This window comes from Equus quagga, unplaced genomic scaffold (assembly GCF_021613505.1).
Source record: "Equus quagga isolate Etosha38 unplaced genomic scaffold, UCLA_HA_Equagga_1.0 98291_RagTag, whole genome shotgun sequence".
NCBI lineage: Eukaryota > Metazoa > Chordata > Mammalia > Perissodactyla > Equidae > Equus > Equus quagga.
In genome coordinates, this window is record NW_025804309.1 from 1 (window position 1) to 72,089 (window position 72,089).

Consider the following 72,089-nt stretch of genomic DNA (forward strand, 5'->3'; position numbering starts at 1 on the left):
GGTTAAATTACCACTAAATTACATATATTCTTTGAGACATGTAATTTTACTTAATGAGAAACCTTTTCATTGACATCTGATGTTCGTTCTCTAATAGGGACCAACACTTGTACAGCAGTGACCCATTATATGTTCCAGATGACAGAGTTTTTGTTACTGAGATGCAGGTTATTCGGGAAACTCTATGGTAAGACCTATACACATAATTAATCTTCTAGAAGACTTTACTAATGAGAAGCAGAATTTTGGTTTTTTAAAGAAAAGTGTTCAGGGGTTTTTCACATGCAAGCTAGAAACGGTCCAGTAGGTATGAAACAATACAGTTCCCAGTGGGCACCTAAATTTGGATTAGGGGGCCTAAGAGCCCAGATTTCAGATGCAACCATGGAGATGTGACATTTTGATTTGTTTACTTCTTTTCCATCTTAAATAACTAAGTATATTATTTAATTAGATTAGACCATCATTTTTTTAATATTTGAGTTCAAAGCAAGCTTCCTGGCTTGCTGCTTCCCGCTTATAATAGACAGCATATCAATGAGAGTTAGCTTCTGCCCCGTACCTGGAAACCAGAAATCTAAGAATTTAGATTGTGTTCACACAAAAATGAAAATGAGAAATGCAGCATATAGTGCTGTTACTGCTGAGATTTCCAGATTCTGATCCACATCATATGTGATGGTCCAATGCTTGGACATACTGTTTTGGACTTCTCTCCAAGATGATATGCAAATATCTTGTCTTAAGGTAATCAGATAAAAAGATTCATGTCTTCTATTTTCTAGTTATCTGACCTCTTCGCCGCCCCTCCCCCCCCCCGATTCTGAATCTGGCATTAAAATTTCTTAGGCATTACTGTAGTGAATATTTTTCTAGACTTAAAGTACATTCATCTTTTTTATTTCATTTCAGGTTACTTTCAGGAGTAAAAAAGCTCTTTATATTTCAGTTGATAGATGGGAAGGTAACTGTGAGAAACAATATTATAGTAACTCATTTGACACATGTAAGTTATTTGTATTTATTGTAGTTAAAATTAAATAAGAGGGTTTATTTTATAAATATGATGGTGGTTATATAACTTTACACCCATTTTGCAATATTAAAATTACTAAATATATTTAAAATCCAAAAGGCAAAATTAAGTTGTCCATCTTTACAATGCTTAGAGAATTCTTTAATATTGTTTGTGATGTTCATATTTAGTTTTGACTTGATTTGTGTTTTTTGCTTTTTATTTCTGTCATTCTGTATTGGGAAAGCTGTATACTGTAATGTGGTTGCCTATAGTACATTTACCTTATATGTGTTTTTAAAAAGTATAAGCCACATTTCTGTGTTCTGTAGAAAGTAATGCTTACACTATTTCCTTTGAATATAAAACTAAATATTTGTTTTATTACTTTGTTTTCTGCTAAGCATACTGTTTAAAACAGTCACAAAAGAAATATTTTACAGTGAGGGGGATATGAATTGGATTGTGTCCAGGAGACTGACTGAAGTAACTGTCGTTTGTTTCTATTGTAGAGCTGTTTACGATCAGTGCTGGAACAAATAGCAGCATATGGCCAGGTTGTGTTTCGACTCCAGGAGTTCATTGATGAAGTCATGGGGCACAGCTCTGAAAGCATGTTACCTGGAAATGGTTCCATTCCTAAGAAGTCAACTGAACCGCCCTTTAGGACGTACCAGGCTTTCATGTGGGCCCTGTACAAATACTTCATTAGTTTTAAAGAGGAACTTACGGAAATTGAGAAGTGCATCATCAGTAATGGTATTTAAATATTCTTCCCTTTTACTCATAGGATACATAACTCATATTTTGAATGCAGTTTAGGTTATTAATTGATATAATGTTTGAAAATTACATGGCAAATAAGTAATTCTCATGACTACATTCATTTTTTTAAATTATTTTAAATTTGTGTTTTCAAGCCATTCATATCTCTAAAAATCCAAAAAGTACAGAAAGATGTACAGTGAAAATTCTTCCTGCCACACCAGTTCCCCAGCCCAAAGGCAACCAAGTAGTCAGTTTCTTCTGCATCCTTCCAGAGATAAATTAGACATGTACAAGCAATGCGTATTCACATATGCATGCCTAGTAGTCTATTCACTGCTCTCTTCAAATTGTTTTCTAATTTAAATTTTGAGGATTATACCATACATGTATATAAAGAGCCGCCTCATTCTTTTTTACAAGTTGGTGTTTTGTTGTATGGATATATCGTAGACCAGTCTCATTTTGATGGACATTTAGGTTGTTTCTGATCTTTTGCTGTTGCCAACAGAGCTGTGGTGATAACTCTTACGTGCATGTAATTGTACGTGTAGGGTGCAAGTTAACCTATCACGTAAATTCTTAAGAGTGGAGTTGCTAGGTCAAAGAGCATGCAATGACATGTGATTTTGATAAATATTGCCACATTGTTCTCCACAGAGGTGCAGATAAATGACTTTACATCTTGCTAGGATGTAAACAGGTATATGAAGACCTGTTTCCTCACACTCTTGCCCACAGTGTGTTATCAAACTTTGTGGTCTTCACCAATATGACAAATGTAAAATGGTAAGCCAGTGTAGGTTTTTTTCTCCCTTGAATTTTATTTACAACTACTGCAAAAATAGTACAGAAAGGTCCCACGTTCCCATCACCCAGCTTCCCCCAATGGTGATACCTTGCGTAATTATAGTATGTTATCAAAACTAGGAAGCTGACATGGGCACAGTACGTTAACTAGTCTGCAGACCTGACATGGGTTTCACCAGTTTTGCAGGTTTGTGGTTTTTGGAAGGAGGGAATAATATCTTTGTGTATAGTTCTGTGACATTTTATCACATGTGTGGATGCATATAACCACCTCCACGTTCAGGATTCAGAGCTGTGCCATCCTGTTGAAGGAACTGGCTCTTGCCGCCTCTTTTTAATCCCCACCCCCACTAAAACAGTCACCCACTGACTCTGTTTTTTATTTGCCCATGTAGTTTTAATTTGCGTTCTTTTATTATGAGGTTGAGTGTCTTTCTATGTGTTTAAGAATCACTTATATTTCTTTTTTTTTGTGAACTGTCAGTTCCTTTATAAATTATTTTTCTGCTGAGTTGTCCCTTCTTTCTTTAGGGACTTCTTTCTTTAGGGAAATTAGTTCCTTGTGATATGGGATTAAAACCTACCACCCTCCAGTTTGCTGTGCCTTTCCGTAAGTGGCTTAGCATTTATATCACATTTTGAGTGCGAGTATTTTTCCTTGCTAATGAGTTTGATTTCTTGATATTTGCAGATACAACAATAACTCTTGCAATAGTGGTAGACAAGTTGTCACCCCGACTCGCTCAGCTCAAGGTTCTGCACAAAGTGTTTAGTACTGGAGTAGCAGAAGTTCCACCTGACACTCGGAATGTTGTTCGGGCATCTCACCTGCTCAACACGCTGTACAAGGCCATTCTTGAATATGACAATGTTGGAGAAGCCTCTGAGCAAACCGTATGTGGGACCCTTGTCTAGTCTAAAATATGTGACTCTGTTCTGCTCAGCCAAAAGAGTGGTGGAAAGCCGGTCATAGCTCTTTGTAAAAGTGATGCTTAAATCATGGTGTATCAGGCAGTTGTTCAGAGTTTTTAAATTAGCTTCTAAATTCGAGACTGCAGGAAACTGGTTTTTCAGCTATGATTTCCAAGATCACAAGAAGGATAAGGTAAGGACAAAGCAAAACGTAAAAGCAAGGTGTGAAAAATACCTGGCTGAGGGGCTGGTAGTGGTTAAGTTCATGTACTCTGCTCCCGTTGCCTGGGGTTCGCTGATTTGGATCCCAGGCACAAACCTGCACACCACTTATCAAGCCATGCTGTGACAGGTGTCTCACATATAAAATAGAGGAATATGGGCACAGATGTTAGCTCAGGGTCAATCTTCCTCAGCGAAAAAGAGGATTGGCAGTGGATGTTAGCTCAGGGCTAATCTTCCTCAAAAAATAAATAAATGAAAGTACCTCGCTGACTTATATAGATATTTGCAATAACCCTTTCTTAAATAAAAATACAAATCTATTATATGAGGTGTCTAGAGTAGTGAAATTTATAGAAACAGAAAGTAGAATGGTAGTTACCAGGGATGGGGTGGCAGGGAGAAAAGAAAAGGGGAGATGTTTAATATGTACAGAGTTTCAGATTTGCAGCATGAAAATGTTCTGGAGGTCTGTTTTCACAGCAATGTGAATACACTTAACACTACTAAGCTGTACACTTAAAAATGGTTTAGATAGTATATTTTATACTATGTATTTTTTTTTTGTTAAGATTATCATCATTTACAACCTTGTGAAATTTCAGTTGTACATTATTGTTAGTCATGTTGTGGGTATACCACTTCACTCTTTGTACCCTCCCCCCACCCTCCCCTTTCCCCTGGTAACCACCAATTAGTTTTCCTTGTCTATATGTTAACTTCCACCTATGAGTGGAGTCATACAGAGTTCGTCTTTCTCTGTCTGGCTTATTTCGCTTAACATAATACCCTCAAGGTCCATCCATGTTGATGTGAATGGGATGATTTTGTCCTTTTTTATGGCTGAGTAGTATTCCATTGTGTATACATACCATATCATCTTAACCAGTCGTCAGGTGCTGAGCACTTGGGTTAGTTCCACATCTTGGCTATTGTAAATAATGCTGCGATGAACATAGGGGTGCATGGGACTCTTGGAATTGCTGATTTCAAGTTCTTTGGATAGATACCCAGTAGTGGGATGGCTGGGTCATGAGGTATTTCTATTTTTAACTTTTTGAGAAATCTCCATACTGTTTTCCATAGTGGCTGCACCAGTTTACGTGCCCACCAACAGTGTATGAGGGTTCCTTTTTCTCCACAACCTCTCCAACATTTGTCACTCTTGGTTTTGGATATTTTTGCCATTCTAACAGGTGTAAGGTGATATCTTAGTGTAGTTTTGATTTGCATTTCCCTGATGATTAGTGATGATGAGCATCTTTTCATGTGTCTATTGGCCATCCATATATCTTCTTTGGAGAAATGTCTGTTCATGTCCACTGCCCATTTTTTGATCAGGTTGTTTGATTTTTTGTTGTTGAGCTATGTGAGTTCTTTATACATTATGGAGATTAACCCTTTGTCAGATAAGTAACTTGTAAATATTTTTTCCCAATTAGTGGGCTGTTTTTTTTGTTTCAATCCTGTTTTCCCTTGTGTTGAAGAAGCTCTTTAGTCTGATGAAGTCCCATTTGTTTATTCTTTCTATTGTTTTCCTCATCTGAGGAGTTATGGTGTCCGAAAAGATTCTTTTGAAACTGATGTCAAAGAGTGTACTGCCTGTATTCTCTTCTAGAAGACTTATTGTTTCAGGCCTAATCTGGGTCTTTGATCCATTTTGAGTTTATTTTTGTGAATGGTGAAAAAGAATGGTCAATTTTCATTCTTTTACATGTGGCTGTCCAGTTTTCCCAGCACCATTTGTTGAAGAGACTTTCTTTTCTCCATTGTAGGCCCTCAGCTCCTTTGTCGAAGATTAGCTGTCCATAGATGTGTGGTTTTATTCCTGGGCTTTCAATTCTGTTCCATTGATCTGCGCACCTGTTTTTGTACCAGTACCATGCTGTTTTGATTACTGTAGCCTTGTAGTATGTTTTGAAGTCAGGGATTGTGATGCCTCCGGCTTTGTTCTTCTTCCTCAGGATTGTTTTAGCAATTAGGGGACTTTTGTTGCCCCATATGAATTTTAGGATTCTTTGTTCAATTTCTGTAAAGAATGTCATTGGGATTCTGATTGGGATAGCGCTGAATCTGTAGATTGCTTTAGGTAGAATGGACATTTTAACTATGTTTATTCTTCCAATCCATGTGCATGGAATGTCTTTCCATCTCTTTATGTCATCATCAATTTCTTTCAAGAAAGTCTGGTAGTTTTCATTGTATAGATCTTTCACTTCCTTGGTTAAATTTATCCCAAGGTATTTTATTCTTTTCGTTGCGATTGTGAATGGGATTGAGTTCTTGAGTTCTTTTTCTGTTAGTTCACTGTTAGCGTATAGAAATGCTACTGATTTATGTGTGTTGATTTTATACCCTGCAACTTTGCTGTAGCTGTTGATTGTTTCTAATAGTTTTCCTATGGATTCTTTGGGGTTTTCTATATATAACATCATGTCGTCTGCAAGCAGTGAGAGTTTTACTTCTTCATTGCCTATTTGGATCCCTTTTATTTCTTTTCCCTGCCGAATTGCTCTGGCCAACACCTGCAGTACTATGTTGAATAGGAGTGGTGAAAGTGGGCACCCTTGTCTTGTTCCTGTTCTCAGAGGGATGGCTTTCAGTTTTTGTCCATTGAGTATGATGTTGGCTGTGGGTTTGTCATATATGGCCTTTATTATGTTGAGGTACTTTCCTTCTATACCCATTTTATTGAGGGTTTTTATCATAAATGGATGTTGGATCTTGTCGAATGCTTTCCCTGCATCTATTGAGATGTTCATGTGGTTTTTGTTTCTCATTTTGTTAATGTAGTGAATCACGTTGATTGACTTGCAGGTGTTGAACCATCCCTGTGTCCCTGGTATAAATCCCACTTGATCATGGTGTATAATCTTTTGGATGTATTGCTGTATTCGGTTTGCCAGAATTTTGTTGAGGATTTTGGCATCTATGTTCATCAGTGATATCGGCCTGTAGTTTTCCTGCTTTGTGTTGTCCTTGTCAGGTTTGGGGATCAGAGTGACGTTGGCTTCATAGAATGTGTTAGGGAGTGCTCCATCTTCCTCAATTTTCTGGAATAGTTTGAGAAGGATAGGTGTTAAATCTTCTTTGAATGTTTGCTAGAATTCTCCAGAGAAGCCGTCTGGTCCTGGACTCTTATATTTGGGGAGGTTTTTGATTACTGTTTCTATTTCTTTACTTGTGATTGGTCTATTCAGATTTTCTATTTCTTCCTGATTCAGTTTGGGGAGGTTGTAAGAGTCTAGGAATTTATCCATTTCTTCTAGGTTGTTCAATTTGTTGGCATATAGTTTTTCATAGTATTCTGTTATGATCTCTTGTGTTTCTTTGGTATCCGTTGTGATTTCTCCTCTCTCATTCCTAATTTTATTTATTTGAGACTTCTCTTTTTTTCTTAGTGAGTCTGGCTAAGGGTTTGTCAATTTTGCTAATTTTTTTGAAGAGCCAACTCTTTGTTTCATTGATCCTTTCTACTGTCTTTTTTGTTTCAATATCATTTATTTTTGCTCTAATTTTTATTATTTCCCTCCTTCTACTGACTTTGGGCTTTGTTTGTTCTTCTTTCTCTAATTCTGTTAGGTGTCGTTTGAGGTTGCTTATGTGAGATTTTTCTTATGTATTGAGGTGAGCCTGTATTGCAATGAATTTCCCTCTTAGGACTGCTTTTACTGCGTCCCAAATGAGTTGGTATGGCGTGTTTTCATTTTCATTTGTCTCCGGATAATATTTGATTTCTTCTTTAATTTCTTCAATAATCCATTGTTTGTTCAGTAGCATGTTGTTTAGTCTCCACATTTTTTCCGCTTTCCCAGCTTTATTCTTGTAGTTGATTTCTAGTTTCAGAGCATTATGATCAGAAAAGATGCTTGATATTATTTCAACCCTCTTGGATTTATTGATGCTTGCTTTGTTTCCCAAGATATGGTCTGTCCTTGAGAATGTTCTGTGTGCACTTGAGAAAAGTGTTCTATATATATCTATTAAGTCCATCTGGTCTAGTTTTTCATTTAATTCTATAATTTCCTTGTTGATTTTCCGTCTGGATGATCTATCCATTGGTGTTAATGGGGTGTTGAGGTCCCTTACTATTATTGTATTGTTGTTAATGTCTCCTTTTAGTTCTGTTAAGAGTTGCTTTACAAATTTTGGTGCTCCTGTGTTGGGTGTGTATATATTTATAAGTGTTATGTCGTCTTGGTGGAGTGTCTCTTTGATCATTATATACTGTCCCCCTTTGTCTTTCTTTATCTGTTTTGCTTTGAAGTCTACTTTGTCTGATATTAGTATAGCGACACCTGCTTTCTTTTGTTCATTATTTGCTTGGAGTATTGTCTTCCATCCCTTCACTCTGAGTCTGTGTTTGTCTTTGAGGCTAAGTTGTGTTTCCTGGAGGCAGCATATTGGTGGGTCTTGTTCTTTGATCCATCCTGCCACTCTGTGTCTTTTGATTGGAGAGTTCAGTCCATTTACATTTAGAGTGATTGTTGAAATGTGGGGGCCTACCGCTGCCATTTTATCTCTTGTTTTCCGGTTCTCTTGCATTTCCTTTGTTTCTCGTCCCATGATTTTTGGATTACTAATTCAGGTATGTAAATTTCTGTATTGGGTTTCTTCTTCTTTGTAATTTGTGTCTTTATTCTTGTTATTTGTTTAGTGGTTACCAGGTGGTTTGTATAAAACATCTCATAGATGAGATAGTCCATTGTCTGATAGCCTCTTATTTCTTTGAATTAAAATGTTCCATCCCTTTTCTCTTGCCCTTGTAGGTTGTTATTGTCAGATTTTTTTTTCCTCTTCTTTCTTGTGTTGTGAGTTTGTGGTTAAAATGACAGGGTTATATTTATTCTTGGTGTTTCCCTTCCTTTTATCTTTAATGTTTTATTTAACTTTTGCTAACCTGTTCTGATGGAGATCTGCTACTTTCTGTTATTATCCTTCTACTTATCTCCTTTGCTCTTGGTTTTGTAACCCCTTTCGTTTTTTTGATTTTTCAGGTATGAGGGTTTTCCTGAGCATTTCTTGAAGAGGAGGTTTTGTGCCAATGAACTCCCTTAACTTTTGTTTACCCGGGAAAGTTTTTATTTCTCCATCATATTTGAAGGATATTTTCACTGGGTAGAGTATTCTTGGCTGCAGGTTTTTGTCCTTCAGAGTTTTGAATATATCATTCCACTCTCTTCTAGCCTGTAAAGTTTCTGTTGAGAAATCTGCTGATAGCCTTATGGGGGTTCCTTTGTAGGTTATTTTCTTCTGCCTGACTGCCCTTAGTATTTTCTCTTTGTCGTTGACTTTTGCTAGCTTCACTACTATATGCCTTGGGGTTAGTTTTCTTGCATTGATAAAGTTTGGAGATCTCTTGGCTTCTGTTACATGAAGTTCCATCTCTCTCCCCAGGTTTGGGAAGTTCTCAGCCATTATTTCTTTGAACAGGCTTTCTGCCCCCTTCTCCTTCTCTTCTCCCTCTGGTATACCTATAATCCTTATGTTGCATCTCCTAATTGAGTTGGATGATTCTCGGAGAGTTTCTTCATTTCTTTTTAGTCTTAGTTCCCTCTCCTCCTCTGCCTGCAGCATTTCTATATTCCCATCCTCCAAATTGCTAATTCTGTCCTCCATATTATCGGCCCTACTGTTCAGAGAGTCCAGATTTTTCTTAATCTCCTCCACTGTGTTCTTCATTTCCATATTTCTGTTTGGTTATTCTTTATAGTATCAAACTCTTTTGTGACATAGCTCCTGAACTCGTTGAATTGTCTATCTGTATTTTCTTTTAACTCATTCAGTTTTTTAATAATGGCTGTTTTGAAGTCATCGTCATTTAGGTTATATATTTCATTGTCTTTGGGATTGTTTTCTGGGTATTTGTCATTTTCCTTCTGTTCTGGAGATTTAATATATTTTTTTCATACTTCTTGATGGTGTAGATTTGTGCCTCTGCATAGAGAGAGAGTTTAGTTACTGCTTCCACTTGTTTCTACTGGTGTGGCAGGGGAGCAGCTGTTTAGACTGCACTGACCAGGAACCCTATCAGCTGTTGCTAACTGGACCTGGGCCCCTCCTCGTAGTCACAGTGGTCCTGTGGGGTCCCTCTTCAGCTGTGGGGGCAGTCGCAAGGGGGCTTCATACTGCTGGTGCCTACTGTTGCAGACCACCTAGACGTGCTCCCTCCTTAGGGTCTGAAGCGGTGTTATGGGCTTTCCCAGCGGCCGGGAGCAGGATCACCTATATTTGCAGCTCTGTCACTGTCGGAGCCCACAAAATCTCACTTGTTATCATATCACTTATAGGTTACAACAGAGCTATGGGTATCTTCTGCAGTCTGTGGTTAGCTCACCTAGCTATGCTACTTTTGCCCCAGGGCCTTCCAGCCTTGTGATTGCCGGGCGGGGCCAGAGTCTGTGAGTCCAGTGGCAGCTGGCTGGCTGCTGCCCTGCCAGGGATTCTCCTCTTTGGGACCCTCCTGGCGTTCTGAATGCTGGGTGGAGCCTCTCCACTAATGGCAAGTAGAGGCTTTCCCTGCTGCCGGAATGGGACCCTGGAGTTTCCCTCTGGGCCGTGGAGGCGGCCGCTAGAACTCCACCTAGCCCCGGTCCTTTCCCAGGAGTTCTCCGGGAGCCTCTTTCCCCATCTGGGGGACAGCCGGAGTCTGTGAGACCGGCTGCAGTGGTGGCTGACGGGCTGCTGCCCCATTGAGGATTGTCCTCTTTGGGAGCCTCCCGGCGTTCTGAATGCTGGGCAGGGCCTCTCTGCTAATGGCGAGTAGAGGCTTTCCCTGCTGCTGGAACGGGACCCTGGAGTTTCCCCCCGGGCCGTGGAGCCAGCCACTGGCACTCCACCCAGCCCCAGTCCTCTCCCAGGAGTTCTCCGGGAGCCCCTTTCCCCATCTGGGGGACAGCCAGAGTCTGTGAGACTGGCGGCAGCTGCTGGCGGGCTGCTGCCCCGTTCAGGATTCTCCTCTTCGGGAGCCTCCCAGTATTCTCAATGCTGGCAGGGGCCTCTCCACTAATGGTGAGTAGAGGCTTTCCCTGACGCCGCCAGTGTGGGACCCTGGAGTTTCCCCCTGGGCTTAGGTGTAATCGAGGGGGCTTAGGTAGGGCTGTAGTCACCTGTTTCCACCGTCGCTCCTCTGGTGTGCGCACCCTCCTGCCCTTGGTGTGTGGCGATGTTATGGGGGAGTCCGCTGGAAGAAAGCCACTCGCAGGTACTAGGCTGTTCGGGGGTCGGGGGTCAGAGAGTTTTCATCTATCTCCACCTCCTCCCAGGGGGATGTCCGTCCACCTTCCGATGTATAGCAGCACGGGTCTCTCAGGCGTCCTGAGATGCTATATGGATATCCTTTGTTAAGCGATGAATGTCCAATTAGTTGTAGATTCGAAGGGGGAGAGACAAAGAAGACTACTCCTATGTATTTTTTTACAATTTAAAAAAATAACAACCTAACTAGAGTCTGTAATCTAGGAAGCTTCAGGTTTGTTTGAGTACCTATTTTAGGTGTGTTTCCTAGTTTGTCGTTGTACCTGTTTCTCACTATTTGGATACTACGCTTTAATATAAAGAAGCTTGATTTCTTTCGCCTGTGCGTTTTTTTTTTCCTGTTGGGAGCTACAGTAGAATGAAATCATTTCCTCATTCTTAATGGACACTTTGCTAGTAGCACTATTTAGATAGGGGTAACTATATGAATTTAGACTGCCCAGGGTAGAGCTGTTGTCCATGGTTAACTTTTACTCTCAAGAAGGTCCTGGTATGGACTACAGACAATGTGGTTAGCTCATATTTAGGTGAATTTTTCATAAGGATTTTATAGCACATGTTTTGGATTTTTAATTTATTACTTTGTTCCAGAAAACTCTAAAGGCATTTCAGAAATGTTCAACCCTCATTTTGTCCAGAGATGAGGGATTTCTGAGAATGAACTTTGCGTGATCTCTTCTCAGGTCTCCCTGCTCTTCTCTCTCTGGGTGGAGACAGTGCGGCCCTACCTGCAGACTGTGGATGAGTGGATTGCACACGGGCATCTGTGCGACTGCGCCAGGGAGTTCATCATCCAGAGGTGAGGGCCAGCGACACACAGCACAGGAGACACACTGAGCACTGGTTTTACCCTTTTTTCTCTCACGGGAAAATTGTTCACTTTGAGTAGTTTCAAGTGATACTGAGGGAGAGCAGTTCAAATGACAGAGGTGTGTTGCTACCATACTCAGGTTCTGTTGCATTTTTATAGAAGATGTCATGTACCAGCCAAAAATAGTCTTTTTCCAAGTTTCTTGTCAGTTTACAGCTCTGCATAGCAAATTATATTTCTGAATGATGGTGTGTTTATGGCTGGCTGGTATGGTAAAAGGTGCACTGCTTCCTATAAAATGAATTTAGATGATATCAAATGACTTCAGCTATTCCCATTATAAATTACCAATAAGATAAGAGATATGAAAATAATACAGAATATGCTTCTAATATATTTGTTTCTCCAAATTATTCTTTTTTCCCTTCTTAGTATACTGTATAGTAAAACAAGGAAAAATCTTAATCCACTTATGATTCCTCTTCAGTTAATTGACTGTTCTGAACAGAATCATAGAAACTGCAACACAGAACTGTTGGCACTCTCTTAACTCAGTTTTAAGTTGTGCAGTCTGTTTAGATAGAGGTTTTTATTGAGAGCAATCCATTTAATTCAAGGATAACTTTAAGTCCTTAGAACTCTGGAAAGGTAACCCTGTTTACTCAGTGCTCATATAAATGAGCTGGCCTGTCTTTAACTAAATCTTGCATCTGTCATTATATCCTGTTTCATCTATCTCACATGAGAACTTTTGTAAAAAGGGGATTCTGACTGCTTTTAGAGAGTGATAAGTGACCATCACTTTGTTCTTAAGAATCTTTGTGGGGAGGGCCTGGCCCCATAGCATGGTGGTTAGGTCTGGGGCACTCTGCTTCAGTAGCACAGGTTTCCAAGTTCTAATCCCGGGCACAGACCCACACCAGTCATCAGCTATGCTGTGGCAGTGGCCCACATACAAAATAGAAGAAAATTGGCACAGATGTTAGCTCAGGCCTAGTCTTCCTCAAGCAAAAAAGAGGAAGATTGGCATCAGATGTTGTCTCTAGGCCAATCTTCCTCAGGGGGGAAAAAAAAAGAATCTATGTGGTAAAAAGATGTGGAAGTCTGGAGGTTACTTTCACAGGAGACGGCAAATGGATAAACTTTTATTCTATCTCCAAAGAGGAGCAAATTAATCATTTTGTTTAATTCCAATTCGAGAAACTTTCTACTTAGTTAAATTTTATGTATGTCATTCAAAGTATTTATCCACTTTTCTGTGTTAAACTGAAGTCAGACAAAACCCCTGCCCATTTTGCCTGAAGATTGCTTCATTTTACTAATAATTGATATTGCTGTATTTTGGAATGCCTGGACAACATGCCTGAGAAAGAACAGATGTACTGTTGTTTTTACGAAAAAAGTTAACGTTTAAAATTCTTTTGCATTTCCATAGAAACAAAAATGTTCCAGTAAATCACAGAGACTTTTGGTATGCAACTTACACACTGTACAGTGTATCGGAAAAGACAGAAAATGAAGAAAAAATGAGTGATAATGCCAGTGCAAGTTCTGGCAGTGACCAAGGGCCCTCCAGCAGGCAGCACACCATGGTGTCCTTCCTTAAACCTGTCCTTAAGCAGATCATAATGGCGGGCAAGTCGATGCAGCTGCTGAAGAACCTACAGTGTGTGGAGAGCACCACATGCCAGGCCACAGCCAGAGGTAGTGGGTCCCTTCCTCATGTGTCTCTCTCAGCATTGGGGCTACTACTCTCTCTTCACTCTTGTCATCCTGAGATGCATCATTATTTTGTAGTTTGAAAATTATCAAAAGCTTTTATTTTCATGGAAATTATCACCATGATCAAATCAGTAGATCATGCTACTCCTGATTGAAAAAAGATTGTCCTCATTGGAAACTTTCATCACTATGTTTGAAAGGCAGTGAGAGTAAGTTCCACATGCATTTTCCTTACTCTTGATTCCTTAGGACCAGTCCTTTAAAAAATAATTCTCTGGCATTTCTTAGTGCAGTACAGCATTTAACTCTTGAGGACCATGAACCCTGGGAGACAGGAATTTGTTGATGAGCAATTCAGACTTGACCGTAGATTTTGAGAAAATCTTGATATAATTTCTGATCTTTTTGTTGCAATTTAAGCAATATGCTTAAAGTTTTATCAACTGACTAAAAAGACTTTAGAGGTATAAATGTGACTTTAGTTATTTTGTTTGTAAATCTCCCTAATGTCATATTAATTATTTTGTATTATTGTATCTACTTTAAATAATATTTTCAGTTTGAGGAATATTTCTTTTTTTTTTTTAAGGTTTATTTTTCTTTTTTCTCCCCAAAGCTCCCCAGTACATAGTTGCATATTTTAGTTGTGGGTCCCTGCAGTGGTGGCATGTGGGATGCCGCCTCAGCATGGCCCAATGAGTGGTGCCTTGTCCACGCCCAGGATCTGAACCTGCAAAACCCTGGGCCGCTGAAGCAGAGCGCACCAACTTAACCACTCGGCCACGGGGCCGGCCCCTGGAATATTTCTTTTTTGACTGAGTAATAAAATTTAATGAGCTTTCCAGGGTCTCTATCGGAAGTGTTTTTTTCCGGTGAAATTATGACTCCTGTTAGTGTGATCATAGTGCTGTTCAGTATGGTGGTAACTTAACTTTCAAGCATCCTGCTTAGGATATTACTCTATTCAGCAAAAAATTAACTTATGCTTTGAGTGTTTAACCATAAACTTTGCACTTGTCTAACAGAGGATGTAAAATGTTTAGCTGTGCTATACTGTAAAGGTAATGAAACAGGGATAGACACTCGTAGGCCAAAGGAAAAAAAACAGGCTATATTAAGATACAATTACTTAATATCATTTAATGTTATTACTTCACCTTACATATTTCTTTATGTTCCAGATGCAGAAAGAAAAAGCTTGTATACCCTCTTTCTGGAATCTGTACAGTCACGTCTTCGACATGGGGAAGAACCCACTGCACAAGTCCTCACTGAGCAGCAGGAGACCAAAGGGAACCTAATTAAGATTCAGTCCATTGCTGAAAGGCATCTGGAACTGGATGACGTTCATGATCCACTGCTGGCAATTAACTTTGCAAGGTGATAGATTTTCAATGACTGAAATGGCGGAATCTGTTCAATGTTCAGGAACTATTTATTTCTGCCAAGTAGGGCTTTCCAGTCTTAAAAATAAAAACCTTTGTAGCCTATCCTTCTTGATGAATGGAATACAAGAAGATATTATGTTCACTTATTTCAGATGTATAATTTGTCCTCCTTGTTGTTTATGAAAGTCCACAGACTATCATATGCCCTAGGCCCATGGGAAATGCTTTCACTGGTACAGAAGATGCTCATGAAAATCTAGGTCATAGGTGGGCCTCAGACACACACATTGAGTCAGACCCTTCTTCTGCTTAAAATATGTCTTGACCCTTATGTGCTTTTAGCCCCATAAAATAAGTCATTAGTACCTACACAAAGCCCCATTGCCTTTGGCCATCATTCACTCTCTGTGGCCCTAATGGCTAGAAAGACCTACTCAGTACTTAACACTAAAGCAGAAGTGACTGAACAACTGGTTCACTGAAAGGACAGTTTTGGGGGAATATAGTTTCTGTAATAGTTGGTAATTTTAAGACTAAAGGTAAAAAATGGGACTCTGGAGTTTTGATTTAAGAGAATTCTGTTGAAAGCAGCTCATAAAAAATAGACTCACATTTTTATCTTAAAGGTTGTATTTAGAACAGAGTGACTTTCACGAGAAGTTTGCTGGTGGAGATATATGTGTGGATAGATCATCAGAATCTGTGACGTGCCAGACATTTGAGTTAACGCTGAGATCTTGCCTCTATCCTCATATTGACAAGCAGTATCTAGATTGCTGTGGAAACCTCATGCAAACTCTAAAAAAAGATTACAGGTATAAGGGAGTCGTTTAGCTTTGGAAGTAATCAGTAGTTTATTATACTTTAAGAACTGTTGGAATTATTTTAAAACCTGTATTTCAAGTTAATTTTTATTATAGTAGGAAATGGGTACTCAATAAACAGTTTTCTTTTGAGAGAATCAATTAACCATCAGTGTTTTCCTAACTATGTTGTGGAATTTATTTCTGAGACTCTGTCCCAAAAGAAATAAAGAAAAAGCTTATTGCACAAAAATGCCCATCATAGAGTTTGCTATCACAAGGGAAAACATGAAATTACTTAGTAATGAATGACTGTTTCTTTAAATTATTGCATATCCATATTAAAATATGGCATATCAAGGGGCTGGCCCCGTGGCCGAGTGGTTAAGTTCGCGCGCTCCGCTGCAGGCGGCCCAGTGTTTCGTTGGTTCGAATCCTGGGCGCGGACATGACACTGCTCATCAAACCACGCTGAGGCAGCGTCCCACATGCCACAACTAGAAGGACCCACAACGAAGAATAAAAATTAGAATAAAATCTTAAAAAAAAAAAAAAAAAAATATGGCATATCAATATCATGTATGAACTTTATAAAGTTCATAAAAATTATGTTTACACAGAGTTTTAAATAATGTAAAATGTTCTTAAAGCTTAAAAGGCAAGATATATAATATGATAGGAACTATGTTTTTTTAAATGCATAGAAAACAAGACTGGAAATAAATAGCCCAAATATTAACGATGGAAATTCACTATGAATGGTAGGATTTGGATTAACTTTTTTTCGTTACACTTTTGTGACTTTGCCCAATTTTCTACAATGTTATGAAAAAATCATTTATTTCTTTCTGATAATTAAACATTTTTATTATTAAAAATGTCTTTAAGAGGTGTTAGTATTTCTTATTTTAGTAAACGTAGAATGTAAACCAGTTTTCTCTAAAAATAGTAGCATACAATACTTGGTACTGATCCAGAATCCTGTCTGATGAGCTTAAGATCTTTCTGTCACTTATTTTCTCTCTATTCAGGTTGGTCGAGTACTTGCAGGCCATGAGAAATTTTTTCTTAATGGAAGGTGGAGATACCATGTATGACTTCTACACATCAATTTTTGATAAAATAAGAGAAAAGGAAACCTGGCAGAATGTGTCATTTCTTAATGTACAGCTCCAAGAAGCAGTAGGACAACGTTATCCTGAAGACAGTTCACGGTAAAATACGGGAGCAAACTTTTATTTTAAAATATTATGAAATAATCCATGTATCACAACTCTTCTATAAATTTTTATATATATTACCTTATTTAATCTTCACACTAACCTATGAAGTTTACTAATGTTATTTTACAAATTAGAAAACTGAGACAGCAGGTAGCTAAATGACTTGCCCACTAAGCAAAAGGAGACAATGAGATGGGACCATGCAGCCTTTCAGAATCTGATGGCTTCCCTCACGTGACTAGAGTCAGTGCTGGCCTTTGGCTGTGGCATGTCTCGGTTCCATGTGCCTTGCCCTCCAGCCAGCTGCACAGACTCCTTACACAGTAGTCTCGGTCAGCACTCTAAGACAGTGAGAGCAGAACCCTCAGGGCCTGCTGAAACTTGAGCTCCAGGCCTCACAGACCCTCACTTCCACCACATGCAGTTGGTGAAACCGAGCGACATGCCAGCCCAGTCAGGGGTGGGAAATAGATTCTGCCACTTAATGGGTGAAGTTGCATGTTCTAAAACTGTTATATAGGTTTCCCCTGTTGTCCAAAAGTAGAACTTTCCTATGAAAGCTTTCTTAAGCCAAAATGGTGTAAAGCGATAAAGCAATTACCATTAATTTATATGGGAAAAAATTTTGAGTGTTCCCAGACCCGAAAAATAACCTACCAAAATAAATTGAGGTAAAGCACAGATGCTCACAGACACAGTGCAGAGCTCTGGCGCCTTGATCCTGAGTGTAGTTCCCAGGGAAGGAGCTTGGCGACTCTGGCCTTGCTCCTGGTGGGCACTGCCTCTGTAACGACTCACTGCAAAGCAAGTGCTGGGGCCGCCCCGTAGCTGAGTGGTTAAGTTCACGTGCTCCGCTGCAGCGGCCCAGGGTTTCACGGGGTCGGATCCTGGGCACAGACATGGCACTGCTCATCAGGCCATGCTGAGGCGACATCCCATATAGCACAACCAGAGGCACTCACAACTAGGATATGCAACTGTGTACCTGGGGGCTTTGGGAAGAAGAAGAAAAAAGAAAAAAAGAAAGATCTGCAACAGACTTTAGCTCAGGTGCTAATCTTTAAAAAAAAAAAAAAGTGCTAAACGCTGTTTTTGCTTTTTGCCTTTTTTCATAAAAGCGAACATCCTTGTCAGATTTCTTTCAGTTAGCAAAAACAGGTACAAATATAGGTTTTTTGTAAAAGCTAGCTTTTGGATCATGGAGGAAACCTGTATAGGCTTATCCCTGACGTGGAGCTAACCTGCCCTTTGCTGGTGTCAGTCTGCCTGCTGAGCGACTGGCCAGGGCTGGGGGTTGGTACCGGCACGTCTCTGTGGAGCAGAGGCTCATCTTCCACAGTGTTTGGCCATCCTCTTTCCTGTTCTATGTCTCTGCTTGGCTTCCTTTCTTGGCTCCCTCAGTGGTCCTGCAAAAGTCATCATGATAATGGTTAACATTCATTACATGCCAGGTAAGGCATTCTCTTCCCACAGCCACACCAGGTTACCAACTTTCTACTACTTAGTAGATTATTCCTTTTATTTCTATGTCATTCTTTTATTACCTTTAATTCTTCCATAAAAGCAGAATTTTCATCAATTATGTGGTTAGTAAAAGCAGGGTAACTGCTGGATTCTTTTCATAATAAGAAATTGGTGCCCAGCAACCCCCAGAGGGAGCTAGGGAAGGTTATGTTTTTCATTATCAGCAGAAACTCTTGAATCTTGTTAGATTTAATATGTTTCAATCTATTACAGTTATCCTTTTTTTTGTTGCTCAGACTGTCCCATCTTTACCTAGAGGGAAGCCCTTCACTTGACCGTGGTAATCTCAGAGAGTATCCTTTCAAGAGTGGATGTCCAGGCTCATCCTGTGCACTTCCTGCCCCCAACATGTGTGCCTCTCCCACGAGCGCTTGTCCTGTCTCTTTGGTGGCTTAAAAAGCCATCTGTCTCGGTGCCGGAGTATTCCTCTGTACTGGATTGTCCCTGCTTCTGGGCTCTCTCAGTGGATGGAGCTAGGAAATAAGTAGAAAGAGAAAAATGTTCATGTAGATATTTCCAACTTATATTAAAGATTACAGCATTTCACTTCTTTGATTTTCCTTTGTATCTCTTCCTATGAGTGCTAACACATTAACATGCTTTTTGGTTTTATTCTACAATAAGTAGTAGTAATTTCAAAGTAACAATAACAGCAACAAGGCCACTAAGAATTTAAAACATGCTTGTGATTATTTTCTCTTCCTATACTTTGAAGTCATCAGAATCCTGTGTTTCAAGGTCACTTGGAGTAATTCTTTGTGTGATTATGCCACCACCTTGACATAGGGTCAAGTTCATTTGTTTTAGTTTCTTTTCTGCTTTTAGAAATTGCTTTTTTTCTTTTCTTGATTGAATTTTCTTTCTTGTTTACTAAAACAGCATATTTTTCTTAAGTTAAAATCACTGGTACAAAGGTACTTTTAGGGAGATATGCCTTCTATTCCTGTTCCTGCCCATTTTCTCCCTTCCCTGTTGCTAACCATTTTTATTAGATTTGTTTTATCTTTCTAGTGTTTATTTTTTGGACCCAAAAACATATGTTTGTGTATTCCTTTTCCTCCTCACATTACATAAAGGTAGCGTGTAGTACATACTCTCTGACACCTGGTTTATTTTTCTTACATAACTAAAATATATCCCAACCTACTCCATTTGCAGGCTAGAGAGCTTGTGCTCATTCCTTTACAGCTGACGGGCTTTCCACTGTGTTCTTTCAACCAGTTGTCCTATGGGTAGACATGTGGGTTTCTATTCTTTTGCTGTGCATGTATGCAATGGCTAGTCTTGTACATTTCACTTCATACTTTTGCCCATATAAATTTGCAGTATATTCCTAGAATAGGATTGCCAGGTGAAAGGGTAAAAACATGTGTAATTCTGCTAGCTGTTACCAAATTTCTCTTCATAAAGGTTGTATCTTTTCTAATTCCTACCAACAATATGTAGAGTGGCTTTCTCTACAGCCTCACCAACAGAATATGTTGTCAGACTTTTGGATTTTAGCCAGTCTAATGGTGAGAAATGGTATCTCAGTGTAGTTTAATTTACATTTTTCTAATTATGAATGAGTTTAGTCATCTTTAGATATGTTTATTTTTGCATTTCTGTCAGCATCGCGTTATTGGTCTTCAGCGCCTGCATTTTTAGAAACTCTTTATATAGGTTTTCCAATTTGACATTTGTCTTTTTATTCTGCTTATGATAAAACAATTTTTTGTTTTTGTTTTGTCATGCAGACGTTTCTTAGTTTTTTTTTATTTTTTGTTTGTTTCTTAGTTTTATAATGTATCAGTCTTTTATTGGTTCTGGATTTTAAATCATAGTTAAAGTTTTACTCTCTCCCATGTTCTAAAGAAATTTACTCATCTTTTCTTCTAATGCTTGAATGGATTTTTTTACATTTAGATATTGATCCACTTGGAATTTATCCTGCTAAAAAACATGAGAAATAGATCCAGTTTTATCTTTTTCCAAATGACTAGTTGGTTCCTATCATTTATTTCTTTTAAAAAAAAAATCTGTCTTTCCCCTATTTGAGATGCCCCTTTATCATTAAATTTTCATATGTACTTGAGTCTCTTTGTAGATTTTTCCATCTTATTTCATTGTTCTGTCTGTTTATTCATGTGCTAGTAGCATTCTATTTTAATAATAAGGTTTACTGGCCATTCTTTCTTATTTATTTTTCCAAATGTACATTATCATCAACTTGTCAAGCTCCACCAAAACAAAAATCTTGATGGTATTTTCATTGAGATTGCGGTCCATTCATAAATTAACCCAGGACAAATGAGCCACCCCTGGGGACCCCTGCTGCCATGGCTTCCATGTGTTCTAGGTGCCTGTCTGTGCCCTCAGGCTCACTGAGTCCGGGCCCACGAGTCTCCTTGGTTCCAGCATCAATGCCAGCACTGCTTTCCTGCCCTTCCCAGTTTCCCCCGCCTTACACCGCTCCCATGTCCCTGTTGCTCTTTCTGAAGCCTCCCTGCAGGCCCTTTGCCCTCCACCTGCCCTTGGTGTAGCTTCTCACTCTCCTGCCTCAGCACTCCTGCCTGGGGCACTTATATTCCATGTTGATGGCTTCAGCGACCATTAATGACCTGCAGATCAGTACCTTTAGCCCAGGTGTCTACACAGTCAGCACCTCATGACTGTACTCGAATGTCATGTATCCAGAACTGAGCTCATTATTGTCTCATCCCAAACCACCCTTTGTTTCTTCTAGTCAAGCACCACTGTTCATCCTGGTGCTCAAAGGCAGTCTGTGGCTCACCCTAGATTCCTTCCTCTCTCCTGGTTCCCACACATCCCTAGTTGCTTGGTTCTGCCTCCTGGATAATGTTTCCCCTTAACTCTCAGTGCCTCCTAACCATCTCTGTCTCTCAGCCTCTCTCCCTTCCACTTGACCCCCACAGGGGTACCAGAGTGACCACAATAAACCAGCAACTCCCACCACCACTCACACTCAGGCTTCTCATTGGCACCTCATAACCGACGGACTGAGCTGCTTTTCATCAGAGAGAAAACTTTACTGTCTGGCTCATTTTTCTAGCCTCTTTTCGTATACACTTACACATGCAGACACATCATATGTTCTCTCCTATCACACTTTACATTTCAGGGATTCAGAATTTTTCTGGTTTCCCCAAAAGCTGTACTCTGCCCCCAGAAGCCTTCATGTGTCCTGCTGTCTCCAGTTACTTGCTCTTCCATTTGCATGGCCTGGCAGTGCTCTGCTCTCCTGCAAAGCTCTGCCTGGCCTGGCTTGGTGCAGCACCCACATCTGCTCAGTGACAGGAGGGTGACTCTGCATATTTCCTCTGGGCTGTGAGCGCCTGGAGAAGGAGAAGGAATTGACTTTCTTTCACCTGCTTAGCATGGTGCCTGACAAGATTTTCAGTAGGTGCCTACTAAGTAATTAGTGGATGCACAAGTAACACACTTATCAGCTGAAGAATGTTGGGACTAGTGCCTGTGACATGCAATGAATAGGCCAATTTATAAATCACATGCCACTCTTTACATCACTGGTTGTAAGGCTGACTCCCCACCTCTGCCTTACACTTAAACCTTCACTGGTCGGCATCCAGGCATCATTGCTTGGTACCTCTATAACTGTGGGAGTTTTAGGTAATTTCTCAGTCCCCAGACAAGACTACTCTGAGGATTAAATGAAATAAGGACACTTAAGTGCCATGTAGTGCCTGGCACAGGGACGTTTCCATGCAGCATGTTGGTTGCTTTCTTTCTATTGAGAGTCACATTCAAACCTGCGTTAGGAGAGAATGGAAAAAGCAGACCCCGTTCTCGTCGATGCACTTGCACACACACACTCTTCAGGATGAGGAAAGCAATCCCTCTCCACCACCCTCTGCAGAGGGTCCATCTTCTGAGCCTGTTGCTTGAATTTTACCAGAATTAAGCACCCACCCTATCATCATTATACAGGAGTCCCCCATTATCCTCAGGGGATATGTTCCAAGATCTGCAATGGATGCCTAAAACCACAAATAGTACTGAACCCTATATATATATACCCTTTTTTCCTATACATACATACCTATGATAAAGTTTAATTTATAAATTGGCTACAGTAAGAGATTAACAATAACTAATAAAATAGAACGATTATGACAACATACTATAATAAAAGTTACGTGAATGTGGTCTCTGTCTCACCCATTTAATATTTTCAAACCACAGTTGACCGTAGGTAACTGAAACCAAGGACGGCAAAACTGCAGATAAGGGGAACTATGGTATCTTTTCCCCTGACTTTGTCTTTTTTTCCTAATTAACTTACCACACTTGTTAAGTATCTCTTCTCTTTTATAGCTAAACTCATTATTTGAAAACTTTGCCCCTCTTCCTTATTTCTAAAACCAAATTCCTATTCTAGAATATATGCTGGAAAATATGGCTTTATTGGAATATTTGTATTCCTTTTATGAAATACAATGTCTTTTTTGGAATATGATGTAAATAAATGTTAAAATGCTAATTTTTTTTAAAGAACATTTTTATATGAGCATAGTACTTTCACACAAACTAAAACTAAAATTTCTTTATCTAGTCTATCTATAACTTTTGAAAATGTTGACACAGCTAAGAAGAAACTCCCTGTTCATATTTTAGATGGTCTGACCCTGAGCTACAAGGTATGTTCTGAATCTCTTTGTAAGAACATTGTTTTCTATTAAAACCTGCAAGTAATAGGTTACTTTCTCCTCTAATTTTCTGTTTTGTTCTCATAGGTCCCATGGCCTGTGGACATTGTTATAAGTTTGGAATGTCAAAAAATTTATAATCAGGTGTTCCTTCTCTTATTGCAAATAAAGTGGGCAAAATATAGTCTGGATGTTTTACTCTTTGGTGGTAAGATTTGTTTTCAAGAGATAAATCACAATTTTATTTTAGCCCTGAGAAAAAGAGGTGGTGATCTTTGCTCATTTTTTAATGTATACTCAAGTGCCCAAATGGTATGTATTTGTAGCAGCGGTTTTACAGACATCAGAATTAACTTCCCTGAATGAAATACCAGGAAATTATACTACATTCAATCTGAAATACAATAACTTGATTAGGAATTTATCCAGAAAAAATATTCTTCATAGATTATGCAAAAATTTTTAATAACAAGTTAACGGGACTTTGCATTTACATTTTAATCACAGTGATAATGAAAGTGACACAGGGAACTTTTCACTGCTTCACCTTCCAGACACCCTGGAGGTGGGTCCCTGCTGCACACCCGGCAGAGTGCTCTTTGTGGGGTTGACTGTGCTGTGTGCGTTTGGGGTTTGAGTACATGCTCTTCCCACCCACTCTGCTCTTTCAACCTTTTACAGAACTGGCTAGTACTGCTGAAAAACCACAACTTAAAGAAGAAGTTTTATGTGAGCAAGACACAGCTGCTCAGTTTGGACCACAAAAGGAACCAGTGAGACAGCAGATTCATCGTATGTTCCTCTTGAGAGTGAAGCTCATGCACTTTGTGAACAGCTTGCACAACTACATTATGACCAGGGTTCGTGTCTGTGTGTCTGCCTCAGTTCTGTCCCCTTGTATACAGCTATTCATAGAGAATTATTTGTGATATATTTATAAATACAAAGGAGCCCACAAAATACTTCTAGACTATAAATATGAAAATAGCACACATAAAAAATTTGATCATAAAATAACATGGCAGCAGGGGGAATTTTTTTTAAATATTCCAGAGCATGTGTGTCCAGAGACTGCTGCCCCGCCTGTCCAGTGACCCCTTGGGACAGGCACACCCAGAGCTCCTCTTTTCGAATTGCCTTCAGAATTTGCTGCATAGTTCTTTAAATTTCGTTAGTGGTGACACAGCTGTCCCTGGAAAATGACACCAATTTTTAGTAACAGCCAGAATCCATCAGGCTGGTGTAGTATGTAAGGAGGAAGATACAGCCTGATTATATACTTTTTTCCTCAAAAACAAGAAGTAACTCATTACAAAGTAAATGAAACTGCTTTTCATATACATCCTAGAATGAGATCTAGAGGAAGTCTGGAAGAGGAGTTCAGATATTTGAACAGTAGCAGTATTTTTGGAGGATAGTACTCATTTGTGGTTTAAAGCTTGCTTAAAAAACCTCATTTGTAGTCATTCTGGTATATAAGTTCTAAAACCACCTCCTTTGGGTGAAGTGAGCCTTCGAAGCCTTTGTTTTAGATAGGGTGCATATGGCAGAAGAGCTCTCTGATTCCCGTGATTTAGTGGGCTTCAGAGGGCCAGCCCTAAGCCTTTAATTGTTGAGAATAAATGGTAGGAGTTTAAGTATTTGCTTAATTTGTTTTTTGTTTTCTATTTAAAATATATCTATGCTCCTTTAAAAGAAAGACCAGTATACAAACAGTGGAACTCACGAAAATGTATACATTCAATTTAACTGATAATTGTTTTTAAAAAGTCAATGTATTTTCTATACAGTTTGATATATTTGCCCCTCCCTCCCAGGAACAGTCTGCTAGTCCAAAGTGAGGCATTTATTCACTGTGAAGGGTGTGTCCTAAAGGACTGGCCCCACCATCATTCTAGATAAGAACGTCAACCTTTAAAGAAGGTACTTTATAAACTCTACAGATGTGATTATTGAAGGAGGAATTTGAGAGGAGTAGAAGAGGTTGGTAAAAAGTTTTGTGTCTGGCATACAAGTCCTCAAAGTAGTCTGCTGATCTGCTGATTTAACTTCATCTTTCTCTTCCAAGATTCTTCACAGTACGGGGCTGGAGTTTCAACATCAAGTTGAGGAAGCCAAGGATTTAGATCAGTTGATTAAAATTCACTATAGATATTTGTCAACCATCCATGATCGATGTTTGCTGAGAGAAAAGGTACATGAGATGTCACCTGCAGACTTGGCCACCAAGGCAGGAGTGAAGCTGGCCAAGGGAAGTTGTCCCGCTGCTTTGGAATTTTATACTTATTAAGCTTCTTTTCTGCAGAATATTCTTTAAGGAAGAACCAGATCAAATGAAGTTATAAGTGTGTGCCATATTATCAGAAATTATACCTGAAAGAAACAGTTGAGAACTGTACTGTGACAGTCTTCACTCACTCTGCACTGCACTTGGATTCAGTTGGAAAATTGTATCTGTAGCTGTGGAGTAATAGTGCTTTAGTCAGGAAGCATGTCCAGCTTTGTGTGAATTCAGGGGATTAAATCATTTTTACAGCCACTGGACTGACTTGCTCTATTTCAGTGGTGAATTTAAATGGCCATCCCAGGATGTGGTAGCTTACTCTATTTGTCAGACTCTGCTACTACTGCTACCTCTATCACAGGTGCAGTAGATGTGTGGACCAATTCCAAGTGCACTCTATTCAGAGCCTCGAAACCTTCCTTATGATGTAGGAGGCAGTCATTGTACTGATGACAGTTTTCTGTGACTCATTTAAATTATGTAAAAGTGTTGGTGTCAGTGTCCAAGCATAGTTACAGAGCCAGTGTTCTCTCTGTGGCTTTGCTCTCCAGGTCAGCTTTGTGAAGGAAGCCATCATGAAGGTGTTGAACTTGGCTCTCATGTTTGCAGAGGGCTGGCAGGCGGGCCTGGGGGCTTGGCAGTAAGTATGTGGCCTGTGGAACCTCTGTGCTATGACTGTTTTGCCTTACCTTTTAACTGGCTTCATCTAGGAGCTTTTTTTTCCCTCTAGGCCATACGTCACATATACTTGTATTTAGGGAAAGAATTGAATAATCGAATTTGTTCACCTAAACTAGGCCACATCAAGAATTGTGCAATTCTTTTATGAGTGGTAAAACAATAAAAACTGACGTCTTTTAATTAGGACAAGCAAATATTCTTAGATTACATGCATGTTTTGTTTTATAGATTTTGTTAAGTTTTTGTTATGAACACCTTCAAACATACACAGAGGTAGAGAAAACAGCAGACAAACCCCAGGTACCCATCACCCCTCTTCAGCAGTTACCAGCAGCAGTTCTCATCTTTGTTCACCAACCACACCCACTTACTTGCTGAATTATTTTACAACAAATTCTCTACATCATGGTAGATTATAGTCCAAAGTTGTACTTTACTTTCAGAGTGTTTATTATTCATACCTGCCACATAGAAAGGCAGGTGCCCTGCAGTCAGACGACAGGTGAGGAGGAACTTCCTCTTCGATCTAGAGCACCATCCTCTACTCTTAGCTTCAGTGTACAGCTCAGTAGTTTGTCCCTGTCTTGTTTATAAAATTAATGCAATGATAATGCTGCCATTACTTCCCTGAAATAAAAGTGCAAGCGAGCCTGGATGACCTGGTTGTTGCGATACTAGTCAGTGTTACTGAGGAGGTAAGAGTTCACTATAGTGCTAATTTAATTAAAAATCTTAACCTGTGCCTATATCAAAATATTCTGAATGAAGAAACTAAGATAGTAGGTAAAATTCATAATTGCAGGGATGTAAACAGATTTCTTACTTGCTTTTTGCTGTCTCAAAGTGTGTAAAGTATATTTCTCTTTCCATGTCACTGGAGGGTGAAGGAGAAAATAATAATACTGCTGCATATGCTTTGCTGAAATTGAACTGCTTCAGTTTCTTCAACATGTAACTTGTAAGAAAAAAGCAGGTTGGGGCCGGCCCGGTGGCGCAGCAGTTAAGTTCGCACGTTCCGCTTCTCAGCGGCCCGGGGTTCGCTGGTTCGGATCCGGGGTGCGGACATGGCACCGCTTGGCACACCATGCTGTGGGTAGGCATCCCACATATAAAGTAGAGAAAGATGGGCACGGATGTTAGCTCAGGGCCAGGCTTCATCAACAAAAAGAGGAGGACTGTCAGTAGTTAGCTGAGAGCTAATCTTCCTCAAAAAAAAAAAAAAAAAAAAAAGCAGGGAGTGAGGAGGACTTAAGTATAAGAACCATCGCAATTTATGGAAATTAATTGATCCTGATTCAAACTTAAAGCAGAAAAGTGAAAAATTGCAAAAGCAATGTGAAATTTGACCACTGATTATTTGATGATATAAAAAATCATTGTTAAATATTTTTAAGCAGATGGTATTGTAGCTTTGTTTTAAAAAGAGTCTTTATCTTTAATATATCCACACTGAAGTATTTATGACTGAAATGCTGTGATGTCTCAAATTGCTTCTCATTGTGATGGGGCTGGGGTGTATGTAGGACTGCCTGGGGCTGCATGACTGCTCGTCTTGAGTGTGGGCATGTGAAAGTCCACTGAGTAGTTCTCTCCTATATATGTCTGATTTCCCATAGTAAAAAGTTTTATAATAATTTTAAAATTTGCGATTTCATATCTTTAACGTGTTCTTTATTTCTAAAAGAAGATATGCTTATGAAAAGTAAAAACACAGGCCTGTCAAATGGAAAAGGGAATATCCCCAGTCATCCTAGCTCCAGGACTCAGTGCCATCCTGAAACAGAAGTTTTATATCCTGCTGAGCGTTTCCTTCAGATGCTTGGAAAGTTTTTATTTTAAAGTAAAGCAGGAAATTTTATATTTTATTTTATAATCTTTAGACTTAGGATTCTAAATAATTAAACTGAAGTACATTTAACATTACTCCAAAGGTATTTTGTAGCCTACCTATTGACCTCTTATGCACTTCTTAAACTGAAATTTACCTTCTTTCCTAGAATGGAATCTATAGAGAAAATGGAGTCTGATTTTAAAAACTGCCATATGTTTCTTGTAACCATTTTAAACAAAGCCGTCTGTAGAGGATCCTTTCCCCATCGTGAGTACACCATGTTAAAATATTACAGTTTTTATATTTTCTTGTATCTAAGTCTGTGTGTTATAGTTTTGGTACTGACCTCATGAAGATTAGAATTTTTCACCATTGCAAACCTGGAAGGTCCCTCAGCAGTTGTGCCATGCTTTGAACTGTTTTTTGAGAATAGCAATGGAACAAATGAATGTCAGATGTAAGACACTGAGACTAACGGTCTTGCTGTCTGGCGTGTCATTTGTTACAGCAGTGGTTCTAGAACTGTTACTGAATAAAGCAGATGGTAGAACAGGTTTTGGTTGACCTTTACTATCATGTATAACCTTTGTAACTATTCCCTTTCCAAAGATAGAAGGGTTTTTTTAGCAACTTAGAAACTTCCAAGGCTGCCTTTTGCACAAGGAAACGCAGGCCTGACAGTTTAGAACACAGTATGTGAAGCAGGCAGCGTCTGGGGTGCGTCACAGGGAGAAAAGAGCTATTTAATCTGCAAAAACAAAGAGCTAAATAGTATCTCTTTGCACGACTTTTTTTTGGAAAAGTATGCAGGGTTAATCTTTTCCCTATTTCTGCATATTCAAATTGTAATATATTCATTAAGAGCTAAACGTTTTTTAAAATGTTGTTAGAAATGTGTTAGAGGAAACATGGATGCATTTGTCCATTGTTGCTTTGGGTGATTCTTATGCAAGTAGATTCCATTCGTAGGTTAGAACATGGCATTTTGTGATGAACTGACCCATATGGTTTTATGACATATGAGACAAATGTGATTTGTTCAGTGAAACGCACAAACTTTTTGTTTTCAAAATTAAAATGATCTGAAATAGAAATAAATCTTACTTTTTGAATTTTTACTTAGTAAAGTTTATCATCTTGATTATACATTAAAAATAATCAATATTTTAATTAAAAATAGAAAAGTCTTTAAATACTTTCAGTTTTGAATTTATTAAAGCCTTATTCAGATGTTTTAAACCATTTTTTTTTTCCAACCTTATTTCTATTTTTCCCACAGTGGAATCTCTAGCACTGTCACTCATGGCTGGCATGGAACAGAGTTAAATGTCTTCAATGTAATAAATATCTCAGATTTAATCTTCATACATATGCATTTCCACCACATGCAGTTGAGAAGGAGCAATCTTTATTTTGGTTCATTTTAAAAATTGTTGTCTACTGTCTAGACAAGTAGATTTGTAGGTCTTTTCTCTGGAGATTATTGGATAGTATATAGGATTATGTGTATAAAATTGTATCAATAATGCAAAGTGTATATAGGCTGTTTACACTTACATTTCCTACTTTAAGCTCTAGATTTATGGTATTGATAATGTGAATTGTATCATTTTTGAAAATGTAATTATTAATATGAAAAATAAAGTACTTTAGTTAAATTCTTTAGTTCTCTTTTTACTTGGCCACAGAAGTTTTTTATGTAGAGTTTTACATACTGTCTTCCCTAAAGGTTGTCTTAGATTTGGTTGTCTCAAAAATGTATTTTTATGTGCCCGGGAAGTTCCAAAATGGAAAATAACTTTAATCAATATCAATAAATGTAAAAGCCAACTTCACTTAGGGCCATCTGTTGGTACATGCTTATTATTTGACATTTCTGAGCAATTTTTGTGAACAAGTTATATCTTAAATAAAATCATGCTTACCATTCAATTTTTCCACATTTTCTTTGTATGCTTCTTGGCATGTCTCCAGCACTTATGACTCAGCACTGTATTTACTACTTATTTTTAAAGAACAACTTCTGAACTCAAGGTAGCCTCAGAACTGAGCACCAGGCCTTCTCGCCCTCAGACCCAATCTCAATCATTTTGCTGCATTAGCATTTCCTGCATTCAGATGGCAAAGTCTGCGAACAAACCCTCCTGGGAACCAGCCCAGATCTGGGGCTTTACTCTGAAGTCTTGGAAGAAATTCACCAAGGAGGCCTTCAAATGCCAGGAGATGAACAGCTACTTCCAGGTCTCAAGAAAATATTTTTTTGTTTTGCTAGCCCTGAGATAACATTTCTTGCCAATCTTGCTCTTTTTGCTTGAGGAAGATTCGCCCTAAACTAACGTCTGTGCCAGTCTTCCTCTATTTTGTATGTAGGTCACCACCACAGCATGGCCCCCAACAAGTGGTGTAGGTCTGCACCCAGGAACTGAACCCGAGCCACGTAAGTGGAGCATGCCAAACTTAACCACTAGGCCATGGGACAAGCCCCAGTGTTTCCAAACCTAGGATAGAAGGTAAGTTTATTTATAGGATGTTTAGGAAAGGAAATATTTTCATTTTTAAAATGAGTATTTGCAATTAGTTGTTATCTCAACTGATTTTATACTGTATCTATATTTGACCCTTTCTCATGATGTTAAGAGTTTCCAAGGGGAGATTAGCAAGTTTTAATTGGAAGAAGAATAGACTTGACAAACTGTTACCAGTTGTTTTCTTTGGGAAGCAGCCTCCAAGATGGAGTTAGACGTGCAGAGTGCCCAGTAAAAAGAAGGGAAAGGGAGCCTGACTGGCCAGAGAGAAAAGCTGGCCTACAGTACAGGTCAGTGGAATCAGCTCATCAGGTTGTCCTGCACTGGGCTGAGATGATGGGCTTCCATACCCCACCTTGATCAGTCGTTGGTTGTGGGTCCTTGGGAAGAGCATGACCTCTGTAGCTGAGGCCAGTCCAGAAGCAGGTAGAGCTGAAGGCTGTCCACTGGCAGTACTCAGGAGTTGGGCAGCAACTCCTTGAAGAGGGATCTGAGTAGCACATCATGTCAACTACACACAAGTGATTTTTGAATCTTCTAAATGCAAGGACTTACTTTTACACTAAATATAACTAAGAGCTGTTCCTTAACTAGTTTATGTGGAAAAGTTAATGCTATGGTGTGCATTAAATTGCCTTTTCTTAGGTGTGGAATAGATTGGATCTGTTCCACTTAATTTTTCTTATGGTTCTGTTTGGACTTTAAAAACATCTTACGGCTTTCCAGTTGGGCATGTAAGGAGCTTGGAAGTCATCACTCCCATTCTCAAAGTAAGAAAAAAGCTGAGCAAACTGAAAATAACAACTCTTCTTAGATCCATTAGAGAATTGAGGTCCCAGGGCAAACTGCTGCCTCCAAAATTGGAGAGAGGAGCAGAACAGAGAATCACATTCCACCATAGCAGAAGCAAAAACTCTGCAGGAGCCAGTACCAAGCTAAGGAGACTTAAACCACAATTGACAAATTGCCAGAGGCTCATTGTGGACAAGATTGACAGTTAAAATCTCCAAGGAACCCAGTCTTGGGAGGTAGGACAAACTTTTGTGAGTTTTAGGAACACTACCAGGTTCTCACAGTGAAGATTAGAGGAAAATCTTCTTGTGATTCTGGCAGGAGGAAGGGGAAAGTATTCATTTTGCAATATGCCCTGAGAGTTCTGTTCTTAGCAAGGCCTGAGTCAAGGGCCAAACCAACCCAGGGAAAGGGAAATGCCCAACTCCAGGTCCTTCTAGCCTTCCTGTTTTACCTAAGTGTGTGTGTGTGTGGAGGGGGGAGATAGCAGAAGGACTTGTGAAGGTCAAGACTGGGGCACAGGCTCACTAAAAGACTGAGACCTAATCATTGGACTGTGAAATGCTTTCCCTCCCCCCTCACCTCACAACATCAATAGGGCTCCTGTATAACAACAGGAATACTTGTGAAAGAACTGCAAGCTAGAACCCTATTTAAAAAGTCTCTAGGGAAACCCAGTGACAACAGGAGACTAAAACCAGGACACCAGATGAGATTTTAGCCTCTCACACTTGCAGCTTTAGCAAATGCTAAGCAGTCTAACTACTACCCAGATAAATCTAAAGCATCGCACTAAAGGCCTATTTGCCTCAGTTCCTTTTACCCAGTGCATCATGTCCAATTTTTAACAAAAAATTACGTAGCATACAAAAAAACAATTTGAAGAGACAGAGAAAGCATCAACCAGACTCAGTTTTGGCAGAGATGTTGAAATTATCAGATAGGGAATATAAAACAACTATGATTAATATGCTAAGAGCTCTAGTGGAAAAGGTAGACACCATGAAAGAACAGATGGTAATGTAAGCAAAGAGATGGAAACTCAGGAAGGACATGGTCGAACTAAACATGAACTAGATCAAATTGACATTTATAAATTCCTTCAACAGAATACACCTCAAGCTTACAGAACATTCACCAAGATAGGCCACATTTTTGGCCATAAAACACACCTTAACAAGTTTTTAAAAATAGAAATCATACAAAGTATGCACTCAGACCACTGTTAATAAAATGCAATTATATGAAAAATATTAACATAAATGATTTGCTGAAATCAAGGCAAAAAATGAATGACCTGAAGATTTGAAGTTATCAATTGTTTATTTTATTACCCCAGCATTACTTGCCCATCAACAGAACTCAACATGTAATATAAATAAAGTTAGTCTTTCATATTTTGCTCACTTTAAATTTTGTTATTATGAAGACATAATACTTTAATAGTTTAACTTGATAGTTAATTTAAATCTAGACACCCAAGTATATGGGTCTGTTGCTCCAGGCTTAGTTTCACCTGGATTGGCAAGTATCTTCAGGATAAAAGTTGCTTCCACTCCACCTCTTTGCTTCTATCAAGTTCTTGCTTTATTTTAGTTGTGGAATGATAATTCCTTACTAGTTTGTCAGCTGTCCTTAAGATTTTAAGATTCCTAAAACATTTTAACCAGCACGTTTAGTTTTCATTGAAAAGTCTGTTCAAAAAATCTAGCCTGCCAATAACCAAAACAAGTTCCCATTTAAAGTAAATTAATTACTCCAGAAACAAGCCTCCCAAATATGGTAGCAATAAATAAGCCATGTGACTAGGCACCTTTGTGCTGTAACTTTGTTTATATAAGTTTTTTTTTCACTCCACATATTATCATAAAAATTTTAAGAACTAGATGAGAACTTTGAAATTATCCCATACAACATCCCGTAAAAAAAATTCTAAAGAAAGGTCCTCCCCACTCCAAGATTTTTTTTTTTAACCTCCCATTATTTCCTTTAGGAATTTTAAGTTTTCATTTTTTACATTTAAATATTTGTTCCATCGAGAATTTATCCTGATGTAAAGTGTAAAACCAACTTGGCAGTTATCTTCTAGATGAACTGATCCAGAAAAGCCTCCTTGAGTAGGTAACATTTGAAAGTCATGTCATGGCAGTCATGTAAAAGTTTGGGAGAAGGCATGCCAGGAAGGGGAAGTGGAAGGAACGAGCTTGACTTGTCTAGGACAAAGCAGCAAGACCAGTGTGGCTGGAGCATTGAGAACAAAGGGCATGTTAGGAGACAAGGTTAGAGAGGTAGGTGGGGTTGTGTCATGCTGATGGATCAAATGGGATTGAGAGAGGGGAATCCAGGAGGAGTCCTGGGACACGAAGCTGGTGCCACAGATAGGGCTAAGACAGAGTGTGCTACTCAGGGCAGTGGCCTTCCAAGTGGAGTTTATATACCCTTGGGATACATGAAGACTCTCTGCATGTTATATGGGCATTAAAAGTTTGAAGGAATTTCTATATTAATCCTAGAATTAGGATTCAGTAGTGATATGGTTGGCCTGGGCTAACATCTATAAAATTAAAAAACAAAGACATTTTCTGATAGGAAGTAATCTGACTTGGCTAATTGATTTGACAATGAGAACTGGTTTTGTCAATTACATTAAACATGGGGACATTTACCATAAATTGCCTAAGTAACGTGTAGCTTTGAGAATTTAATGAAGACATATTTAAAGCATTTGTGTGATAAACCAGTAGAGCAGAAATTGTGTCCTTTGCAAAGTTTTAGGATATAAAGAACAAATAGATGTCAAGTTTAAACTGTCTGATGGGATACAAATTTCTAAAATTTTTATTTAGGAGACAAAGTGTTTGAAGACCATTGAGTTAGAGCATAGGCTCAGCTTCTGTAACAAAGACCAAAACTCATTTCCATGAAGAAAATGGAGTGATACTTAGAGCGGCTGGCCCAGTGGCATAGTGATTAAGTTCGTTCACTCCACTTTGCCCACCCAGGGTCTACAGGTTCGGATCCCTGGTGCAGACCTACGCACTGCTCATTAAGCCATGCTGTGGTGGCATCCCACATACAAAATAGACGAAGTTTGGCACAGATGTTAGCTCAGGGACAATGTTCCTCAAGCAAAACGAGGAAGATTGGCAACAAATGTTAGCTCAGGACCAGTCTTCCTCACCAAAAAATAAAAAAAAAAATACAATATAACTCCCATAATAGTGCAGAGGTCAGAGGGTGGCTCAGGGTGGATGAGTGGCTCTGCACCATGAGGTTGTTCAGGATGCAGTTCCCTTCTAGTTTGTTATTCTGCCGTTGCCCTTGTTTGCACAGTCAAAGCTGGGTGGTGGCACCCTGTCCTTCCAGCCCATGAGAGGGAGGAAGAAAGGTAGCAGAGGGTTAACTTTCTCACACACTTAATTGCAAGTAGGCTGAGAATTTAGTTAAGGTTCCTAGAGTTCCAGCCTTTTTCAAATACTGAGATATAATTTACCCATGCTTATTCACTTTTATCAGAGATTTATTTGAGACTGCATCTAAAATCTCTATCAGAAAATGCCATACTTTCACTTTGGCTTAGGATGTAAAGGACACTAAAGACCTTCACTAGTTTACAAGAAAAAACAAGGCAAAATAAAATGTGTACTTTTCTATGGGATTTGGACAGACAATCTATACAGAAACTTGAACTTAATTCCAGAGAGACACAAGCCCTTCCTAAGAGAGTGAAGAGCTGTGCAACTTCCATACTCAGAGGGTTGAGTGGTGAAGGCATGGGTTGGCAGTTGGACTTGGTTGCCATAGATGGAGAGAATATACAGAGATGAGAAGAAATCAGTTGATTACAGTTGAGCCTCTGACAAGTAATATGGTCTTGTAGGATGGATTGGAATGTGAAAACTGAAAATGCAAAATCACTTGTCCCAAGAACTTTTCCCCCTAGTCCTGCCCAAGTTTTCCTGAGAAGGTGGCAGTAGGTACAAAACTGGGAGTGCAGTCCTGTGCATTCGCACTGTGATTGGATTCTGGAGCCCTATCAAAGCTAAATCCAAAGGTGAACCCCCCCTAGTTCAAATACAAGATTAAAAAGGTAGTGATATTGGAGTATAGAGAGTGAGAGTCACAGATGAATTCAATACAATTAAAGCTGAGGCCCAGCTGCAATTCAGTTCAAATCTAGGAGGAATCAGGAATTCCTTCCAGTCACCAAATACAGGATTCATATTCTGACAGTCTAATTCCCATGTGCGTATTTTTCCCCCACACCAAGCAATTCTTCAACACTAACTGGGTGTCCTACAATTCACCTCAATTCTGACACTACCTGCAGATAGTGTCACATCCCACAGGTTAAGGGCTCAGTCCCACAAGACTGTCCCCCTCCCACTTCAAACACCAATTGCAAGTCCAGGTTGTCACTTGTGCTTCTGATTGACAGGCTATAAATCAGAGGTTCCAATAACCCCTTCCTTGGGTTTGATTAACTTGCTAGAGCAGCTCACAGAGCTCAGAGAAATATTTTACTTACTAGACTACCAATTTATTAAGGATATAGCTGTGGAACATCCAGAAGGAAGAGATGTATAGGGCAGGGTATGGGGAAAGGGCCCAGAGTTTCCATGCCCTCTCTTGGTGTGCCACCCACCCAGCACCTCCATGTGTTCACAAACTCAAAAATTCTCTGAACCCTGTCTTTTAGGTTTTTATGGAGGCTTCGTTACATAGACATGTTGATTAAATCACTGGGTAATGGTGATTGAACTTAATCTCCAACCCCTCTCCCCTGCCCAGAGGTGGGGGGTTGGACCACCCTGTAATCACATGTTTAGTTCTTCTGGTGACCAATCCCCATCCTTAGGTTACCTAGGGACTTTCCAAAAGTCACCTGATTAACATAAAGGCATATTTATTGCTCTCATCACAGTAAATCTCAAAGGTTTTAGGAGCTCTGAGCCATAAATGGAGAAGAAGAAATATGTATTTCTTGTTATAAATCACAATATCACAAGGACAGATTTGCATTCCTAGGGAAATAAAAGAAAGCAATATTATACTACAGTGTCAGCATCATGACAGAGTGAGTTGTCCCCATAGTCTCTCCCCACTAAGATACAACCAAAGGACATTCATTAATCAACAGAGGATACCCACACAGCACAATAGGATGTTTGAGAGGTCCTCACAGCCATACGTCTAAATGTGGGGGTGCTGGATGCCAGGCAAGCAGTGAGAGGAGGTGAGCAGATCTCCTCTCCCACCCCAGCAACAGCAGTCTAGGTTGTGGGTCCACACACAGCAGCTGAGCTGGCACACAACTCTAAGAGGAGGCAGAGGAAAAGGAGTCCTCCATGTGACCACTTTCACTTTGAGAGTTGCATCTCAGCCCACAGGAACTCCACACCAAAGCATCTCAGCCACTGCATGGGCACACCACCAAGCCCAGCAACCCAGGCAGGCCGCCAGTGAGTGCAGAGTGGGCTCAAAAATGTGAAAGAAAGTTCCCCTCCCATTGCTTCCCACCTGGCACAGCAGCTGGGCCTATGGGCCAGGGCAGCAGATTCACACCAGAGTGCCAGCACCTGCATATATGACCCACCAAGTACCAGCGGCAAGCAAATGCAGACAAGCCCTATTGGCAAAACTTCCAGTGGGTGGGCACAACTTCCAGCAGATGCAGCAGGTTCAGAAATCACAGCTCCCGCCACCCTGAGTGGTGGTAGGTGGAATAGGTGACATACTATGCACCAGCAAGGTCTGCTTCCTCAGACGTCATAAAGAAATACATTAACACTCCAGAAGAGAAGGAAAATGACAAGTTTCCAGGAACAAATCCTGAAGTCACAGGAATTTATAATCTAAATGATAGAGAACTCAAACTAGTTATCATAAAGAAACTCAACAAGTTACAAGAAAACTCACAAAGACAGTTCAGTGAACTCACAAATAAAATTAATGAGCAGAAGGAATTCTTCACTAAAGAGATTGAAACTCTAAAAAACACCAAACAAAAGTGTGGGAAATGAAGGACACAATGAGTGAGAGAGGAAAAAAAAAGTCTAGAAACCTTAAAAAGAAGAGTTGATTATGGAGTACAGAATTAGTAATTTAGAGGACAGAAATATAGAAATGCTTCAGGTGGAGGAGGAGAGAGAAGTAAGACTAAAAAAAATGAAGAAATTCTCCAAGAAATGTCCAACTTAATTAGGAAATGCAACATAAGGATTATAAGTATTCAAAAGGGAGATAGATATAGATATTCCAGAGGGATAAAGGAGCAGACAGCTTGTTTAAACAAATAGTAGCTGAGAACTTCCCAAACCTGGAGAAGGAACTGGAATTACAAGTAAGTGAAGCCAATAGAACTCCTAATTACATCAATGTGAAAGACCTTCTCCAAGACCTATTTTAGTAAAACTGGCAAAAGTCAATGACAAAGAAAAAATATTAAGGGCAGCAAGGCAGAAGAGAGTAATCTACAAAGGAATCCCTCTCAGGCTTTCAGCAGACTTCTCAGCAGAGACTTTAAAGACTAGGAGAGAGTGGAATAATATATTCAAAATACTGAATTTCGAAAACTTTCAGCCAAGAATACTCTATCCAGCAAAAATATCCTTCAGATATCATGGAGAAATAAAAACTTTCCCTGATAAACAAAAGCTGAGGGAGTTCATCGCCACAAGACCCACCCTACAAGAAATGAACAAGAATGCCCAGACTCCTGAAACAAAAAGGAAAAGGTTTACAAAACGTTGAACAAAGGTAAATAGACAAAATCAGGAAATGGCAGCTCTCTATTAGAACAAGTTAGCAAACAAAGGCACAGGGAAGGAAAGCATCAAAAATAACTATAAACACTTCATTTTAATCACAAAATCACAACACAAAATGGAATAATTTGTGACAACAATAACTTAGGGAAGAGGAAAGGGATGGAACTTACTTAGGATAATGGAGACAAAAGGCTATCAAAATGGAATAGCTCATTTGCAAGATGTTTTATACAAACCTCATAGTAACCACTAAACAAAAAATCAGAACAGAGACACAACTGATAAACAGAGAAAAAACTGAGAAAACCATCATAGAAAATCACCAACCGAAATGGCAGTCAGAAATACACAGGAAGAGAAACATTGGAAATATAGAGCAACTGTGAAACAAGAGATAAAATGGCAGTATTAAGCCCTCATGTATCAATAATCACTCTAAATGTAAATGGATTGAATTCTCCAATCAAAAGACATAGAGTGGCTGGATGGATTGAAAAACAAGACCCAACAATATGCTGCCTCCAGGAAACATCTCAGCTCCAATGACAAACAGGCTCAGAGTGAAGAGATGGAAGATGATACTGCAAGCAAATGGTAAGCAAAAGAAAGCAGGTATTGCCATACTTATATTGGACAAAGTGGACTTTGAGACATAAAAGTGTGCTTGAGGACAGTCTGGGTCTTGTGGAGAGTCATGAAGCATGGTGGGACAGTTGGAAAGCTGATTTGCACTGAATTGTGGAGGGCTTTGGGTATCATGTAATGTGTCTTTTATGACCCATTACGTTGCAAGTAACAGAAGCCAACTGTATTATCTATTGTGGCAAAACAAATGATCCCAAACTTAGTGTTTTAAAACGACATTTATTATCTCATAGCTTCTGTGAGTCAGGGATTTGGCTTTGGCTTAACTGGGTGCCCCTGGCTTAATCAAAGTGTCAGCCAGGGCTGCAGTGACCTCATGGCTTGACAGAGAGATTGTGCCTCCACACTCACTAACATAAGCCTTGGCAGGTCTCATTGGCCAGAGATGTCCGTTCCTTGCCATGTGAGCCTCTCTTCAGGGCTGCTCACATCATGGCAACTGGATTCCCTCAGGGCAAGTGTTGAGAGAGAGGCCCAAGATGTAAGCCTCAGTCTTCGTATAACCTATTATTGGAATGACATCCTATTACTTCTGCTGTAGTCTATTCATTAGAAGTGAATCCCTAAATCCAGCTCACACTCAAGGGGAGGGGCTTACATAAGGGAATGGATACCAGGAATCGGGGATATGAGAATGTCTTAGAGGCTATCTACCACAATCTGCCCTCTGGCCTCCCAATCATTCATGTTACTCAAAATACATGCAGTGCCCCCTCCCAAGGCTCCCAAAAGGTGTATCCCATTGCAGCATCAGTTCAGAGTTGAGAATCTGATCATCTAAATCAAGCTCAGGTGCTCATGGGGCACCTCGGACTAGTTACTTAAGTACAGCACACCACTCAGGTTCCTTTTTCTGAACATAGGTGAAACTACAGAGACAAGCAACCTACCCTACACACACTTAACATGTAATGATGGGACAAGCATAACATAATTGTCAGGGTCATTCTTGTTCAGAAGGGGGAGGGGGTGGGAGGCAGATTCATAACATACATAACATACAGAATTCAGGCAATTCTGTAATCTGGCTGACCAAATGTGGAAGTTCCTCGACTAGGTCTGAAAGCCTGGGAATAATTTCCCAAAGCTCTTAGTTCTTCCCTCTGGTCTTTTGGCGCTGCACTCATCATCCTTCCTGTTTCCTAAAAGGTGCATGTCTTCAGTTGAGTTGTTTTCTTGGTGTGCCTCCTGGCAATAGAATTTTGGGGGTCCAAAGCCCTTTGTCATTCATACAGTCTCTGTCCCTTTCAGTCCAAGCTGGCAGTTCTTCTGGTGACATAATACTATTAAAAACTCCATGGGTCTTGCATGAATCTTTTCAGGTTCACTCTTTTAGACAAGAGCCACACCCACAAATTTCTTTTAAATAAACCATTTTCTTGGATTCCTCTAGAGGATCATCCCCCTAAAACTTACTAGAGACCCTACTGTTTGGAAGACTCTGTGAGGCACACTCTTAATCTATGGTGAGGGCCTTTTGTATGACTGAAGGATACTCCGAGGCACAACTTTTGATCTTTCTGAAGTTTTAAGAAAAGACATTACAGTCACATCTCAGGTTCATCTTTAGACCACGTTTTCTTGGTAGTTCCATGTATTTCGTCTTTACTCAATAGCCATTTTTATTTTTAGCATCATTTGCCACATGGAGAGGCTGAACATTTTGAAAACCATTAATTCAGCCTCATTTTTGTTTGAGTCTTTCTCTCAAGTTATCACTCTCCTATCACATTTTACTATAACCAGCAAGAAGGAAACCAGGCAGCATCTTCAATACTTTGCTTGAAAATCTCATTTGCTAGATCACTCAGTTCATTAGATATATTTTCTTCTTTCCATGTAACTTCAGATAGCATTGGTAAACTTTCTGCTGGTACAAAACAAGGGTCTTACTCTGGTGTCCAATAACGTTTTCTCACTTTCTTCAAAGCAACTTCCAAGGTTCAATCCAAGAAGCAGAACCGCTAATATGTACATGATCCACATATACATAGATAATCATATGCGGATTTGTCACAGAGATTTTGCTCCAGAGACTTGGCCTTACACAATTGCAGGAGCTAGTTTGTCAGTCTCCATGTGGTCTGCATCTGATACTGGAGCTTGTTTTTCACAGGGCAGGTGGTTGGAAGGGGAAGATGGATGTGAAGTGAGAGAGAGCAAGAACAAGCTGGAGGCCATGAGCACATGCCAGAACCCCATAAGAATGAGTTGAAACCCATGTCAGTTCTTGTTGCTTCTGACCTTGGTGGTGTGATTGTCCTGCAAAACTGGGGCCCTTCATCATGAAGCTAAACACATGACCTCATTCAGGAGTCAGAGGATCCAGAGGAAGGCCGCAGTTGCCAGCCTGGCCACTGCCTCATGTTAATGATGTGGACTGTCAGACACACAACATGTGTGAGCTACAAAATAGCTGCTGCTTCACTCCCCCCCCCCCGCCCCCCAACAAAGTCTCCCTTAAGAATCTCTCTTGTGATCCTTCAGGAATATACAGGAAAGAGGATTCTGGTAAATGCAGGTCAACTTAGCCAACTTGACACATTACAAAGCCACTACATCAATCCAAGCTGCCATTAAGTTAAGAAAGGGTAATATAGAGGCTGGCCCAGTGGCATAGTGGTTGGGTTTGCACACGACACTTTAGTAGTCCAGGGTTCACAGGTTTAGATCCTGAGCACAGACATAGCACCACTCATCAAGCCATGCTGTGGTGGCATCCCACATAAAATAGGGGAAGATTAGCACAGATGTTAGCTCAGGGCCAATCTTCCTCACAATAAAAAGAAAAAAGAAAAGAAAGGGTAATTTATTGTAAGAGGAAGTCTTCATATAACCAAAGGCAGGAGTGTAGGAATTTGAACCCAGAAATGGAAATTTGTTCCACATTCAAGGAACTCTCTCTTTCTCTCCATCTCTGGTTTCTAGTGCTCTAAGGCTATTAACTTTACAATTGTTCTTGGGAGAACATGATTCTCTGCAGCACTGTGTCTGTGGTGGTTGGAAGATGGATAGTCATAGATCTCAAATGCACATGATCATTTCTTTTCTTTTTTAATTGAGGTCACATTCGTCAATAACATTATATAAATTTCAGGTATACATTATTATATTTCAGCTTCTGTGTAAACTGCATCATGTTTACCACCAAATGTCTAGTTTCCATCCATCACCATACACATGTGTCCTTTTACCCCCTTTCACCCTCTACCCATCACAATCCCCTCTGGTAACTACCAATCTGTTCTCTGTATCTATGTGTTTATCTTCCATATATAGTGAAGCACTTTTACTGATTCCTATCTTAGCTTGGGTTCCTCAGAAAATTCAGCCAGGGGCAAAGATGCATGTGTTTCCACTTATATAAGAGCACAGTCCTAGTAGTAGGAGTCAGAGAGAAGAGGACTGAGTCAAGGAAGGAGAGCCTGGGTGGGAGTGCATCATTAAACTAAGTATGCTTGTTCTATCTCTTTGATCTGCCCCACGAGGTCACGTGAACTGTGTCAGGAAGAAAAGAGAGGAATTTATCTGCTAGCTCTCCACCTCTTGAAGGTTTGCCCAGGAGGGAGAGGTGTGTGCCCTCTCCATCCATGAGGTCCATCTGTGAGTTTCACAGACCTTGTGCCTCAGTATCAACAAAGCCCCAGGGCAGGAAATGAGAGGTCCACATGGGCACCTGAGGAGAGATGCCCTTAATTTTATGGTTGGAGTTCACACAGACCTACTGCAGATGATACAGAAGGTCCTGAAGATAGGTTGAGATGTGACTGACCTAGTTCCAACTCTAAACTTCCAACCAAAGGGTTGCACATTGAATCTACTTGGGTCAGGTGTCCACCCCAGGTTTAAGAAAGTGTAGCAAGAAATTTGAAATCAGGTTGTACAAATATGGCTACTGATATCCTGCCACTGTGGAGTGGTGGGATCAGCTAAGAAGAAATTAAGGTTCTGGTTAATACAATAAGAAAAATTCATTAATATTGGAAATGAGAAAAAAAATTATCATCATTTGAGATAATATTGTCTTCCTAGAACCTCCTTCCCTCAAAATCAGAGGATAATGCTCTGAAACTAGTAAAAATGCTTTCCTATATACCAATAATAAGTTAGAAAATATACTGGAGTGAAATAACCCCTAACCCAAAAGATTTCCACAACATTCCATCTAAGTTGTGTGGACTTTCTCCTGTGTAGAATGAGGAATGTATTTGAATTAGATTCAGCAAAAATCATAGAAACCCCAAAATACCAAGGCATATAGAAATTAGAAGTTTGTTTTTCTCTCATGTAAAAAGACAAAACAAAACTCTGGAATTAGTGCAACTCAGATATGGGAGTTCTTGGTGACAAGGTCTATCTTTTTAGCCATCCATCCTCAGAAAAAAAGCTTTCATCTTGTATTTCATGAGGCTTGTTTTATCAGCCAGCAGCAAAAAGGAAATGATGGAGACTGACATCCTCCCTTTAAAGACCCCTTCCAGAAGGTGCACGCCAACTTCTGTTTAGGCCATATTGGCCAGCACTTTGTATCTGACTACACCTAAACATAAGCAAGTCAGGGAAATGTGCCCCTAGCTGAAAAAGAGAAAGTGGTTGTGGAGGTGATCCATCCACTAACCAGGAAACATGGGAAGTAGATATTGATGAGGCACTAGCAGCTTCTACCACCGTATGAGCAAAAGAGAGAAATGATCAGCACCAGGCTTTATTTTGTCTTTTGTTTTGGTTTTGGTTCTTATGTTTTAAAAACTGACTCTGGGAGCAAAAAGTGGAGTAGACAGCTCAAAGGGGCTGACTCCAACAAAAACATGCAAAAATCAAGCAAAAACTGTCAGAATCAACTTTGTCAGAACTTTGGAACTGTCAAAGCTCAACAGCAACCAAGCAAGCACTGAATCAAGAAAAAGTCAGCTTAAAAACAGTAGGAAAGCTTTGTACATTTCTATTTGCCCTTGTCCTGTTCCATCCCCAACTTTCTGGTGTCTTGAAGACAGCAGACCACGTTCTCAGTGCAGGACCCTGGTCCCTGGTTCCAGAAGGAACAGAGCACATCTTATTTGCAAAGAACTGTGTTGGTTCTAATCACTCTGGGGCTACCTGAAGGACTGATGCATGGTGCTTGTTTTTGTTTTGCCTAATTCAGAACTCACTCAGGGTAGAAAAGAAGCAAGCATTCCTCAAAAACATTGTAAGGCAAAAAGCAACCCACAGCTGCCTGGGGCAAAAGATTACAGTTGAGGTATACAATACAGCACCTAAATTCTGGGAGGATAAACCTGGGGAGAGGGTTTCTTGAGGAATATAGGGCATTAAAAATTTCCCTGCATACTGGGTAATTTAGAAAGCTGCATACATGCCCAGGGCAGCATGCATGCTCAGAAAATACATGAGACAACCCTAAAGCTTTCAGCTCCAGCTGATTTCTAGGCTCTGTGCAAGCAGGAAATAAAGATCAAGGTCTGTCTAAGCACTGGAGCACCCCAGCACAATCTGAAAAGACTGGGTGAGGGTTTTCTTTGATTTTCTTATTTTTTTTTTCTCTCTCTCTGGCTCCTGGCATTCAAGTAAATCTTTGTCAAAACACTAGCTAAACACAAGCTAAAGAAACAGACTTCAGAGCTCACATGTGACAAAGAACACAGACTTTACAAACACAGTTTAGAAAAGGCACTAAACACATAAACAGCTACGGACTATAGCAAGCAACAAAAACACACCCTGAGGAAAAGGAAGAATCTGATTTCCAGAGTTACCACATTATAATAAATGAAATGTCCAGCTTTCAACAAAAAAATTATAAAGCATGCAGAGAAAGAAGCAAGTATGGCCCATTCCCAGGAAAAATTAAAAGGAATCATCCCTGAGAAAACATAGATATTAGACTTACTAGACAAAGACTTTAACTATGTTAAATATGCTCAAAGGGCTGAAGGAAACCATGGACAAAGAGTTAAAGCAAAGTAGAAGAAGAATGTCTAAAGCACAAAGAGAATCTATATAAAGAGATAGTATTATAAAAAGGAACCAAACAAATCCTGGAGCTGAAAAACACAATAACTGAAGTGAAAAATTTACTAGAATATTTCAAAAGCAATTTGGCAGCCACAAGAAAGAATCATCAAGGTTGAAAATAGGTGGGTTGAAATTGACCAGTGTGAGAAGAATAAAGAAAAAAGCAAGAGCTTAAAAGGCCTGTGGGACATCATCAAATGTACCAACATACTAATAATAGGAATCCCAGAAGAGGAGGAGAGAAAGAAGGGGCAGAAATATTTGAAGAAATAATAGCCAAAAACTTCCCAAATTTGGTAAAATACATAAATTTACACATTCAAGAAGCTCAGTGAATCCAAGAGGGATAAACACAAAGAGATCTACAATGAGACTCATTATTATCCAGTTGTCAAAAACTAAGGACAAAGAGGGAATCTTGAAAGCAGCAACAGAGAAGTGATGCATCAGCTACAAGGGATCCTCAAAAAGATTATCAACTGATTTCTCATCAGAAACCATGAAGACCAGAATGTAATGGGATGGCATATTTTAAATGCTGAAAGAAAAAACTGCCCACCAAAAATTATATATCTGGCAAGAAGATCCTTGAAAAATAAGAGGAATTATGACACTGATAAACAGAAGCTGAGGGATTTCATTGTTAGTAGACTTGCTCTATGAGAAATGCTAAAGGAGTCCTTCGGGATGAAATGAAAGGATGGGAGATAGTCACTTGAAGCCATTCTGGGAAATAAAAAACAAGGGTAAAAGTAACAACATAGGTAAATCCATAAGCCACTAATATTGTATTTCTGGTTTGTAACTCCTTTTATTTCCTACGTGATTTAAAAGAAATGCATAATTTAAGAGAATTAATCTTAAATGTTCTTACCACAAAAAAAGTTACTATGTTAGGTGGTGAATATGTTAATTAGTCTGATGGTGGTAATCATTTCACAATGTATACATATATCAAAACCTCACATTTTACACCTTAAATATATTTTTAATTTTTACTGGTCAATTTTATCTCAATAAAGCTGAAAATTAATGAACTAAATAAAAATTTAAAAACACATAATACAACAATTATAAGTCTGTTAACAGGCACACAATGTATAAAGATGTAATTTATGACAACAAGATAAAAGGGGGGCAACAGAGCTGTATAAGAGCAGAGTTTTTGTATGCAATTGAAGCTAGCTTGGTATCCATTCAAACTAGATTATTATAAATTCAGAATGTTAATTGTAATCCCATGGTAATCAGAAATAAAATAACTTAAAAATTATTCACAAAAGGAAACAAGAAAGGAATCAAAAGAGTATACTATAAAAAAAATCAATGAGGGGCCAGCCCCATTGCTGAGTGGTTAAGTTCGCATTCCCCACTTCAGTGGCCCAGGGTTTCTCTGGTTCAGATCCTGGGCGCAGACATGGCACTGCTCATCAGGCCACGTTGCAGTGACATCCCACATGCCACAACTAGAAGGACCCACAACTAAAATATGTACTGGGTGGATTTAGGGAGAAAAAGCAATTTAAAAAAAAGAAGATTGGCAACAGTTGTTAGCTCAGGTGACAATTTAAAAGAAATCAGTGAAACACAAAATAAGGCAATAATGGAGGAAATAAGGAACATAAAAGATATATGACATACAAAAGACAAATATCAAAATGTCAAAAGTACTTTCTTATTAGTAATTAAGTGTACTTTAAATGTATATGAATTAGGAGAGAGAATTCTGGGAAGATGGCAGAGTAGGAAGCACCAGGAATATGTATTCCCAGCTAACAATTGCACTGGCAGAATCTGTCATATAACTATTTCAGAACTCTAGAGTGTGTTGAATACTTGCAACTTCAAGGAGAAGACTCAGATGGTAAATTGCAGTTAATTTCAATAAATTTCAGCTTTTAGCACAGTAGCAGGGACCCATGTCCCACCCCCAGCCACATGGCAGGCAGCTGTGCATGTGTTCCTAGAGCAGCTTGCAAGAGCCAATGTGGGCAAAAAGGACCCTGTCCTTCAAATACCAGGTGTTCGTGTTCTGATTGCTGATTGCTGCTTCTGATCAAAGAGGGGTGAAGAGGTGGGCAGACATTGCTGTTATACCACAGAAGTACGTCCCTTCTTATAAGTAATTACTTTAAATGTAAATGGATTAAACTCTCCAATCAAAAGACAGAGATTGGGAGAATGGATAAGAACATGTGATCTAACTGTATGCTGTCTACAGGAGACTCACTTGAAATCCAAGACAAAAGATAAGCAAGGAAATAGGGGTCTTAAAGCCAACTAAATTTAACAAACATATACAGAACACTCTACCCCACAACAACAGATGCAGTCTTCTCAAGTGCACATAGGACATTTTACAGAATAGACCATATGTTAGGCCAGAAATTAGTCTCAAGAGATTTATAAAAAATAAATGTCATACAAAGTTGTTCCCTGACAATAACAGGATGAAATTAGAAATTGATAATAAAAGGAAACTGGAAAATTTTTAAAATTATGGAAATCCAACAATACATTTTTTAAAAAACAGTGGATGAAAGAAGAAATCACAAGAGAAATTAGAAAATACTTAGAGGAGCTGGCCCCATGGGCGAGTGGTTAAGTTCCTGTGCTCCGCTTTGATGGCCCAGGGTTTTGCAAGTTTGGATCCTGGATGCAGACTTGGAACCACTCATTAGGCCATGTTGAGGTGGCATCCCACAGACCACAACCAGAAGGACCCACAACCAAAAATATACAGCTATGTACTGGGGGGATTTGGGGAGAAAAGGCAGGAAAATAAAGAAAATAGAGATGAATAAAAACAAAAATACAGTATACCAAAACTTATGGAATGCAGCAGAAGTGGTACTAAGGGGGAAATTTATTGCTATAAAAGCTTACATTAAAAAACAAGAAAGATCTCAAATCAGCAATCTTATTATACAACTTAAGGAAATAGAAAAAGAAGAGCAAACTAAACCCAAAGCTAGTAGAAGACAGGAAATAATAAGGACTGGAGCAGAGATGATTGAAATAGAAAAGAGAAAAACAATAGAGAAAATCAATGAAACCAAAAGCTGACTCTCTGAAAAGATAAAAAAAAATTGACAAACCTTTAGTTACATGGACTAAGAAGAAAAGAGAGAAGTCTCAAATTACTAGTATCAGAAATGAGAGTGGTGATGTTACTACCAATTCTACAGAAATAAAAAAGATTACAAGAGAGTACTATGAATGATTGTATCCCAACAAATTGGGTAACCTAGATGAAATGGACAAATTCCTAGAAATACACAACTTACCAAGATTAAATCATGAATAAATAGAAAATTTGAATAGATATAACTAGTAAGGAGATTAAATCTGTAATCAAACTCTCCCAACAAAGAAAAGCCCTGGACCAGATGGCTTCACTTGTGAATTCTACCGATATCTAAAGAATAAGTAATACCAATCATTCTCAAACTTTTCCAAAAAAAAATTGAAGAAGGAACACTTCCTAACTCATCCTATAAGGCTAGCAATTCCCTGATGCCAAAGCCAGACAAAGACAATACAATAAAAGAAAACTACAGACCAACATCCCTTATGAACATTGATGTAAAAACCCTAAACAAAATGCCAGAAAACCAAATTCAGCAGTATATTAAAAGGATTACATACCATGACCAAGTGGGATTTATTCCTGGAATGCAAGGTTGGTTTGACATACAAAACTCTATCAGTATAATACACCACATCAACAGAATGAAGGGGTAAAAACCATATGATCGTCTCAATTGATTCAGAAAAACGATTTGAGAAAATTCAACACCCTTTCAGGATAAAAACACTCCACAACATAGGAATAGAAAGAAACTACCTCAACTTAATAAAAGTGATATATAAAAAACCCAAAGTGAACATCATACTCAATGGTGAAAGACTGAAAGCATTTTCCTCTAAGATCAGGACAGTTCATTGGTATTAAATACATTCACATTATTGTGTAGCCATCACCACCATCCATCTACAGAACTCTTTTCATCTTTATAAAACTGAAGCTCTGCACTGATTATACAATAGCTCTCCATACTCACCTCTCCTCAGTCCCTGGAAACCACCATTATAATTTCTGTCTTTTTAAGATTTTGACTACTATAAGTACATCATTTAAGTGGAATCATACTGTATTTGTCTTTTGTTAATGAATTATTTCACTTAGCATAATGTCTTCACAGTTCATCCACTTTATAGCATATTGCATAATTTCCTTCCTTTCAAGCCTGAATAATATTCTCTCATCCATTCATCTGTCAGTGGACACTCAGGTTTGTTTCTATGTTTTAACTGTTATGGATAATGCTACTATGAACACTGGTGTAAAAATATCTCTTTGAGACCCTGACTTCAATTCTATTGGGTACATACCCAGAAGTAGAATTGCTGGATCATATGGTAATTCTATTTTTAATTTTTTTATGAACAACCATACTGGTTTCCACAGTAGCTTTACCATTTTACATTCCCACCAACAGTGCACAAATGTTCCAATTTCTCCACATCCTCACCAGTACTTATTTTTTTCTGTTCTTTTATAGTAACTACCCTAATGGGTGTGAGATGGTATCTCATTCTGGTTTTGATTTGCATTTCCCTAATGATTAGCAACGTTGAGCATCTTTTCATGTCCTTAATGGTCATTCATTTATCTTCTTTGAAGAAATATTTATTCAAGTCCTTTGCTCATTTTTGAATTGGGTTGTGCTCTTGTTGTTGAATTTAAGAGTTCTCTATATATTTGGGATATTAATCTCTTATCAGATATATAATTTGCAAATATTTTCTTCCATTCTGTGAGTTGTCTTCTTACTCTGTTGCTAGTGTCTTTCAATGCACAATTTTCTTTTAATTTTCATGAAGAGAGAGAGAAAGAAGATGCAAATAACTAAAATAAGAAATGAAATTAAGGACATTATTACTGACCTTACAGTATAAAAAGGATTACAAAAGAATACTATGAGCAATTACATGCCAACAAATTAGATAATATAGATGAAATGAACAAATTCCTAGAAAAGCACAAACTACCAACACTGATACAAAAAGAAATAGAAAATGTGAACATACATATAACAAGAAAAGAGATTCAATTAATAATTTTTTGAAAATCTCCCACCAAAAAAAAGTACAGAAGCAGTTGGCTTTACTGGTGATTCCTACCAACATATAAAGAAGAATTAATATCAATCCCTCTCAAATGCTTCCAAAAAATGGAATATAAGAAAACACTTCCTAATTCATTCTATGAAGTCAGCATTACTCTGATAAAAAGCCATCATATTAAAAGAAAAGTCAAATACCCCTTATGAATATATATGCAAAAATCCTCAACAAAATACTAACAAGTCAAATCCAACCGTATGTTAAAAACATTATAAACCATAATCAAGTGGAATTTATCCCAGGAATGCAAGAGTGGTTTAACATAAGAAAATCAATGGAATTTACTACATTAATAGAATGAAAGATAAAAACCACAGGATCATCTCATTGATACAGAGAAAGTATTCAACAAAATCCAACACTCTTTCATGATTAAAAAAAACACTCAAACTAAGAATAGAGGGGGACTTCCTCAATATGATAAAGGCATTTAAATAGCCTTCACCTAACATCATTCTCAATCATAAAAGGCTGAAGGTTTTCCCCCCTACAATCAGGAACAAGCTAAGAACACTCACTTTCACCACTTCTATTCACATTGTACTGGAAGTTCTATTCAGAGCATTTTAGTCAACAAAAGAAAAGGCTTCAAGATTGGAAAGAAAGAAAGAAAACTCTCTCTATTAGACAGCATGATCTCACACAAAGAAAATCCCAAAGAACCCCCACCAAAACCTACTAGAGCTAATAAATGAATTCAGCAAAGTTTCAGTGTACCAGACCAACAAGAAAAATAGCAGTTGTATTTCTATACACGAGCAATGAGCAATCCAATAAGAAAACTATTTCATTTGAAATAGCATCCAAAAGGATAAAATGCCTAGAAGTAAATTTAACCAAGGTGAAAGACTCATATACTGAAAACTATAAAACACTGCTGAAATAAATTGAAGAAGATCAAAATAAATGGAAAGATATCTTACATTCACGGATTGGGAGACAATATTGTTAAGATATTGATACTCCCCAAAGCAATCTACATATTAAATGTGATCCCTATCAAAATTCCATAAATGGAAAAGTTGATTCTCAAATTCATATGGAATCACAAGAGGCCCTAAATACCCAAAACTACCCTTTAAAAAAAAAGGAAGAGTTTCAGGATTCACACTTCCTGATTTCAAAACTTACTACACAGCTACAGTAATCAAAACAATGTGGTACTGGTATAAGGATAGACATATACACCAATGGAATAGAATTGACAGCCCATAAATAAACCCATCCCTATATGGCCAATTGATTTTGGACAAAGATGCTAAAAACATGCAAGGGAAAAGAAATGGTCAACAAATGGTGCTGCAACAACTGGATATTCACATACCAAAACATTCAATTGAACCCCTGCCTCACACCATATACAAAAATTAACTCAAAATAGATCAATAACCTAAAGGTAGAGCTAAAACTATAAACTCTTAAAAGAAAACATAGGGGTAAAGCTTCATAAACTTGGATTTAGCAATAGGTTTTTAGATATGACACCAAAAGCAAAAGTAACAACAAAAGAAAGGATAAACTGAACTTCACTGAAATTAAAAGTTTTTATGCATGATAGGACATTATCAAGAAAGTGAAAAGACAACATACAGAATAAGAAAGTATATTTGAAGATCATATATCTGTTAAGGTTGTAGTATCCAGAATATTTAAAGAATTCTTACAACTTAACAATGAACAAAACCAAGCAACTCAATTTAAAAATGGGCAAAGAATTTAAATAGACTTTTCTCCAAAAAAAGATAAAGAAATGGCCAAGAAACACATGGAAAGATGCACATCAATCATTATGGAAATGCAAATCAAAGCCATGATGAGATACCACTCACACCCACTAGGATAGCTTTAATCTAAAAAATACAGACAAAAAGTGTTGGTAAGGATGTGAAGAAATTGAAACCTTCATACATTGCTGGTGGGATATAAAATGATTTGGCCACTGTAAATAAACAGTTTGTTGGTTCTTCAATAAGTTAAATATAGAATTGCCATATTCATTTCACTGCTAAGTATACATCCAAAAGTATTTAAAACAGTTACTCAAAAAATACATGTACACACATGTTCATAGCAGCATTATTCACATTAGTGAAAAGTTGGAACTACCCAAGTGTCCATCAGTAGATGAATGGATAAACAAACTGTGATATATTCATATAATGAGATGTTATTCGTCTCTAAAAAGGAATGAAGTATTGATATATGATATACCATTGATGAAGCTTGAAAACGTTATGCTAAGTGAAAGAAGCCGGACACAAAAAGTCACATTTATAGGAAATATCCAGATTAAGTAAATTCATAGAAACAGGAAGCAGATTAGTGGATGTCAGGGGCAGAGGGGAAGGCAGAATGAGGAGTGACTGCTTAATGGGATTGAGGTTTCCTTTTGGGATGATGAAAGGTTTTGCACAACATTGTGAGCGTCCTAAATGCTACCAAATTACTCATTTTAAAATGGTCAATTTTAGGGGCTGGCCCCGTGGCCGGGTGGTTGAGTTCGCGCACTCCGCTGCAGGCGGCCCAGTGTTTCGTTGGTTCGGGTCCTGGGCGCGGACATGGCGCTGCTCATCGGGCCACACTGAGGTGGCGTCCCACATGCCACAACTAGAAGGACCCACAACGAAGAATATACAACTATGTACCGGGGGTCTTTGGGGAGAAAAAGGAAAAAACTAAAATCTTTGGAAAAAAAAAGGTCAATTTTATGTTGTGTGAATTTCATCTCAGTTAAAAAAGCTGATCCTATGTTTTAAATAGCACTAATTCAAAATTTTAGAAAACTGCTGTATTAAGTAATTGTTCTTAATTTTTGCCATATTAGTATTTTCCATGCATATTTATATTTTAGCTAGGTTATTTATAGTCTTTACATCTGAAATTTAAATGTGATATGTAACTATGGTCATAGAAATGCAGCATTTTAGAAAGCTTAATATGGGAGTGGTACGCAGCATTAATAAAAAGAAAGAGAGGGACTAAAGTTAGAAATTTCAAATAGGAGATTATTCCAGTTGTGTAGACAGGAATGAAGTTATACCTTTGTAGTACCTTTGATAATGGTAGTGTGATGGGTTTTTGATGTGTCAACTTGGTTGGCTAAATTATAAGGATGAAAGTGAGGGCAGTATCTTTTTTGTAGTATACACACACCTTATCTCACTAATCAATCAAATACTAATCTAGGTGCTGCTATGAAAGTAATTTTGCAGATGTAATTAAAGTTCCTAATTAGTTGACTTTAAGGAGATTATCCTGGTGGACCTGGCTTAGTTAGTGGAAGCCTTGTAAAAGAAGAGTTAGGCATTCCCTGAATCAGACTCTTAACAGCAGCTGGGACTACAGTTGTTTTCCCTTACCTGGATCTTCCTTTCCTGACTACCTATGGACAACAATTTCATCTTGTGTCCAAGGGGTTCCATCCTGCTTATGATAATCCCTTTCTGATAGCATAGTGACAACAGCATTGGCTGGTGCCCATGGATTCCAGCCTGCCCACTAACTTCCCGTCATGATGGCCCATCCTACACATTTCAGGCTTGTTTAGCTCCAGCCTCCACAATCATGTAGGAAAATTCCTTGTAATAAATCTCCTAATATAAATGTTATATATACATATATATCTCCTACTGTTTCTACCTCTGGTTGAACTCTGATTGACACATATTTTGGTACTGGAAGTGGCTCCAGAGAAACAGAATCTTAAAGTAAATTCTCTGACTTGGTTCTGAGTTTTCTGGGAATGGTTCTCTGGTTGAACTTAAAATCACTAATGACCCTGTTTCTGGTGAAAATGAGGACACTGAAGTCCATAGCATGATGTGACAGAGAGTTACTCAAGTTTCATTGTTGGATATCTACAGTCAATAATGATAGAAGGTGAGGTTCTATTACCACCCGAGGGGGGGGGGGTTGTCTCCCCACCACAAGACATGCCAGTAGACAAGAGCGAAGGTGATAGCAGACTTCATTACAGCTTGCTAGCAAGGGGGAAGATGGCTGACTCATGCCTGAAAGAATCATCTTAAAGAACAAAGACTACAAGCTAGTTATATAGGGGCTGGTCTCCGGGTTGGGGAGGCATCTGATCTTAATTCCTGATAGTATTTTGTTTTACTGGATATGCATCAGAGACTGGAGCAATGCCCTATAGCCTGATCTTTCAGCTGTCATTGATGATGGCTATCAGCATAGACTCCCTGCCTGGGGATAAACACATTCCTAAAGAACTCAAAAGAACAAAGTTATCAACTTATAGCAGCTGGGATGGACCATAAAATCTACAGAGCATGTCTGGGTTAGTTAATCAGAGATCATTCAAAGTTACAGTATAGTTTTTTCCTACAATATGACTTCCCTTATGTCAACCTTGTGTTGAGCCAGTATCAGTTCTAGGTTGACAAGTATTTGCTATGCTGGAACATTTTAGTCTAAATAAGGAGTATAACGCAGTTGAGTGCTTGCTCCTAACTGCACAAAGTCAGGAAAGTAAAGAACGATCTCAAACTCCTAGCTCAAGCTCTGCATAAATGGCGTCAGAGCTTCTATATCTGCTATGAAAGAAATCTTGTGGCTGCAGGGCCAAGATTTCTGAAAACCAAACCCACAAGCTTACCCTATGAGTAGCTGAATTACAGTACAAATTGAATTCCCAACCTCACAAGTTCTCTTTTGTTAAAGTCAGGGCATTGACTGGGAAGAAAGGCGATCCTAAAAATTGGAATGGGGACATATGAGAGGATCCCAATGAAGCCGGAGACATCAAACCCCTAAGTTCTGCTGACTCTTCTTTGCCAGAAAAAGCAGCCTTTCCACCCCTGCCTGAGGAGGTTAGCCCTCCTTTGCTTAAAGAACCTGTGAAATCATACACACAAGGTTGATGTGGGAAGCAAAGTAACCAAAGTTTCTGAGCTTGTTTTGCAGAACAACAGGAAGACCACTGATAAGAAAGCAGCTTACTGACAGTTCCCCCTACCCCCACCACCTGGCGAAATATGGCACAGGTGCACTGAGAATTTAAAATGACTGATTGCAAACTTTAGACATCACAGACTAAAAATCCACCCCATGCAACACATAGAACATTCACAAATTTTCACATGCCACCCATGAAGAAATATGAAAGGCAGTCATGCCTGTGCAGAGGACTCTTAAAACTTCAGCCCCCAACTCCCTCCTACTCTATTTCCCTGATAAATATCCCACACAAAAGCCACTCGAGGAGGCAGATGTGAGCTGAGTCTCCTGTCTTCTTACTTGGCTGCCCTGCAGTAAAGCCCTTTCTTTCTGCAAAAGACAGTTGCCTCAGTATCTGGTTCTTCCATAGTCCATCAGGCAAATGGACCACTTGTGGTCAGTAACACTTGTAACATCCTCCCCTGAGGCACGGATGATCTCCCTCAGGATGCATCCAAGCACTCCTCTTTCCTTCTAGACCTGTAACTAGACTTAAGTCCCAGCAGGCCACAAAGGGTAAGATGCAAAGTGTGACCCCCAAGAAGATGGACTTACTACCTTCATTGTTAATTTTAATTTTTTAAAATAAATTTGTGTCTAATATTCACCTGAGGTCCTTTGGACCAAATTAAATGGTCATCTAACAGTCAACAAGGCCAAGTGGTAAGGGTAGAATTCACTGTTTTGAGGGAAAGGGAGAGGGGTCTCAGAAGACCCTCAGAATTAATTCTTGTCCCTCCAGCTCCTTTCTCCTCTGCCACCTCTCCCTACCCAGTGCTCTGCCTCTCCTTATCTTGATATGAATGTATACATTAACCAAATATTTTTTCTTCCCTCTCTCATTCTCATCATCTAACATAAGATATATTATTAATAGTAAACTTTATATCTTAATATTTAAGTTACAGCATACAAAGGAAAAGAGAAAACATCACCTAAGGATGCAAGGGTCCCCTCACCAGAATGACTATGTGCTAAGGAAAGGGAAATCATCTCAGTCCTGACTGCCTGGCACCCTTCCACCATCTGCTCTAGTCTGACCCCTCCAAACTGGGGACTCTCAGTTTGCATTTCTATGCCCAGAGCTGCTGGAGGGTAACCGGGGCATCATCCTTAGTGATTCTAGGATGTAGGGGCAATGTAGTCAGAACAAGGGTTCCCAGGAATTAGAATATTCTGCACAGGCTCAGCAGGCTGGGAAGCCCCCATCAGGCCTATGAGGCTGGTTTCCTGGCTCTGGAGAGACAGAAAAAGAGCCACAGGTGCCCTTTCCAGCCTTCCAGAAAGGCATCAGTGGTTGCTGGGACCCAGGGTGAAGATGAGGAGGTATGAGAGAGTTTCCAGAGGCTCGGGCAGGCCAAGGATCCTTCCTCTGGCCTCCCCTGCAGACAGGACAGTCCCACCCTCTGGGAAGGACCTGGAACACTTCCAAGTTATCACTCTAAGAGGAGCACCAGGTGGCACTGTAGCAATGTGGGGGAATCCTCGATCCCCATCTTCAGTACACTGGACACCTTTCATGGATAGAGAAACTTTAATCAATCTTGCATAAAAACAACAACAATAAATAGTAATAATGGTAAAAATAGCAATAACGATAAATAAGAATGATGAAGATCACAATAAGAAGTAGAAGAAGTGGGGAGGGGGAAGAGAAGGAGAAGAACAAGAAGAAAATGAATAGGAGGAGGAGGAAAACAGAGGAGAACAGAGAATAAAGTACAGATTCCATGAGTGAATGGCCACATACCCACATCGGGTCTTGGGTGATGACTTGAAGTCAGAGTCCCAGGTTAGTACCATGAAACACACTCCACGAAAGTGAAAGAAGAGGAGCAAGACAGAGAAAAAGCCACTCGCACATGCTATTATGCGAATAAACCTTATCCACGTATGTGGTGTTGCAGGAGATCATAGTAACATTCTTGCTAGGCTTTAAGCTTAGGAAAAATAAGTTACAATGGGTGGTTGAGAAATATGTGACTGCTGGTTCTCATAAATTACTGTACCAGATTGTTTGTGCTTAGGAATCAAGGGCCTGAAGAGAGTATCTTATCGAGCATGAAGGCAAAGGGCTTAGGAACGCCAGGCCCTTGCAGGAACGGCCATCTGCATAACTTGCTGATTGTTCCTAGGTTACTCCCTAAGGCAATGGCCTTGGATAGGGCTGGGGTACATTGGAGGGAGGAAGACTAGAACTGCTGAGCTTTGACTTGCATATCCCTGCTGGCATGAATTCCTGCTATGCTTGTATTTCTTTGCCTGCAAAGAAATACGTGGTGATCAGAGGGACCTCACCTCAGTCCTTGAGGCTGATGGTCCCCTGTCCCACTGAATAATATAGATTGTGTCTATTATATACACATATATACAGAACACAGTTCTGTCTATTAATTGCGCCCGCCCCTTCAGCTGGCTGCCTAGCTGGTCTCAGCAGCAATGTGGGGTGGGGCCTCGGGGCCTTGGGGGCTCTGGGGCTGGGGTGGGGGGACCTCCACCAGGGGCCTTCCCTGTGGTCAGAGTCAGTTTCCTGGAGCTCAACCCGCAGGTGTGGGGCCCACACCCCGCCCCCGGCCCCTGAAGCCCCTCCAATGCAAAGCCTTGGGCCGCGGCACCTTCTCTGCACACCATGGGTGGCCTTTCAGGCACCTGTTCTATCTGCACCCTTGGTTTGGCCTGGGGCTATCAGAGGGTGTCATGCTGGTAGAAAGCAGCACATGGGGGAGAGATCTGGGGAACTTAGAAAACTAAGTAAGCAGGGTGGGCGGGCAGGCCCCTCCAGCGTTAGCAGTCCCTCAGCCCTTATAGACTGAGATAATTTCCATAGTCTGGATACCAATTTACCTTCACAGAGAGCAACTTTTCTGCTGAAACTACCATCTGTGGCCTTATCTGCCATTGTGGTAGTCCCTACAGCATCCCTTCTGATCAAGGAAATAACTTCAGAGCAAATAAAGTGTAGCAATGGGCCCATGTTTATGGCTTTGACTCATCTTACCATGTTGCCCATCATCCTGTAGCAGCTGCATTGATAGAATTTACTTAGACCATTTTTAATTTCTTTCATCAAAGTCTTGTAGTTTTCAGTGAATAAGTCCTTAACCTCCTTGGCTACATTTATTCCAAAGTATTTTATTCTTTGTGATGCTATTGTGAATGGAATTTTCTTCATTCCTTTACAGATTTTTCATTGCAAGTGTATACATATGCAATTCATTTTTATATATGGATCTTCTATCCTGAAACCTTACCAAACTTGTTTACTAGTTCTAATAGTTTTTTTAGTGGACTCTTTAGGATTTTCTGTATATAAGATTGTCATCTGTGAATATAGTTTTTATTTCTTCCTTTCCAATATGGATGCCTTTTATTTCTTTTTATTTTCTAGTTGCACTGAGTAGAACTTCAGTAGAATGTTGAGTGGAAGTGATCTTAGGGAGAAAGCATCCAATCTTTCACTATTAAGTATGTGGGTTCTTTATAGATGACTTTTATCAGATTGAAAAATTTCACCTCTATTCATAGTTTGTTAAATGTTTTTATCATGAAAGGATGTTGTTGGGTTTGGTCAAATGTGTTTTCTGTGTCTATTGAGGTGATCATGTGATTTTTGTTATTTATTCTATTGATATGATGTATTACATTAATTGATTTGGGGATGTTAAAATAACTTTGCATTCCTGGGATAAATCCCACTTGGTCATGGTATATAATTCTTTTTATATTTTGTTGGATTCCATTTACTAGTATTTTGTTGAGAATGTTTTTGTAGTTTTTAAAAATTGTGGTAAAATATACATAACAAAGAGTTTATCATCTTAACCATTTTTAAGTGTACTGTTCAATAGTATTAAGTGTATTCATACTGTTGTGCAACCATCACCATCATCCATCTATATAACTCTTTTCATCTTGCAAAACTAAAACTCTGTACTCATTTACTCCTCCTCACAGTGCCTGGCAACCACCCTTCTACTTTCTCTCTCTATGAATTTGACTACTCTAGATACCTCATAGAAGTGAAATCATACACTATGTGTCTTTTTTTGACTTCCTTATTTCACATAGCATGATGTCCTTAAGGTTTATCCACATAGTAGTATGTGTCAGAATTTCTTTCCTCTTTAAGGCTGAATAATATTCCATTGCATGTGTATACCACATTTTGTTTATCCATTTATCTGTCAATTGACAGGTGAATGGACACGGGTTACTTCCACCATTTGGCTATAGTGAACAATGCTATTATTATATGGTTGTACAAATATCGCTTTTGAGATCCTGTTTTCAATTCTTTTGGGTATATACACAGAAGTAAAATTTCTAGATTATATGTTGCTTCAATTTTTCATTTTTTGAGGAGCCACCATACTGTTTTCCACAGTATTTGCACCATTTTACATTCCAACTTATAGTGCACGAGTGTTCCAATTTATCCACATCCTCACCAAACACCTGTTATTTTCTGTTGTTTTTTTCTTGTAGTAGCTGTCCTTATGGTGAAGTGGTATCTCATTGTAGTTTTGATTTGCATTTTCCTAATTGTTGGTGATGTTGTGCTTATCGGCCATTTGTATATTTCCTTTGAAGAAATATCTATTCAAGTCCTTTGCCCATTTTAAATCAGATTGTTTTTGTTGTTGCTGAGTTGTACAAGTTCTTTGTATATTTTGGATATTAAGCCCTTATCAGATATATGATTTGGAAATATTTTCTCCCATTCCAAATGTTGCCTTTTCACTCTGTTGATTGTGTCCTTTGATGTACAGAAGTCTTTAAGTTTGAAGTTAGTCCCATTTGTCTATTTTTTCTTTTTCTGGCCTGTGCTTTTGATGTCCTATCTAAGAAATCATTGCCAAATCCAATGTCATGAAATTTTTCTCTTATGTTTTCTTCCAGTAATTTTATAGCATTGGCTCTTACATTTAGGTCTTTAATCTATTTAGAGTAAATTTTTTTTTAAGATTTTATTTTTTTTCCTTTTTTTCCCCAAAGCCCCCCAGTACATAGTTGTATATTCTTTGTTGTGGGTCCTTCTAGTTGTGGCATGTGGGATGCTGCCTCAGCGTGGTTTGATGAGCAGTGCCATGTCCACACCCAGGATTCGAACCAAGGAAACACTGGGCCGCCTGCAGCAGAGTGCGCGAACTTAACCACTTGGCCACGGGGCCAGCCCCTATTTAGAGTAAATTTTTGTACACGGGTTAAGATAATGGACCAACTTTACTCTCTTTGCATGTGGATATCCAGTTTTCCCAACACCGTTTGTTGAAAAGACCATCCTTCCCCCATTGAATGGTCTTGGCACCTTGTTAAAAATCATTTGACCAGAAAGTGATGTCAGCATCATGGCAGAGTGAGTTGTTCCCTTTGTCTTTCCCCTCTAAGTTACAATTAAACAGGCATCCATTAATCCACAGAGGATTCCCTACACAACACAATAGGAAGCCTGAGAGATTCATGCAGCTATACATCCAAAAGGGAGTGGAATAGACCCCCAGAAAGCAGTGGAACTAGGGGAGTGGCCCCCTCCCTTTCCCCAGTGTCAGTGACCCAGGTTGTGGATCTTCACACAGTATCCAGTGTGATTGTGAGAGGAGGTAGGGGCAGCCTAGCCCATGCACAACCGCTTTCAGAGCCGTGGTAGCCTGGGCCACGGGAACACCCACCCTGCCACAGTGGCCCACTTGCATGAATACTCTCCACTGAGTGGTGGTGGCTGAGCCTATGCAAAGGCACCTTGCCCAGCAGCTGCAGTTTGGCTCACAGGAATGCAGAGCAGGCTGACTGGCAAAACTATGAGCAGATGCAGTGGGAACAGAAGAAACAGCCCTTGCCCTCCGAGTGGTGGCAGGTGGAATCTGTGACTAGAAGCAACAGGAGCTACAGCAGAACTGATGACCCAGCCCCCAGTGGCAACAACCCCAACACCAGCTCCACCAGCATCAGGGGTTGTATACAGTTCTCCGGGCCCTCAGGCCCCCAGCAGTGACAGTGACATCTGTGAACCTAGTGCCCCTGGCAGTGGTGCAACCATCACCCCCAAGACAACCCAGGAATAGCAGCACAGGTGGTGCATGGGACAGCAGCATCCAAGCCCACAGAGAGCCAGTGGAAGAACATGAGACCCAGGTGACCAAAACCAAAGTAACCAAAGCTGTACCCAAATAACAAAAGGTGATTACTATCACAAATGCATCAGCAGAGGATCAATTCATCAAACATCATGAAAAACTACAGTAACACTGCAGAACTGAAGGAAAATGACAACTCTCCAGAATCCAAACCTGAAGTCACAAAAGACTATATTTTAACCAACAGAGAATTCAAAAGAGCACTCATAAAGGAACTCAATGAGTTATAAGAAAACTTAGAAACACAGTTCGATAAGCTTGGGAATAAAATTAATGAACAGAAAGAATACTTCACCAAAGAGGTTGAAGCTCTAAAAGAAAAATCAAACAGAAACTCTGGATATGAAGAACACAATTAATGAGATAAAAAATAATGTAGAAAGCATAAAAAATAGAGTGGGCCTTATGGAGGAGAGATTTAGAGAGCTTGAAGATAGAACCCTATAATGCTTCAGATGCAGGAGGAGAGAAAAGTAAGATTCAAAAAAAATAAAGAAATCCTTTGAGAAATATAGAACTCAATTAGGAAAAGTAACATAAGAATAGGCATCCCAGAAGGAGAAGGGAGGGAGAAAGTAGCAGAGAGCTTGTTCAAAGAACTAATAGCAGTGAATTTCCAAAACCTGGGGAAGAAACTGGACATACAAGTACATGAAATCAATAGAATTGATAATTACATCAATGCAAAAAGGTCTTCTCCAAGGCATATAACAGTAAAACTAGCAAAAGCCAATGACATAGAAAAAATATTAAGGGCATCAAGAGAGAAGAAAATAACCTACAAAGGAATCTCTATCAGGCGTTCAGCAGATTTCTCAGCAGAAAACTTACAGGCTAGGAAAGAATGGAATGATATAGCCAAATACTGAAACACAAAATCTATCAGCCAATATCACTCTATCCAGTGGAATTACCCTTCAGATATGTTGGAGAGATAAAATCTTTCCTAGATAAAAGCTGAGGGAGTTCATCACCACTAGACCCCCCTTTACAAGAAATGATGAAGGGAGCCCTCCTACCTGAAACAAAAAGGCAAAGGTTTACAAAGCTTTGAGCAAAGAGATAGACAAAATCAGAAAATTGCAGCTGTATCAGAATAGGTTAGCAAATAGTTAATTATAATATAAAAGGTAAAAGGAAAGAAAGCATCAAAAATAACTATAAACACTTAAATTTAGTCACAGATGCACAACACAAGAAAGAATAATTGGTGACAACAAAACCATAGAAGGGGAAAAGAAAAGAGTTGGAACCTACTCAGGCTAGTGGAGATAAGAAGCAATCAGAAAACAGACTATCTCATCTATGAGATCTTTTATACAAACTTCATGGTTACCACAATACAAAAAATCAGAGCAGAGTCACAAATCATAAATAAATAGAAAATAAAGAAAACCATCACAGAAAATCACCAAACTGAAATGGCAGTCAGAAATACAAGAGAAAAGACACGATGGAAATATAGAACAATTGGAACCACAGAAAATAAAATGGCAGTATTAAGCCCTCATATATCAGTAATCACTCTAAATGTAAATGGATTGAATTGTTCAAACAAAAGAAACAGAGTGATGGGAAGGATAAAAAAAAATAAAGACCCAACAATATGCCACCTTCTGGAAACACATCTCAGCTCTAAAGACAAATATAGGCTCAGAGTGAAGGGATGGAAGATGACATTCCAAGCAAATGGCAAGGAAAAGAAAGCAGACGTTGCCATACTTATATCAGACAAAGCAGACTTCAAGACAAAAAAGACAATGAGAGACAAAGAAGGGCAATATACAATGTTAAAAGGGACATTCCACCCAGAGGACATAACACTTATGAATATATATGCATTTAACACAGGAGGACCAAAGTACATAAAGCAAATATTAACAGACTTAGAGGGAGAAAGTAACAGCAGCACAATAATAGTAGGGGACCTCAACACCCCACTTACATCAATGGGCAGACAGAAAGTAAACAAGGAAATCGTGGAATTAAATGAAAAACTAGACCAGATGGACTTAATAGATGTATATAGAACATTCCACCCAAAAACAGCAGAATACACATTCTTCTCAAGTGCAAATGGAACATTCTCAAAGAGGGACCATATGTTTGGAGAAAAAGGGCAAGCTTCAATAAATTTATAAGACTGAAATCATGTCATATATCTTTTCTGACCACGATGCTATGAAACTAGAAATCAACTACAAGAAAAAACCTGTGAAAGTCACAAATATGTGGAGACTAAAACATCACGCTACTGAACAACCATTAGATCAATGAAGATATCAAAGGATAAATTTTTAAAAACCTGGAGAAAAAGAAAATGGAAATACAACATACCAACTCTCATGGGATGCAGCAAAAGTGGTACTAACAAGGAAATTTATAGCAATACAGGCCTACCTCAAGAAATAAGCAAAGTCTCAAGTAAGTAATCTTAAGCTATACCTAAAAGAACCAGAAAAAGAACAAACAAAACCAAAGTCAGTAGGATTGAAAAAATAAAAATCAGAGCAGAAATAAATGAAATAGAGACTGAAAACATAGGAAGGATCAACCAAACTAAGAGCTAGTTTTTTGAGAAGATAAACAAAATTGACAAACCCATAGCCAGACTCACCAAGTAAAAAAGAGAGAGAGCTAAAATAAAGTTAGCAATTAAAGAGAAGAAATTACACCATTACACCAGATACCACAGAAATGCAAAGGCTTATAAGTGAATACTATGAAAAGCTATATGCCAATAAATTGGATAACCTAGAAGAAATGGATAAATTCTTAGAATCTTACAACCTCCAAAAACTGAATCAAGAAGAAATAGAGAATCTGAACAGACCAATCACAAGTAAAGAGATTGAAACAGTAATCAAAAACATCCCCAAAAACAAAAGTCCAGGGCCAGATGGCTCCTCTTGTGAATTCTACCAAACATTCAAAGAGTATTTGATACATATCCTTCTCAAATTATTCCAAAAATTTGAAGAAGATGGGAGGCTTCCTAACTCATTCTATGAGGCCATCATCACCCCCATACCAAAAACAGACAAGGACAACACAGAAAAGGAAAATAAGAAGCCAATATTGCTGATGAACACAGATGCAAAAATCCTTAATAAAATATTAGTGAATTGAATACAACAATACATTTAAAGGATCATACAACATGAGCAAGTGGGATTTATTCCAGGGATGCAGGAATGATTCAATATGTGCAAATCAATCAATGTGATACTTCACGTTAACAAAATGAGGAATAAAAATCACATGATCAAGCATTTGACAAGATCCAACATCCATTTATGATAAAAACTCTTAATAAAATGAGTATAGAAGGAAAGTACCTCAACATAATAAAGGCCATATATTACAAACCCACAGCCAAAGTCATACTCAACGATGAAAAATGGAAAGCCATTCCTCTGAGAACAGGAACAAAACAAGGGTGCCCACTCTCACCATTCCTATTCAACACAGTACTGGAAATTTTGGCCAGAGCAATTAGGCAAGAAAAATAAATAAAAGGGATCCAAATTGGAAAAGAAGAAGTAAAACTGTCACTATTTGCAGATGACATCATTCTACATATAGAAAACCCTAAGGAATCCACCCCAAAACTATTAGAAATAATCAACAACTACAGCAAATTTGTAGGGTACTAATTCGAAGTACAAAAATCAGTTGCACTTCTATACATTAATAACAAACTAGCTGAAAGAGAAGTCAAGAATACAATCCCATTTAAAATTGCAACAAAAGAAATAAAATACCTAGGAATAAATTTAACAAAGGAGGTGAAAGACTTATACACTGAAAACTATAAGCTATTATTGTAAGAAATCAAAGAAGACATAACGAAATGACAGATATTCCATGCTCACGGATGGGAAGAATAAACATAGTTAAAATCTCCATGTTACCTAAAGCAATCTACAGATCCAGTGCAATCCCAATAATAATCTTCATGGAAATAGAACAAAGAATCCTAAAATTTGTATGGAACAATGAAAGACCTTGAAGAGCCAAAGCAATCCTAAGAAAAAAGAACACAGCTGGAGGCATCACAATCCCTAACTTCAAAATATACTACAAAGCTCACCCCCACCCCCTCATTACAAACAATGAGGCAAATCTAGCTCTTAAAACCTTTAAAGGCAAGCAGAATGGTATAAAATCCTCCGAGATGTTGCTCCACTATGGGCAAATGAATTATGCTGAAGTTGGAAATCAATGGGATCTCAATTCAAACTCATGAAAACCTGTGTACGGGCATCTATTAAAGATGTAAGAAAATGAAAAAAAATATATACTACAAAGCTATAATAATCAAAACACTATGGTACTGGCAGAAAAACACACACACAGATCAATGGACAAAATTGAAAGCTCAGAAAAAAAATCACACATCTCTGGACAGCTAATCTTTGACAAAGGAGCCAAGAACATACAATGGAGAACGGAAAGTCTGTTCAATAACTGGTGTTGGGAAAACTGAACATGTGTCAAAGAATGAAAGTAGACCATTATCTTACACCATAGACAAAAATTAACTCAAAATGGATTAAAGACTTGAATCTAAGACCTGAAACAATAAAACTCCTGGCAGTAAATGTAGGTAGTACACTCTTTGAGTTAGGACTTAGAAGTATCTTTTCAAACACCATGTCTACTCAGGCAAGGAAGACAAAAGAAAAAATAAATGGGACTACATCACACTAAAAAGCTTCTGCAAGGCAAAGGATATCATGAACAAAACAAATAGACAACCCAACAACGGGAAGAAAATATTTACAAACCGTATACCCACAGGGGTTAATTTTAAAAATATATAAAGAACTCATACAACAAAAAAAATCAAACAACCAAATCTTTTGCCCATTATTTTGGCTATTTGGGATCCCTGGAGATTCCGTATGAACTTTAGAATGGGTTTTTCTATTTCTACAAAAAAACACCCTTGGGATTTTCATACACATTGCATTGAATCTATAAATCATTTTGGGTAGTATTGACATCTTAACAATATTTTCTCCCAGAGATTTTTCCAAAGAAGATATTCAAGTGGCCAACAGGTACAAGAAAGGGTGCTCAACATCACTAATCATCAGAGAATGCAAATCAAAACCACAATGAGCTATCACCTTATGCCTGTTAAAATGGCTATCATCAAAAAAGAGAAGAAATAACAAATGCTGGTGAGGATGTGGAGAAAAGGGAACCCTTGTACACTGTTGGTAGGAATGTAAATTTGTAGAACCACTATGGAAAACAGTATGAAGTTTCCTGAAAAAATTAAAAATAGAACTACCATAGGTTTCAACTGTTATCTGCAGCCACGAAGGGCAAAGAACGACAGGTACCGCCAAGGCTACTTGGTTGTTTAAGCAATCAGAGTTTATTGATAAAGTGGAACAGAACAAGGAGTGGGGGAAGCAAACAACAAATCGGTACTTACAACATCCACACCACAATTAGCAGGGGAAGTCCCAATAGTTTGTACAGTGGGCAGGAGTGCCAATTGTCAGGGTCTGAGGCAAAGCCTCCTCTCCTCAGTGAGACTTCCAATTGTTCTATGTTTGTGACTCCCTTTTATTCTAATGTTCTCTTGGTTCAGACCAGGGTTTCAGACATTTGGAGACTTTGAGTTATTTCTTCTTGTTCCCATGGATGGGATGTCTATATCTTTTTGTTCCCATGATGGGATGTTTCTATAGTCTGGTCAGGTGCCCATCAGGGTGGCCAGCCCAGACAAGGAACATGATGCAGGACATTTTCTTATTAACTTGTGCCTTGAGGTCAGAGTCAAAGTGGCCATCTCCTAGCCCAGACACATTCTTTCACGTAGGCCCCAGGTCCCAGTGTCCCTGGAAGGTGGGGAGGTCAATGAACTCTGTACTTCAGCAATTCCACTTCTGGGTATATATCCAAAGGAAATGAAGTCACTGTGTTGGAGAGATATCTTCACTCCCATGTTCATTGCAGCATTATTTACAATATCTAAGACACAGGAACAACTTAAGTGTACATTGAGAGATGAATAGATAAATGAAATATGGTATATACATGCAGTGGAATACTACAAAAAGCCACAAAAAAGGAAATCCTGCCATTTGCAACAATGTGGATAGACCTTGAGGGAGTTGTGCTAAGTTAAATGCAAGTCAGAGAAAGATAAATACTGTATGATATCACTTATACGTGGAATGTAAACAACAACAACAGCAACAACAAACATTTGAAAAGATCATATTTGTGGTCACTAGAGGCAGGGGGTGGGGGGGTGGGGGAATTGGATGAAGATGATCAAAAGTACAAATTTCCAGTTATAAAATAAATAAGTACTGAGGATGTAACATTCAACATGACGACTATAGTTAACATTGTTGTATGGTATATTTGAAACTTGCTAAGAGAGTAAATCCTAAAAGTTCTCATCACAATGAAATAAAGGTTTTTTCTATTTTTTTGTGACCATATGAGATCGGTGTTAACTAAACTTATTGTGGTAATCATTTCATAACATATGTATGTTAAGTCATTATGTGATACACCTTAAACTTATACAGAAGTGTATGTCAATTATATCTCAATAAAGCTGAAAAAAGTAGTTCCTCCAATCCATGAACATGAGATGTCTTTCCACTTATTTGTGTCTTCTTTAATTTCTTTCAGCAAATTTTTGTGGTTTTCAGTGTACAAGTCTTTTGCCTTCTTGGTTAAGTTTATTCCTAAGTATTTTGTTCTTTTTGAAGCTATTATAAATGGAATTTTCTGAATTTCCTTTTCAGATTATTCATTGTCAGTGTATCGAAACACAACTGATGTTTTTGTGTGTTGATTCTGTAATTTTGCAACTTTGCTAAGTTGGTTTATTACTTCTAACAGCTTTTTGGTGAGATCTTTAGATTTTCTACCTATAAGGTCATGTGACCTACGAACAGATAATTTCACTTCTTTCTTTCCACTTTGTATGCCTCTGACTTCTTTTTCTTGCCTAGTTGCTCTGGATAGGTCTTCCTGTGCTGTGTTGTATAGAAGTGGTGAAAGTGGACATCCTTGTCCTGTTCCTGATCTCAGAGGAAAAGCTTTCAGTCTTAACACCATTGAATATGATGTTAGCTATGGCCTTTACTATGTTGAGGTAGTTTCTTGCTAATACTAGTTTGTTGAGTGTTTTTTACCATTAAAGGTGTTGAATTTTGTCAAATGCTTCTTCTGCATCAGTTGAGATGACGTTTTTTTCTTTCATTCTGTTACCAATTTTCATATATCAAACCAACCTTGAATTTTATGAATAAATCCCACTTGGTGTATGATCTTTTTAACGTGCTGTTGAATTCTGTTTGCTAGTTTTTTTTGATGATTTCTACATCAATATTTATCAGAGATATTGGTCTGTAGTTTTCTTTTCTTGGAATGTCTTTGTCTGGCTTGGGTATGAGGATAATGCTGGTCTCCTAGAATGAGTTAGAAAGTGTTCCCTCCTCTTCAATTTTTTGAGGGAAGATTGGTGTTAAATTCTTTAAGCATTTGGTAGAATTCACGGGTGAGAGCATCTGGCCCTGAGCTTTTCTTTCTTGAGAAGTTTTTGCTTATTCAATTTCCTTACTGATTATAGGTTTGTTCAGATTTTCTATTTCTTCATGATTCAGTCTTGGTAGATTGTGTGTTTCTAGGAATTTGTCCATTTCATCTAGGTTGCCCAAATTGTTGAGGCATGAATGTTCATAGTACTTTGTTATAATACTTTCTATTTCTGTAAAATCAGTTGTAATGTCCCCTCTTTTATTTCTAATTTTAGTTAGTTGAATCTTCTCTCCTTTTTCCTTTGTCCACCTAACTAAAAGTTCATCAATTTTTTTTTTTTATATTTTTGAAGAACCAACTCCTGGTTTCATTAATTTTCTCTGTTGTTTTTCTAAACTATATTCTGTTTATCTCTGCTCCAATCTCCTGCTACCTTTAGGTTTAGTTTGTGCTTTTTCTAGTTACTTAAGGTGTAAATTTAGGTTGTTGATGACATCTTTTTTCTTTTTTAGTGAAAGCTTTACAGCTAACATTTCTTTCAACACAGCTTTCACTGCATCTAATAAGTTTTGGTATATTGTGTGTTCATTTTCATTTGTCTCAAGATATTTTTTGATTTCTCTTTTGATTTCTTTTTTGACTCTTTGGTTGTTTAAGAGTGTGTTTTATTTCCACGTATTTGTGGATTTTTCCATTTCCCTTCATAGGAAAAATTTCCCTGTGAAATTTTCCATTTCTAGTTTTATTCAATTGTAGTAAAAAAGATGGTGTGTATGATTTCAATTTTTAAAAATTTCTTAAGACTTGTTTTGCAGCCTAGTATATGGTCTATCCTGGAGAAGGTTCCCTGTGCACTTAAGAAAAATACATATTCTACTGTTGTTGATTAGAGTGTTCTGTAATATGTCTTTTAGGTGCAAATGATTTCAAAAACTTACTACAAAGCTGTAGGAATCATAATACACAGTAATCATAACAGTGTGGTACTGGCAAAAACACAGACATACAGACCAATGGAATAGAATAGAAAGCCCATAAATAAACCTTCACATATATGGTTGAATGATTTTTGACCATAAGCAAAGAGAGTACTTGAACAATATGCCCTTAGCATGTTTATCTCAGTTAAACAAAATTCCTGATCTAATAATTCCAACATACCTGCCATAGCTAAGTCTAGTTCTGAAGCTTGCTCTGTCTCTTCAAACTGTGGACAGTTTTTTTTGCTTTTTAGTATGCCTTGTAATATTTGTAGAAAGACATGCCGTACTGGCTAAAAGGATCTGTGGTAAAATAGGCCTTTATTGATATGGTGATAAGTTGTGGCTGGAGGGGAAGCATTCCATAGTCCCTGAAATTATGATTACTTCTCAGTCTTTTAGTGAGCCTGTGGCCCTGGGCTGTGAACTTAACAAGGGTTTCTCAGTATTTCTCCCTCCTTTAGGTAGGACAGGATGGCTAGAGGGGGCTAGAACTGAGTTTTTCCCTTCACTCAGGTTAGTTATGCTCTGATAAAACCCCAATAAGTTAGGCTTTGTTGAAATAGTTCTCTTGGGCTGGCCCAGTGGCACAGCAGTTAAGTGCACATGTTCCACTTTGGCAGCCAGGAGCTCCCTGGTTCAGATCCCGGGTGCAGACATGGCACCGCTTGGCATGCCATGCTGTGGTAGGCGTCCCATATATAAAATAGAGGAAGATGGGCATGATGTTAGCTCAGGGCCAGGCTTCCTCAGCAAAAAGAGGAGGATTGGCAGTAGTTAGCTCAGGACTAATCTCCCTCAAAAAAAATGAAAAGAAAAGAAATAGTTCTCTTGAGGACAGGCTTCATTAAGAACAGAATGTTATGGCATATTTCAAAATGGTTCCTTTTCCCCTCCCTCTGCTGGAAGCACAAGGGGCTTTTTTCTCCAGTCTTCATTGTGAGAACCTGGTAAAATTCCTGGAGATGAAACCCATAAACCCTCTAAGACTGGGTCCCGCCCTGAAGTTTTTAACTCACAGACCTGTGCACGCTGAACCTCCAGAAATTCATCAGCTTCAGTTTAGATTTTCTTACTCTGATACTGGTTCCCATAGAGGTTTCCATTTATGGGTTTCTGCTTGGATAAGTTCTGATTCTCTGTATCCGTCTGTCTGTCTCCCCGATTCATGGGTCAGCAGTTTGCCCTGTGACCTCACTTCTCTCATGGGTCTAAGAAGAGTTTTTGATTTTTAGTTCCTTTAGCTTTTTACCTGTTAGGACAGAGTGTCAGCTTTCAGGCTCTGGATGCGCTAGACCAGAAACTGGATCTCTATTATTTCTATCTCCTTCTTGATATTTTCATTTTCTTCATATATTGTTTTCCTGATTTCCTTTAGTTCCCTGTACATGTTCTAATTTAGCTCATTGAGCGTATTTAAGGCAGTTGTTTCAAACTGTTTGTCGAGTGAGTCTGAAGTCTGTGTTTCTTTAGGGTCAGCTTCTGGAGATTTTGTTCCTTTGAATGGATCATGTTTCCCTGCTCCTTTGTATGCTTTGTGATCGTCTCTTGAAAATTGGGCATTTGTAAAAACATGTACCTCTCCCAGTCTTTGCAGACTGATTCTATGCAAGGGAAGACCTTCAGTAATCAGTGCAGCGTGAACGCTTAAGGTCTTCTCAGGGCTTTTCTGGTAATGCATCTTTCTTGGGCCTGTGTATGTGTTTTTTCCCCCCAATTTCTCTATATACACAGCTGCTTTTTAAAATGTCTTATGTCCCTAGGAGTCTCACCCTGCTTCTTCTCAGGGCCTTACACATTTTATTGTATTCCTCTGCCCATAATCTCTTTCCCCCAGGTGCCCACAGGTATGAAATACCTCTGCAGCTCTCCACCTTGCCTTGGCGCCCACCACTGCTTTCATTAGCCTTCAACCTGATATCCAAACTAATCCACCATCCTGTCAGCACTCTGAGTTAGGCAAGACAAAACTCGTCCCTCCAATGGCCTCCAGGCAAGTTGGAACATTGCAAACAACTTGCACTTTTTTCCTTCCACCCTAAGGGAGGAACCAGAAATTGAGGGAGGAACTTCTTCCTAACCATTCGGTGCTGGGGAGGGAGTGGGCAAGGGTGATCAAAAACATCATGAAATTTTTGTTTGAAATGTTTTAAGTACAACTTTTCTTGGTTATGCATTGGTTTGGTTGCTGCAGATCCTTAACCAGTTCTAGAGTTCTCACAAAGCTACTTTGGTCCCTATGGTGTTTACCTAGCATTTCTGTGGGGGAAGATGGGCTGGGAGCTCCCTACTCTGCCATCTTTCTCACATCAACCAATATGTTATATTTCGTATCTAGTAAAACTGCTTAATTTTGAAATTCATCCATTTTATAATACTTGGATCATTCTTTCCTTTTTATTAATAATATTCCATTGTATGAATATACCATACTTTGTTTAACCATTTTCCTAGTTATGCCCTTTTTGTTTCTAGTTTTTTGCTATTATAAATAAGGCTTATAAGAACGTTCATGTGGGTGATGTCAGCAACATGGCAGTGTGAGCTCACCTGGGACTCTCTCCCCTCCAAATTACAACCAAAAAGAGCAACTGCTGTCCAACCAAAAAAAAAAAATTGTAATAACAGAAATTGTCAGAGACCCACAGC

General features: G+C 38.8%; 1 protein-coding gene across 1 annotated transcript; it reads left to right on the forward strand.

Annotated features, from left to right (window-relative positions):
* Positions 1–97: 97 nt before the first annotated feature.
* On the forward strand, positions 98–29,841 carry LOC124234638 (gamma-tubulin complex component 5; the record flags this gene model as incomplete). Its single annotated transcript, XM_046651955.1, has 16 exons — positions 98–187; positions 913–1,006; positions 1,528–1,774; positions 3,282–3,484; positions 11,665–11,780; positions 13,228–13,496; positions 14,696–14,894; positions 15,529–15,717; positions 16,737–16,919; positions 23,026–23,110; positions 23,207–23,327; positions 23,801–23,979; positions 25,188–25,313; positions 25,955–26,043; positions 28,082–28,182; positions 29,195–29,841. Coding segments are annotated over 16 exons (2,338 nt in total), but the record flags the coding sequence as incomplete, so codon positions are not given.
* Positions 29,842–72,089: the final 42,248 nt, after the last annotated feature.